The 72089-nt window shown below is 31.5% G+C and overlaps 4 protein-coding genes across 8 annotated transcripts in view; all 4 read right to left on the bottom strand.

The window, feature by feature from the left end:
• Positions 1–13682: 13682 nt before the first annotated feature.
• Positions 13683–21395, bottom strand: LOC148232961 (solute carrier family 12 member 9). Its single transcript, XM_088190194.1, has 18 exons — positions 21304–21395; positions 20678–20854; positions 20452–20574; positions 20258–20392; positions 20049–20183; positions 18306–18511; positions 18021–18234; positions 17777–17956; positions 17620–17709; positions 16755–16941; positions 16474–16675; positions 16172–16414; positions 15957–16105; positions 15720–15890; positions 15441–15652; positions 15066–15232; positions 14903–15006; positions 13683–14831 (listed from the first exon to the last, which is right to left on the bottom strand). The coding sequence occupies exons 2-18, from the start codon at positions 20817–20819 to the stop codon at positions 14555–14557; spliced, it is 2937 nt and encodes a 978-aa protein (XP_088046320.1). The 5' UTR covers positions 20820–20854; positions 21304–21395; the 3' UTR covers positions 13683–14554.
• A 1621-nt stretch (positions 21396–23016) lies between these two features.
• Positions 23017–32573, bottom strand: daw (activin beta chain dawdle). Its single transcript, XM_088190216.1, has 7 exons — positions 32085–32573; positions 29334–29787; positions 26357–26484; positions 23911–24031; positions 23660–23832; positions 23393–23593; positions 23017–23332 (listed from the first exon to the last, which is right to left on the bottom strand). The coding sequence occupies exons 2-7, from the start codon at positions 29761–29763 to the stop codon at positions 23171–23173; spliced, it is 1215 nt and encodes a 404-aa protein (XP_088046342.1). The 5' UTR covers positions 29764–29787; positions 32085–32573; the 3' UTR covers positions 23017–23170.
• Positions 32574–41924: 9351 nt separating this feature from the next.
• Positions 41925–47944, bottom strand: LOC148232959 (uncharacterized). The gene is made up of 5 exons (XM_088189972.1): positions 47769–47944; positions 44643–44936; positions 44408–44579; positions 42727–42988; positions 41925–42268 (listed from the first exon to the last, which is right to left on the bottom strand). The coding sequence occupies exons 1-5, from the start codon at positions 47928–47930 to the stop codon at positions 42151–42153; spliced, it is 1008 nt and encodes a 335-aa protein (XP_088046098.1). The 5' UTR covers positions 47931–47944; the 3' UTR covers positions 41925–42150.
• A 7944-nt stretch (positions 47945–55888) lies between these two features.
• Positions 55889–72089, bottom strand: part of LOC148232958 (lysine-specific demethylase 5B-like) — a 19020-nt gene continuing 2819 nt past the window's right edge. The window contains exons 2-28 of one of the 5 annotated variants that reach the window (XM_088190804.1): positions 70807–70884; positions 70594–70732; positions 70369–70526; positions 70149–70292; positions 69697–69808; positions 67673–67881; positions 67422–67583; positions 66749–66865; positions 66163–66274; positions 65960–66096; positions 64495–64754; positions 64315–64426; positions 64055–64249; positions 63795–63973; positions 63550–63721; positions 63270–63471; positions 62565–62755; positions 62344–62496; positions 61654–62267; positions 61464–61582; positions 60884–61382; positions 60435–60579; positions 60158–60377; positions 59734–59861; positions 59547–59664; positions 59322–59474; positions 55889–57806 (exon numbers count right to left, since the gene is read on the bottom strand). In XM_088190804.1, coding sequence (XP_088046930.1) covers positions 57400–57806; positions 59322–59474; positions 59547–59664; positions 59734–59861; positions 60158–60377; positions 60435–60579; positions 60884–61382; positions 61464–61582; positions 61654–62267; positions 62344–62496; positions 62565–62755; positions 63270–63471; positions 63550–63721; positions 63795–63973; positions 64055–64249; positions 64315–64426; positions 64495–64754; positions 65960–66096; positions 66163–66274; positions 66749–66865; positions 67422–67583; positions 67673–67881; positions 69697–69808; positions 70149–70292; positions 70369–70526; positions 70594–70732; positions 70807–70884 — 5235 coding nt within the window. In that variant the 3' untranslated portion in view covers positions 55889–57399. The remainder of the gene's footprint in view (positions 57807–59321; positions 59475–59546; positions 59665–59733; positions 59862–60157; positions 60378–60434; positions 60580–60883; positions 61383–61463; positions 61583–61653; positions 62268–62343; positions 62497–62564; positions 62756–63269; positions 63472–63549; positions 63722–63794; positions 63974–64054; positions 64250–64314; positions 64427–64494; positions 64755–65959; positions 66097–66162; positions 66275–66748; positions 66866–67421; positions 67584–67672; positions 67882–69696; positions 69809–70148; positions 70293–70368; positions 70527–70593; positions 70733–70806; positions 70885–72089) is intronic. The other 4 variants (XM_088190807.1, XM_088190805.1, XM_088190808.1 and 1 more) reach the window with 4 other exon arrangements.

Genomic DNA, 72089 nt, shown 5'->3' with positions numbered 1-72089 from the left:
AGCGCATCGACATACATAGAACTTGCGATAGTTTAATAAGGATTATATTATATAATAATATAGCGTAAGAAAATGTACGTACTCGGATAAGATGTTGCGGGGCCGTCATTTGGTCGGTTGTTGTGGTTGTTCACTTGCTCTGGCGGCGCGCGTCAAAGTGGCGCTCGCGTCACCGTCCGCATGAATTTTTGATGCCCGGAGTCGCGGAGAGGGGCGCGGGGGCGAAGGCCGAGGGGGGCGAGGGGCGACGAATCACTGCGCATTTAGACGGGGGGGCGCACACACACATATACACCTCAACACATACAAAAGTCCTAATACCTACCCGGATACCTGGATTTCTTGAATGTGCCAAAATATGCCAGATTATTTATTGTATATATATTTTCTCGGAAAACTGGAATATATATGATAATTATCAGTAATTGGGAATTTTCCAACCTACATAATTTCCATTAAGAATTTCATCCGATAAGATTTTTACTTTTCCAGCTTACTGAATATTTTATTTTCTATAGAATTTTTTTTACTACTCACTATTTAACTTAAATGGCATATTGAAAATTTCTATCTACTGTATATTTCCCTATCAAATAGAAATTTCTCAGTTATTGGATATTTCCACTCTTCCGCTTATCAAAAAAATTTCCTTTCTAGTTTATATGATAAAGGAAAATCTCGTACATGAATTTTCCAGCTAATAAATATTTTTATTAAACTTTATTCCGTACATAAATCAGTAGACTATTACAGCATTACATCCGCTTTGATTTTATCAGCTGTCTTGAAAATGGTTGGAAAGTTTTTCTTAGTATCGTTTCCATTCAAAGAAGACAACATATGGGTTAGAACGTTAGAATCAGGCGCGTACGGTGAGATACATTTCCTTTCCCTTGCCCGCGTGCTAAGTGACGAGGGTGAGTGAGAATAAGTAGGCGTGCGGACGCATGTAACGCACGCCTTTATCTCTCACTCACTCTCGTCACTTAATACGCAAGCGAGCGAAAGAGAATGTATCTCACCGTACGCGCCTGCTTAGAATACGCATTGGGTATGATTGTATTACTTTGAAAATTTAATAATAACATCCATTTAAAACTATGAGGAAACACTTTCTAATCTGTTTTTAAACTGAAATATGTATACTAGCAAATATCGTTATACCGGCTAAACATTACCACCGCTTCTCAAAAGTGAACATAATTGAAAATTGTCAAAATATTGGCTTGCTGCCATTACGACCCTGAGACCAATATTTAATTGAAAAATATTAATGTACAAATATTTAATCAAACCCTATACTATTTTTTTATCTAAAATAAAGGTGTAAAAAAATATGTAATACAGCTTTTTATACTAATCATTAAAAATCATAAAAGCCTACAAATACCAAAAATAAAAGAGCACTGTCATTTTTATAAATAAAAATATTATCGCGTCACTACAATAACCCATTAATCTTATTTATTTAAGACTACGATAGAAGTTTTTTTTTAATTCCAAATTTATTAAGATTCATAGTATTTAATTAAATGACAAATGCTCCCACCTGACCCCGTCCCCTACTGACGTCTCTGTGCTGGATATCAAGCCTAATGGTAGAAGATCAGCCGACAGAGCAAAGCTTCAGCTGTTGGACGATGTAACAACTAGAAGAACCTGACGTAGGATCGGTGGCAGTGGCGTAGCTATGTGAGGGGGGGGGGCCGCCCCAGGCGGCACATGCTTGGGGGCGGCATATTCGCGATGGAATCGTCTAGTGTGGTTCTTAACCTTGAATAAACTAAAATTTATGTAAATCTACGAATACCAAGAGCTTAACAATAATCAATTTATTATTTTAAGAAATGCTAATTTTATGACCCTGCAAAAAAATGTATGGGGGGGGGGTGGCAATTTTAATGATTGTCCTGGGCGGCACATACTCTAGCTACGCTACTGATCAGAGGAGATAAAAAACATTATTGGAGGAGACGAAGGCCCATATTGTGATGTCAGGCAAATAATGATGATGATGATGATAAAATCATAAATAAAATATAAAAGTGTTATATGAAAGCTTATTTTAACAGTGTGCTCTCCATTATCCGGGAAAGTGATATGACACAGATAATCCAAACTATTTTCTGAGATTTGAGATGTGCGGACTGATTATTTAAACACGGTATGAATCCAAGCGAGGCCGACTCAGAGGTCCCACGTGTACGACAGTTTCGTCGCCTTTTTGTCTTGTAACAACACGCACGCAAGCGAATCTAGTGTCAACACAATTATTTTTTCCTGTATTTGTTTGTGTGAAATTTAACAGGGAATTATTTTAAGAAATATGTGCATTTAAATAAATACTTCGTTCTATAAAACGAACTGTTTATGCATTTATGCAAAGTGAATCTTTAAATTTTTTTCTTCGGAAAAAGATTCGTTGCAGATAGTTATTCATGGGATGTTTACTGTTCTGACCAATACACGCTCACTAACAGTAATTTACAAAATAAAACATTTTATACAACAATTTTTTTATATATTGCTCATTTAAACTGTCTTCTATTTGTTTGTTTTTTTTCCAACTTTTCACTACCTTCAGTATCATTTCTTCTACATCTCCTGACTAAGGTTGTCTAGATTTATTTTAAATTACCTACAAACTTTCTCACTAATCAAGAGAATAATATCAGCTAGTTTTCGGTCAGGGTGTAGTCCTCGTCAGGTGGCGTGGCTCGTGTTTGCCGCGGTATTGTTGCGCGCGCCGCGGGGGCCATTTTGTTTCGCGGAGGGCGAACGGTCGACGCCAAACAGTTCGGCTTTTCGACGCCGATTGCACTTTGCAGACGAACCCGACGGCCATCTTTACAACATTATACACACACCCATACCCGCCTATTGCTCTTCTCATTCCCACAGACTTTGGTTTAATTTTTAACGAGCGACAAAGGTCAGCAACCGAGACGAGGTCCATTATATTCGCCGGTGTCGAATATAAGTTCGCAAATACATTTACCCCATTATTCCACTACATTTTTGATTGATGTTGAATTGTTTTATAACTTAACATCTTTAAAATAGCATTAAATTATGATAACACTTACACAGACTTACAAGAGCTTAATCTTTCATTACTCGAAAATTAAACTTACAATATAATCGAGGGGTCGGAAAACCAGAGTAAATTACCCTCAAATGAAAGCTTAAATAACAATTGTTTTTATTTACGAAAATGAAGCACGCGTTAAATTTTAGAAGGCAGTAGGTATGCTGAGTATAATGGATGAAATAATGTTTATAGCCGATTTCATTAAACTTTTAGAGGATCAATCGTGCAATTTTGAAGAAGTCCGCAACAGATCGAATGCAATTATACAACTTTAAATCATCTGCATACAGAAGAAAACTACTACAGATTTTTTAACTGCCATATTTATGTCATTAATAAATAACATGAACAGCAGAGGACCCAGGCCGGACCCTTTAAGAACCCTGAAGGGGTTAAAAACTTTTTCAACAATCGGCCGCCATAGGTTACAAACTGTCTACGATCGTTCAAATAACTCGAAAATAGATGAGTTAAATCATCCGAGCAACCAAGGTCCAATAATTTTTTTAATAATAACCCATGACAAACCTTGTCAAAAGCATTCTCAAAATCTGTATACTAGACGTCTGCTTAAATTTCAGCATCGAGAGATTTTGTCATTGTTTTGGTGAAAAACAAAAGGATAGTAACAATGGAGCTGACAACACTGCGACTGGTCTATAGTTATTTATGCACAATTTTCTACCATTTTTATGAATAGGGGTGACTTTTGTACATTTCCAAATATCAGAATTAGATAAAAATATGTTTTAGAGGAGCAGCAAGACTTATTTCGCAACCCTTCAAAATTAAATCGGGAACCAAATCAGGCCCAGAAGATTTGAGCGTTTAGTTTTCTTGATGGTCAGTAGTATATTGAGGAAGAAAGAACAGAACGAAAATACTGCGCAAAATTATTGGTAATATTTTGTGAACCATGCAATGTTTTATCGTCGAAGTTCCTCACTTTTAATATATATTAATATAGACTTTTTATATTAGCGTTAAAATATTATTTAAATGTTTCTTAAGCGACAGTTTGCGATCACTGGCGAAAATCGCAGATTCGTAGTATGAGAAAGCAGAATCAGAAAGGCGGAGCCACTTGTGGCTGCCACGGCAATCAATATTCCATTTGCTTCTGCCAACGCTCAAACATCCATAACAACATCCCAGCCGACTTTCGAGAAAACCGTCGTTCTTTTCCCTTTATTATTATTATTACCGTGTCAATATTGGAATTATGTCGTGGGCAAAGGGTACGAGGCGCATGTGTTGCCAATCAGGGCCCCGATTTGGCCAGAGGGCAGCAGGGGCCTTCAACCGTCATTAAACGCTTCCTTTCACCACCGCACTACCACCCCCTAAATGGGGCGAACCCTGCTGTGCAACACACAAGATGTACAATATGCTGCAACACCTCGTTTTAAAGCGACAGTATATGTGCTAATTTGACAAGTGGGTGATAATGACACCCAGATTATAAATTTGCATGTAGAGTAGCCAAAATATTATAAAATAAAAACAAATGTGTTGCTTATTTTAGTGTAAAACATGAGAGATACAAATATAGCAATGACCCAATAATAGCAGCATATAAGTAATTTGATCAATACTTTATTTTTTTATAGAAACGTTTATTAATAGATTAAGATACAAAAAAATACATATATTAAATTAAGTTGGTGATTAATAACCATTTTGTAATTTATAAGAGGAAATTAAAAATTTACTACTAATAAAAACATTCTCGGGTATCCCTCAAAGAAAAGCTTAAAAATCAGTCTTGAATATATGCGAAAAATACTTTTTTATTTTAGATTAACTTTTAAATGGATAATTTAACTCAAGTTTATTGACAGATTATTAGCTATTGTGAGTTGTATTTTTTGCTAACTTCACGTTAGAAAAAGAACCACTATATTTTATACATTATAAAAAATATAAAAGTATGATTTTACATTGATCAGCTTGAAAATAATAATTTTAATTTTTTTACAATCATCATGAGAAAATAAATTACGAGCTTTAAATAGTGTTACTCAAACTTTTGACTCTTTTTATAAAAACCATTTTTAATTTATTTTTATTTATGAGGTATATCTAAATGTTTCTTGAAAAAGAAGAGCTTCCTAGTTTATTTAATTTTACGACTATATTGAAAAAAATTGAGGTTCAGAATATTATTTGAAGATATGGAAAAATCTTTTAAAAAATATTTTTTTATAAATAATAAAAAACTTTGCTTAAGACTCAAACAGATCAATTATAATTTTGCATCTTATAAATTATATTTATAATGTAATAATTTGTAATTAAAAAATATTTTTTTTACATCATATCATAATTTTTATGTGAAAACATATGTTTAAAATATAATAAAAATAAATATATATATACAGAAGCATGTAAATCTCAAATCATAAGAATCTAAGATATAATAGTAATATTATATTGGATTCTTTGGAATTTTCTTATCACTCATTTAGGTATATGTCTATATTGTTTTTGTATGGTTTCCTAGGCTTTTGTGGTGAAAATATTTATACAAAGTGTAATGCCAAATTGTTCACAATTTAGTGTGAGTAAATAATATGATATTATTATGTATTCATCAATTAGGTTATCGACATAATTAATTTTACAGTCTGTCAGTAATAAGCAATTATCATAAGTCGAAATGGGAGCAATGAATCAGGCTATGGGGAAAAATAACTACCGAATGATACTATAATATTGTGATAGATAATACCAGTTAGTATTTGCGAAAAATTTAATATAAAAAAAATTGAATTGCGAAAGAATAGCTCTCTAATGACAGTAAAATAAATTTATACATGGTGCACTATGTTTTTCGTCAAAGTGTCGAAACATACAGTAAGCAATGTCTCTAAGCAACCAGACAGAACTAAATGATCTGGAGTGCTTATAATATTCTGGAATAGAACGTATCCACTTAATCAACAAATTATAAAATTTACCTGGATTTATTTTCATGAAAGTGCATGAAAAAATTTTCAAGCGAATTTGGACTGCGACTTCGTGGATTATTCTGCACTCTGCCGTCAAACAAAAATCGTGAGTATTGTGTTTTTTTTTTATTTTGTTTTATTAAAACAAAATATATTTTATTAAAATATTTCATAATATATATATAATAAATATAGAGGAAAATACGGGACTGTCCCTAAAGTAGTCATTAATTAAGCCGATAAAATATTTTTGGCCATAATTCAGATGAAAATCGCTTGCACAACTCAACGAGTCAACAATAACTTATAAAAGTGATCGAAGAAGTATGTCACGTTTAAATAGACCAGAAACTAGTGGAATCGCTGATTAATTCCATGCTTTTCTGTTATTTAGCAGAATAAGAATGCAACAATATAATAATATTTTACGTAACTATTTTATAATATTTTTTAGAATTATTTAATGAACTTCAAAGTTTTTACTGTTTTGTCATTTATTTTAAATTCTTTGTTTATAATAGGTTTTTATTTGATAGGCTTCAATAAATGTTAAAATTTTCTTAATTATAAATGACAATGAACAGTATTCTTATAAAAAAATTTTAAGTATTTTTATATTATCGATATATTTTTAAATACATATTTTCTGTGTTATAAGTATATAGAGGTATTTTTCGCATCATTCCTTCGCTCTGCCGAACTAAAAGCGAGAGCAGGTGTGTTTGACGGCTACAAACGCCAGAACCCAATTAGGCCTCGACTGACACCTTTCTTTTGCTCGTCTCCAGAAGAGTCAGAAACACCCGCAATTTTCTGCTGGGGCTAAAACTTTTCTCTTCAACGACCCTCAAATAGTCATTCTTTCGCAGACGTTTTCAAGGGTCTGTTTTAAATTTGCAAAACGCTAACGAGATAAAGAAGCGAACCGCTGCCAGGAATAATTAACATCAAAAATAATTAATAAATTATCATTAATACGACAGTATGCAATATGAGAAATTAATGTTATATTTTATTTTATTTTAGGATCAGCTCTCATCGCAAACGACGAGACCAGTCGTCTGTCCAATTTCCCTTTCATGCTCTTTTCCCCATGTCTATTCAAAGTCCCGCCCCGTTTTTCTTCAACCAATGGTTGAATAAGAGGGTGTGGTATGATACAAATAGTGGGGATTGTGCGTGTGCATGTATTTGATATTCGCAACGAAAAGTTCGATAAATACCATTTCAATATATACATGATCAAAAATATTACATTATTAAATATTCTCTAAAATATCTAAATCTAAATTGATTATCTTTGTAAGATAAAAATATAATTTATACATGGCAATCGTAAAAAAAATCGTTTCATACAAAACCATTTATTTTCATTATTAGGAAAATTATAACAATAACGTAATAAGTATTTTACATTTAACCAGGACGTCATTTGGAGAAAGATAGCTGTAAGCATGTGGCCCCTCCTTGATTTTGGTTAAAAAAATGCATTTCATTTAATAAAATCGAATCTTAATAAAATAAAAACTGACTGGCAAACATTTGCCCTCACCCTAAAAAAATCTCGGGTTATCCTTCAAAGAAAATATAAATAAAACCGTCTCGAATCTATCCCGATAACAATTTTTAAAATATGTAATTTCAGTAAAATCACCGGTAGATATATATTTTTACCAGTGTAAATATAATTTATTTGGCAGATGCTAGTAAAATTATATAATTTCAATTTTTCTGTATGTAGTATATACATTTATATACTTATAATTATTTATATACAATCTTACAGTGAATGTGTATTTTTCTGTGAAGTTATAGTCAAGTCCAAAATATTTCTCCTGGGAGAAAATAAGCGAAAGAAGAAGTATCTCGCATATTACTCGATGGTTTGTCTGCACTTTGATGGTACACTATGTTTTAAAAATATAATAGCTATCATTACATTTATTACCACGGACTTCTGATATAAGAGTGCTGGTCAAAGTATATTCAAACCTAACTTTGATTAATAGGAGTGTGCAAAAACAATTATCACTTCTCAGAAGTCAAAAATTCACGTCAAAAGCAATAAAATCGTGTCGGCGCCGTCGCAGTGGGAACGCTCGGTAACGAGCGTTCCCACTGCGACGGTGACGGCACGATTTTATTGCTTTTGACGTGAATTTTTGACTTCTGAGAAGTGATAATTGTTTTTAGTGCTCTTCTATTGTTCAAAATTTGGTTTAGTGATTTGATTCTCGCTTATTGCAACAAGTAATATTGTTATAAAAAGTTTTAATATGAACGCTACGTAACTGACTATTTCTAAATTTTATATATTAACTATTTTGTAATTTGAACTTAAAAATTAACTCATTGAAAAGCATTTTTTTCACAGTAGCATTATTGTATCTAGGCACTTTTTTATGTTTGCTTTTTTCCCGATTTGTCATTTTTCTTGTTAAAATATATGGCTTTTTATCTTTTTTAGTAATATAACTAAAGAATGCGCTATTTTTCTCTACTAAAAAATATACGTATATTCTAAAATATGGATCATAAAAAAATTGATGGCATAATTTTTGACACATTGATTGACACTTAAAAAGGTTTTTTTTATCAAAGGTAAAGTTTAATTGAATACGAATTTTAACAGTTCACTTTTATATTAAATTTTCTTTCTGTTTTCTCATATTTACCTTTCTACTACATATAATAAATTAAGCTAAGCATACGAGGTGTTTATTTATTTTTCATTATTATTATTGTCCCCTACAAAATAGTTCCTATCAAATATTATATAATACACTTATGTCAGCATTTTATCCAATTCGCAAAACATGTGGAGTTCACTATTTTGTATTCTTACTTCGACTTCTTCTAGCAGTTTGTGTCAGGGGTGTTTATTTTGATTTAAGGCAAATATTTGGTACTTATTAATTATTATTGTGCAAAAATTTATAATAGGTACATTCAATTACAGTTCGTATATTTTAGTTATTGTATATGTAAAGTCTTCTTTCCGTGTCTGCGTCCAAAGCGAATTGAACTAGATCGGAGTTTGATGTGAAGAGAGAAGTGGTTGCTTCTTCAATCTTTGATGGTCTGAAGTTGGTCTGTCTCCTCTTGAACAATTCAGCGAGTAAAAAAATCAGGTTTCTGGGCCCTGTGTTTGGTCCATCGCATGCCCCATCCTGAGGGAGATTTAGGGCTCGCCCACTTTTGCTGCCATGAGCAACTGGTCAACGTAGTTTTTAAACCGCCATTGAAATTGAATAACTGCGATACAAATTATCTTGCGATTCTGAATCCAAATTATCTTATCTTGTTGACGTGTTGTTTTTCAAATAGTTGCCTATTGTTATGTGCGTTAAACCTTTATTTTATGGCAGATAATCTAAGCTCTATCGGCCGGTATGACAAAAGAGACAACTGTCCTGCCGATATTTATGCCGTAATAACGTAATATTTAGCTTTGGTGCTAAAAGCTGTAGGTACTGTAAATTTAATCATTCCATAGATTCACACTCAAAAATTAAATTCTTTTAGACCTGTTAAGTGTACACCGATGGATTACAGGATGGTCCAATTAATGAATTAATGAAATTCTCTACCATTAACAATTATAGTTGAGTGAGTACAAAAATGTGATTTTTGTACTCACTTTACGATATGATACTTTAATATTTAACAACAGTCCTCACACGAATGTGCTGAAAATGGATATCGAATCATAAAATAGACGACGATGAACCAAAGATCGCGTCTAAGTGCATTTATATAAAACGAACGCGCTTTGATCTGCCCCAGAGAAATAATTTGGGCCGGCACAGGATGGCACAAAGCAAAGGACCCATCAAAACGTCAAAGCGAGTGGCCCTTGACTCACGACACTCGTTTGCATCGACTTAATCCTGTTTCGGATGTGACCATTCTTACCACCGCACATAAATAGGAACGATGTATTAAAAATAAAAATCTGGAAATAAATATATATGTATATACTATGTATGCGTGTATTGTGGAAAGCGACGTGGGGCTTTCTTCATTTATAGACATCAAACAGCGTCGAGAGATTTTCCAAAGATAATGACCCTTTGGGATGTATCGCAAATACATGACCGACATACACATTTAATATTGTCATCTTAAAGGTCTTTTTATACAGGATACATCTGAAATGATTATATATTTAACAAAATAAACAATAATATAAAATAATGCGTATTTCGAATAAATATAATAAGTATAAATGTTTTAAAAGGTCTGAATGTTTAAATGATAATCTGTAAAGTAAAGGTCAGGGGTATATGAAAGATAAGAGAAAATTTTTATTCCTAATTCGTTTAATTAATTATGAGTTCATGCATTATTAACGGATGTTTTATGGTTATTTTTTTATGCATGATTTTAATTCTATAGTCTCGCCTGGTTGAAAAAACTCAGCTTTCGCCAGAGCTAGATATAGTTTGGTTCTGGTCTAAGAATATATATTATATAGTGTTTCACGAATGTTGATTAAATCGGTAGTATTAGAATGTATAATAATATATTTAGCTACCGAATGATACATTCTTAGATTAATCAGAATACGAACGAGCGGATTTTAAACTAACGTACAAAACTATATTAAGCTATTGCTTTTTTAAAACATATTTTTAACATAAATCAAATACACACTCGCGTGCAAAACGTATATGGCTCGCATAAGCAGGGGGGTTGTGAGTGCAGACAATTATTTTAGTGAGTGCAAAAAAAGCGCGGTCGTTGAGTTTTCCTTTGATACCGGCTTTGATTTGAATAAACTGACGATCCACAGCATCACTTCGCGCACGACAAACGCCCTCCTGCTTTTCAAATATCTATAAAAACAAACATTTTAGCACAAAACAAATTTCAAATACGTCTATTTATATTTTTATAGTAAAAAATAAAAGGGGTGGGCGAACGATTTTTATTTGTTATACTTGGTTGATTGTTCTTGTGTTTTGGCCAAAACAAAAGTGCGTCGAATACGAGCGTTGAGTGTGTTGAAATTATTAACAATATTGTGAGCATATGCTATTAGTGAGCTTTCATGCACCCGAGGGCACTTGTACACATCGAAGAATAGGGGTGTATTTTATAATAAAAATGTTTATATACAACGAGAGGTGAAGTCAGCTAGCCCACATTAAAGATTTATCACTACAATGCACTAATAAAAACAATATATTTCAAGTAGTTATTTTGAGTTTGATTGAAGTGAAGTAGTTTTTTTTTTGCCCTCAAATTTTTCAATAGCTTGTGAGTGGATGGGAAATATTTTAAGATATGATAATTTTAATCTATTAGATTTTCAAATTTATTATGCTGTCTCATGCCTTCCAAGGCTTCTAAAAATCGCGAAAATTATACCCTCAAGAGAGCTTTGAATACTTACATTATTGTATCTATTTGTAAATTTCTTTGTATAAATTACCACGAATAGTTTAAATACTTGATGAAGATAAAATTGCATATACCGGATAAGTAAATAAACGACGCGTAAAAATAAAGCTATGTATAAAAAATGTATATTAGGAAAATTAATATGAACATATAAAATTATATTCATTTTGCTGGTATTAAAATAAAATGCCGGCTTAATAAAATTTAATTTTTTTGTGTAAAACAAAATAATGTCATTTTTTTGTTTTATGTTTCATATGTAGTAAATAGTGTATATTGTAGTATTCTTGTCAAAATGTATGTATATTGTCACCTGAAATGCTTTTATGTATATACATTCATATATTCCAATAAGGGAGATCTATATTTGCAATTTCGTAATTGTTAATCATACAAAAAGTAAACAGCTGCGCGAACCCTTTTTAAGATTAGGATTTTACTGCACCATAATAAGATATAAACAGTAGGAGGTTTCGATTAATTTAATGAATACCAAGGAATTAACCCACTCTGGTACGTACAAATAAACATCTGGAATACCATTGTATGTATTTTGATTTTTATGACTGTACTTGATAGAAGTTTTAAGTTCTGTATAATATCTGTAATGAAGGTCTAATCATGCATAAGTTTCTGTATTTAAGTTGTTTTACTGATTCTCCTTCCATTTCTAAATACATTTTAATTTCAATGTGAAACTACTAAAATCGTATTAAAATTTTATGTCAGTAGAACCAATATACTTCTAAACTCTCGTGTCCACTTTCAGTTTCTAAGAGTAATGAAGAAATCATCCTTAAGAATGTAAAAATGTATCATTTTTATAATAAAATTTAGCACATATTTCATTTTTATGACATTAAAACAAGCACTTTATGGTGTATGATGTTAAGTACACTGAATAGGGTAAACTTTGCTTTTGGAAAAAAATATTTTGCTTAGCTAATAATCTAGCTACACCCATTTCTATTTCATGTCATTGATTTTGCTCAGTATACTACACGAATTAGTTATGGTAAAAAATATTGTATTTTACTGAAAGCTCGTAGACATTCTTAAACATATCTTCGGCTGTGGTAAAATCATTAAGAGAGACAATATCAAGCAGTTTTTTAGTCACAGTTAGATGTTTATCGCAAACAAGAATAAATTTCGCTAGTTCAGTAATATCTGTAGTTACATCAACTGCAATTGAAAAAGTCAGATCGTTTTGAAGTTTGAATTCAAGATTTTCGCTTAGTTTATCTGTAATTTAATTGATTCTTACTAAAGTTCAATTTATTGACAGTGAGATATTTTAAATTGTATTACCTTTTTTCCGAAAAAAGTATATCTATAGTTTATAGCATGCATTAAGTTTGGCTATATGTTCCAACATAACAAAACTAGCTTTTTTTCAAATGCGTTACTGAAGTAAAGATATCAAATATAACAATTTGTTTTCTCTTAGTTTACTTGTGTGTTTTTAATATTAGTATCAATATATTTAATAATTACATTTTAAAGTACATATGTTTCTTAATGATACTGAGAGTATGTTATTTATTATTATTTTTATTTATTTTAATACATATAAGATATTCTCTAAGAGTTGAATTTTCAATACATCATATGTGCGATCTAACTCCATCTTAATTAATTTTATATTCATCTGTGAGATCAGAAAAATCTTGGAAAACATAATCTATGACGATCGATCGGAATTATAACTATATAATAATCATTAATTCCGATTTCCCAGACACGATAGTAATTGAAAAACACCAAAGTCCATATGGGACTCAAACCCAGATCAATAATATGAAACTTGTACCACTCATATATCGTACTGGTTATTAAACAAAAAAACTTAATCTTTCACTTATATAGAAGTAAAAGATTAAGTTTTTTAAAAAATAAATCCAATTCTCATATTGGCTAAAAATTTGTATTTTTTTATTATTATTATTAAGATTCTCCATATTAACTATTTTCATGAGTGGAACAATAATAATATTTTTTTATTTACCTGTATATACAAGTAATGTTAGCTTTTTATATATACTATTAATTATATTATGCAATTTTGTAAGATATTTTATATTAGAGTCATCTAGTGTGATTCGATGAAAATTATATATTAACGCCTATAAGTTATGTGGAGATTTGCAAATTAATACATATTTTCTGTAGTCACTAAATCTTTAATAACATTAGTACTAAATTTATAATATAAATAGTAAAATAAAAAGCGATTTATTTATAAATTAAATGTTTATTATACAATAAATTTATACAAAAATAGTGATTATATAAAATATGCACGATAAAATTATCAATAATTACATGTAGATTATAAATGATATACATAAAATATGAAAAATAAAACAATGATAAATTCATATATCTGATCATATAAACTATAGGATAATTATAATTTTTCTATAATGTATGAAATAAATTGTCATTAATATTGTAGTTACTACTGAAATAAAATCATAAAATAAAAAATTGATAGTATGACACAAAAATGAGTAAACATAAATAATATTCATAGAAAAAAATCTTGCACTTGTACAACAGTTGAGAACGTACGGACCAATTATTTCCTAAATTGTTATCACAGACGCAATACGCTAAGATAAATAGTTAAAATTTAACCGACAGTCATGATTCGTGAAAATTTTAATCACAACGGTTAATACTCAATGTAAATTTGTACATTCGTTTATAATGGACGTTATTCTGGTTGTTAAAAAACAATACATGAATAATACTATAATTTCGAAATACACATGCTCATCTTTGAATTTTTAATTCACAAAAAAATTGTCTAGAAAGTATAGAATAAAACTTAATCTATAATATAAAAAATATTGCTTATTTCTAACGATAATGTCTTTATAAGATAGTGGAATATGTAATGAAAGAAAACGTTTTAGCAACATCAAAAAGTGAGGTAGAAGTGTATCCAAATTAATCCTTGATTCTATTGAAAGTATATTGGAGTGCATCATCAGCAGAAAGATTTAATCTAATAAGCTCCTTCACTGCATCGTTTGATACGGTTAACCCTGATCTATGTATTTTTGACCAACAAATACCATCTAAATATGTTTAGTTACATTTACAATAAAGTCGAAGTGACTGCTTTCAATCCGTGAACTAATACAGTAGGAGGCAACTCTTCAGTCAGACCTTTCAACAACGACATATACTTCAATCTATCCGGACACTCAGTTTGAAGAGCGTTCTCATACTCTTGCATGTTATGTAGACTATTCGGACTATCGAATGGAGATATATCATCTTTTGATTCGTTCACAGGCTCCGGTGGAGGCGGTAAATACATGAATATGACACCAGTACTTTCTGATGAATAATTTCTGATCATATGATTCACACTAAAAAATATATAAATATTATTGATGTGATCTTTAAAATACATTTGTACGCATATAGTTTTTAGACTAACGTTTTTAGATAATCATCAGGCAAATCATAGCGACGTTGAGCCAGTGGAGAATCTTGCTGTTGATTGGCCCATCTCAGCGGCTCAATGTTTTCCCATTCGTTAACCTAAATAATGGAATGTAATTTATAGAACAGGTCTAAATAAATTGATTTATAAATTATACCTTTATGATAGATGCTTGTATTCTTAACAACTTGAGTAGTTCGGCTAGTCTTATTTGAGTCGGTTTAGGACTGGCAGCTAAACGCGCTACTGCCGCTTCTGTTTCCATATCGCTCGGACTGCTACTACCTGCTTCTATTCCTGATGTACCGACACTGGTAGATGTACCTATTTGAATTTATATATGTTTATTATAGGATTATATTATGATCATGAATAAGACGTGTAATCGCACTTGAAGCGAAGACAATTTAATATTTTATGCAAAGAGATTGCAATGAATTCTAAACTACAATGCGCGTTCTGTAGATGAAAATAATTTAGCAAAATAAATTGTCAATGATTAAGGGTTGAAAAAATAGTCAGGCATGAATACCTTGATTGAGTCTAAAACTCGATGATCGTTGAGAAGGTTCGGCGTCATTGTCAGTTAACATGATCCTCAACTTCAACTTTTTCCAGCAAGATTGAGTGTTTAAAATGCAAGCCAATTGTAGAGTGAACAATGCCGCTACCGAGAATAGATCGCCACTCGACGGACACATCAGATCCGACAGCCAAACGTCGATAAACTTGATGTTACGATTGCTGTTATAAATAATATTAAACATTAAAAAAAATACCCTCTTATAATATATAAATTTCATACACTTACGATCCGATTTGTATCAAATCTAAATTATGGAAGTGTCTACATAGACACACACTTTTCTCCATAGCCAAAAAATCAGAAAGCATTGCTACATATTCACACGGTCCTGATATGGATTTATTCTTAACGGGGAACGCCTCGTCTAGATTTTTGCTAAAATAAGGCGAATCTAACCTGTGACGATCAAAACATTAAATCAAAATCAATTTTGAATATAAATAAAACAATTTAAATCAGTACATTGTAAAGAAATTCTGTTGAGGAATATCATCGTAAAATCCTAGCATTACAGTGTTAGGCTTCATCGCTCCCAAGCCGCTCAAATGCGCAAGATGACAAGCTCCTTCTCGGACGTTAGAAGACACGCAAAGCTCTACGAAAGCTTTGATCTAAAAATATATACAATATTTAGTCAAATATTTAGGTAATACTAAGATTTATATGTTATTACTTACTTTAAGATGATCGATGAGTAACAACCATGGAGCATTTGCGTCCACCAGTGGATCAGTGCTCGAAGGTAATCGACGCGTCCTTTTCACATGCCCCAAAACCAACAGACCGCCTTTCTTCAAATGATTTGCGAAACAAGCCAAAGGTGGTACGCTACACGCTTCATTCACTAGAAGTAGCATTTGGGGACGCCAATATTTGACGTGATCTTTGCGCGAGTCCAGCAGTAATAAATATTTTCTGACCTAGCATTAAAATGAATTAGTAGTAAATAATAATGATCATGTTAAATAATTTTATTTACTTGATGAAAGATCAAAGCTTGCGAAATTGATCCCCAAGGTTGTGCCGCTGCCGCTGGAGACGCGAGATGTAAGGCGATCACTAGACAAAGGCATAATATTAAAGATAGTCCAGCTAATGCTGATGCAGCGATGAACATCATGGCTAGAGCTCCCAATAGTCCACATAACGCTGAATGCCATGAGAAAGCTTTGAACGATGGCCTAAAATAGATATGGGTAATAAAAAACTTTTATATACACTGCATTGATTTTTAATCAAATATATTTGTATTATATTTACCTGAAGTTTGGAGCACCAGCCAATTCTAGAGCGAGACATGCCAAATTCACGGCCAAATAGCTCAGTAAAAACAAGGCGCAATTTGCCCTTGCAATGGCCGTTAGAGATCCCGCTAATAATGCAATTTGTGCTACGGCCCAAGCTATAACTACACACGTACTCGTACCGCACCAATGCAACCATGACCCTGATTGACAATAAAATAATTATTTATAATACAATACCAAGTTAATAAACGTAATTGGATTGAAGCTATCAGGTAAAATTTTAAATTAGAAATAATATTTTCCTAGTCTATTTTAAACGCTTTAAATTAATATAACTTTAAGAAAATAAACATTGTGTGAAATAGAGCTGTACAGATTATGTGATTAATCGTATTTATTGATAATGTGATTTCATTTCACATTTGGAGTGAGAATTTCGGTTCATATTATTTTTTATCAATGGCAAGTTTGTGTTATTTAATTAAACTCAGGAAGACATTAATTTTTAATCGTCTTGTTCTCGTTGAACTTCTACTGTATTTTAAGATTATCACTTATATGTCAATTGTTGGTCTTTAAGTACTCCCTCCCTAGCAATTTAAAATGGCGAAATTAAACTAGATAGAAATGATTGCAAAATTTGCAGATTTCTTCATAGTTTAATTTTAGGATCGTTTAAATCACTTTTGGATCACCAATGTATGGATTATATTACTAATTCAAGTATTTAAGATTATAACCAACAGAAAATACGCATTAATTAAAATTATATAAAAACATACCAGTATTGGAAATACATTGATGTCACTCAAATTTTAATATTTTTAGTAGAATTAAAAATATCCTCTAAACGCAAATATCACAATAGTAATACTCACCAAATAGATTATCTTTCACAAGAGCGTTCAAGACTCTGGAAGCACCGATCATGTTTGACATACCGGCAGAGAAAGTAGCCAGCAAAACACCTTAAAAATAATACATTAAATTATATCAACACAAGTAAAATAAATATTCGAATAATCTAAAACATACCAATTGTTACTAAAAATGGCACTATATTTATTGGAAGCATGTAGATGTAGTTATTTTGTAGCAAAAAGCGACTGCAAGTGGCAGCTGTTAATAGAGTCAGTGTGATATATGTCAATCCAGTGAATACTATAGCGGCTAAAGTGCCTCTTGGAATACTACGACTTGGATTACGAAGTTCACCTGTAAAACACATAATAATTAGGAATTTTACATATATTTCTATATATATAAATCTAATAATCACCGCTCATATTAGCACCGGCCATCACTCCAGTGACGCCAGAAAACAAAATACCAAAAACGGTCGGAAAATCGACCAGAGATCCTTCGTTACTGTAATCTTTGCCATAATTGGGCCATAAATTTTCAACAAACGTTTTCGCTGAAAGACCGGTGTAGTTTGCCAAGACCGGTCCTAAAGTCGTGTTAACTAATGTGTTGGACGTTGGTATTTGTACCTAAACATACAAACAATTCATGAAATAGTTATTATCTAGATATCCATCTCTTGTGAACATAAATATTATACCTGTCTTTCGCCGATGATGAAGAAACTTAATATGACTGAGGCGAGAACAATTGTTACTGTGCTCCAAATAGCCAAGCTGGTTCTTGCAAAATATTTCGCTCCGGCTAAACTGATGCTGAGAGCCGTGGCTGCCAATATCGAGCCATATAATGTACGCCACCAACGGCCGCTCGGTAATGTCCAAGCGCCTTCTTTTATTAGATATCCTAAATAATTAATAAAATACTTTTATCTGTAACTGATAAAATCTATATATGAGGGAAGGTAAAGAAAATGACAAGCACAAATATTAGGTAAAGCGAAAAGAAATGTCGTTTTTAAACCATCAAGGAATTATCAGAATAGATTGGATGTCCTTGGTTAATGGTAAAAGATCATTTAAAAAAACTTAACAAAAACATAGGCAAGGAATTTGGGTTTCGCACAGTCTATCACATTCGGCTTTGTATCAACGTGTGACAATTTGTTCTTCGCTGCTAAGCAGTTATGAAACCGATCCACTTCTAAGACAATTTATTACTGGAGACGAAAAACAGATCCTTTATAGAAATCAACATAAAAAAACAATGGCTTTCTTCAGGCCAAACGCCAGTGTTATTCATTATGAATTAGTATAACCTGATCAGTCGAACTTTATTGTACTCAATTAAAAAGATTGAAGGCGGAATTATTAAAAAAAAAAACGATCAGTCGTAGTTAATAATCAATGGCGCATCTTAGAACACAAAAATGCGAGATCGCATGTAGCCAAAATTACACAGGACAAAATAAAGAAACTGGATCTAGAACTTTTAACACGTCCGCCTCATTCTCATGACAGCACCATAGGATTATCATTTATTCCGGTCTATGGAACATTCGCTTCGAAAAGAAAATTTAAATTCAAAAGATGACGTCCGAAAACATCTAGATTCCTTTTTTTATATCAAAACTATAAGAATTTTACAAAAGAGGCGTCGAAAATTATCCAAATTGCTCCACAATATCATAAATAACAAAGTAAATTATCGTTCAGAATAAATATTGTATATTTTTTCTCACAAAAGAGATTTTTTTCGCCTTACCTAATATTTCTCAAATACACCAATTATAGAAACAGTTAACAATTATTCACTTGTGAACAAAGATTCCTAATTATTTAACAGGTTGAAAAAAGTTCAGAGTTTTAAATAAGTTTTTTTATTGTTATGCAAATTTTAAATTTTGTGTTGACTCTTTTTCCAAGCTGTTACTTATTTTTTTGAGAATCTATTAAGCTCGAGTAATATGTAAATGTTTTGTTTCTTGCTGTAAGGTTAACCAATTTTCTTGGAATTATCATATTTGTTTTGTATCAGCGCATACAGCAAAGGGAAAAATATTTACATACCTATATTTATCATTTAATTCTAGGAAGTATTCAATATAAATTATATACTACGACATATACACATCATTTTTTGTAATCATAAGAATTTAAGATATACCCTGCCCTGCAAAAGTTCACACCGGTCGTGATTTTAGGTAATTATTGTTTATTAGTGGTAATATATGATTTTAAAATTATTTTTTCGCTACTTGTTCTAGAATTTAAAGCTTTTTTCATTATTGACCAAATTTTACTATTTTTTTTTTTTTATTGGTTATAGGTTTTTAATTTATTTTTTATGTGTACTTCAATAAACATATAAAGAATTTGAAAAAAAATAATATATATGAAATATGATCTCGGAAGATGATGCGTTATTTTATAAAATATTATACCTGATTCGCCAAAGTTGTCTACCAGTCCTTCAGTGCAAGCAGAAAAGCAGAGAGCACTCGACACAACGTTAGCGAAGAAAAACAGCGTCCCAATCGCTCCGCCGAATTCTGGGCCTAAGGATCTACTTATCATAACTGTTATATTAAAATCAAGGATAAATATAAACAAACAGGATCTACTCATGATTGTAATAATATTAAAAGGATACAATAAACTCCGCCTCCTTCAACAGCTCCGTTTGTGGATATAGCACAAACGGAACACACAGTAAATATTAATATCACATAAGCTATTCCAAACTGCAATAAAGTCATCAGTAGTCCAGAATTTCCGATAATAAAACCTAAAAAATATATTGATTCAATACATATAAATATGAATTTAATATTAAAAATTACATACCCATTCTAATAAATACTAAGGCACTGAACATTGAGAGCACAACGGGACAGAACACTCCCGAGAATGTTCCGACCTTGTGCCGAGATTCGTCTTCAATCTGTCCATCTTCAAACTCTACGTAACCTGTTAATAATACGATACATACATTAAAATATTTTTCTTATCAATTTTTACAAAACCACAAATTTAAGCGACAACCGCAAGCGGTAGATAATAAACGAATTACCTCCGTCGGGAGTTCGGCGCAACGTCGGTTGTCTCCAGCAACATTTCAAGTTTGAATAAAGCTTTCTGATTCTACTCGGCTCTTGGACAAATTCAGCATCGTTAATGCTGGGACTTGTTAGAGGGTCTAATCCGGATGACATGGTTATGCGGTCGTAATCAACATTTAAATCGTAAACTGTAAGCAAAAATATATGACTGATAAATGTTGACAAAAATATATGTGTATGTATTTTATGACCCAGATGTTAATGTTATCACAATTGTACTCATTTCATGTGAGCCATATTGAATTTATGATAGCTTTATTTTAAATTCTAAGCAAGTCATTCACATGTAAGCGAGTAAATAATTCAATTCAATGTTGATTTATATAAGATATAGCATAAATCTCATAAACAAAGATGTGTTTAATCACTAACACACAATATTCAAGAAATACGTTAACGTTTTAAAACTTCGTGAACCATGATTGATTATTCATTAAAATAATTGATTTTTTTTAATATGACTCATACTATTGAATGTGTTATATTGACTTTGGAATAGAATTTATAATTGGATAAAATCATAAAGCTAATATTTATTCTATTGTATTCGAATTTAAATTGCAAATCAATAACAAACCTCAATATTCAGTAGTAGACGACGAACAATTACGTACTACGGAAACAATGACAGTTACCAGTTTTAGTTTTAAAATTTATGCCAAACCATAAGGCGCTGTTTGTTGTCCAAATAATGATTACAATAATTGTATTATTTATTTCTTAATTAAAAATAAAACATTAACAAACAATGATTATTTGATAAAAAAATATTTACTATAAAATAATAATAATAAATACCATTATTAGATATAAACAATATTTAATTAAATAAGAGCAAAATTAGATAAACTACAATGCTTGCAGTATTACAATTTTATATGCGTAATACATAAAATATTAGCTTATAAATATAATTAATAAAATGAGCAATTTAAAATCAATGGCAAATCTCTTAAAACCCTCTGTATGAAATATAAGATATCTATCTCTCTATATACTTAATTTAGTAACCAAACTGCTTTCATTTGAGGGAAATTTTACGGCATGATTGCTTTTGCAAAATTGGATCAAAATAATATGCAAGATGGCAACGCAAGAGCGTGTTCTGGGCAATATTGAACATCAATGCGCGAGTTAATGAAATTTTATGTCTGAGATGACCTTTTTTGCCCAAAATCTTTAAACTCAAATCACTCATTCGGCTTTGAATAACATTATTTGATAACTTCACTAATTTTGACTTGTTTTAGCCTTTTCCCCCAAAACAATTGTTATTATTTCTAATGCACAATTCTAATGTTCTCGAGAGTCAAATCGGACTCTTTGCTTTCAATGATTCAACATTATGGCTTGCAAAATCTGTTTAGATTTGCGTTTGAAAAGATAGTGCAACATCTAATCATGGCACATCTGTTATAGACGCATGCGAAGGAAATCTGTTCTACACACGCACCAATATCATGCGTGTAATTTTTAAACAATTATTTTAAACAAAAAAATTATATATTTTCTCGCACCCCTTAAAATGTTACCTCTCACCCTCAAGGGGTGCGAGCACCCCTAGTTGGGAATAGGTGAACTTTTTTTAGTGTTCTCTTTTGATATTTTTTTTATCTTACTAAATATGCAAAAAAATTCAGATGCTTATTTTTTTAAAACCCAGGGCGCTGAATATTCTTGGGTAGGCCTTATACCCAAGAATATTCAGCGCCCCGGACCTTTTAAAGATCATTTAGAAAATATTTGTTCGAAGAGTACAAATTTCCGAGAAAATAGTCGAAGTAATTTGCTTCCTGGAAGACCGCCCGTACAGCCCGCCCCTCTAGCGGCTCTGGAGTACTTCTTAGAAATATTTTTAATTACATTAACATTTCTACGGAAACCATGTGAGTTCTGAGATAAATTTGTTTGGTTATTATTCATATTGGTTTTAGCTAGTAATATTTCCTTGTACTAAAATTTATAAACACTACTTGATACATGTGTATTTTTTATATATGTACATATTATAAAAATATTGATTACGCTAGAATTAAAATTCAAGGTATCAAGAAATAAAATGCCAAGTTTGTTGCTGTATTATTTTTTTGAGAATAATTGTAGGATCATCTCACAGAAATTAAATTTATTAATACTACACTATGTAAACCTCACTCAAACACGCAATGGAAACCTCAAGCTCTTTAATTTATAGGAATAGCATAGAACTTATTCCAGCATCTCGGATACTTTATGTAATGAAACTTCTTCAACATGAAAGGTACAAATATATAATTTAGAAATTCTAAAATGATTTTGGCAAAATATTTTATTTACTTATTAATTTTATTTTTTAAATCATAATACTTTTACATTTACAATTACAATTGTATAATGACTGATTTCGCATTAAGTTATTACATGTGCAAAGTAACACTCAGGGCCGCAACTACCGAACAAATGAATCACATGCATCCGCAAGATTCCACTATCATGTTTGGCAACGTCTTTTGGGTCACCGTGTTGTTCGAGTCCATATATAGTATTTGGAGAGGTGAGAAAGTCGTGGGCGTGCAGCAAGGTCTCAGCTCTAATCTTCTGGGATTGTTGGCACTGTGAAAAAGTTTCTGAAAGAAAACATAAATAAATAGAAGACTTACTTGTAAATGTATATCTCAATAACATACCTTTATAACTGAAGAGTGATAAGATCCACTTATTGTAACAGCTGCTATGGAACTGCAAGAACCTTTACAAAAGTTCGCGTCATAGCCAAGAGGCTGAATGATCCAATCGTTCCAACCCAATTCTTCAAAGGAAATGTAGAGACGTTCTCTGCAACACTCTGATATACCTGACGAGCATTCCATGTGACGTACTCTCCTTTTCTATAAATATTAAAGCACAGCTTTAGTGAAAGCTTTGTCGAAAATAAAGTGTTTTGATTCTATTACCTTAGTATTGTGCTTGGTGTTATATACCAAGAACGGTCGATGGTTTAACAATAGGCTAATTGGAGATTTGTGTGGAGGACCTCCACAAGAAGGACAGCTGATCTCCAAATGTACTTTTCCGACTTCCAGCCAATTTGCTGCAGCCCAACCAACATTGTGTTTAATCCAACCTTCTAAAATATAAATAAGACAAAAATTATTCTTCGAGTTTAGTTCAATTTTCTTAGATAATTTAGGAGAATAATTCTAACCATGCAAATTTGTCGAATGTATGGCTATTGGTTTTAATTTTGGAAATTGTCTGTTGTGGTCCCAATGGGTCGATTCAGAAACTAGCAGCGTTTGATTGTAGATATCTTGTGAATCAGATTCCTGAAAAATAAATTTATTAAGAAACTTTTCATCGCAAACATTTCTATATCGATAAATTTTTAAGCCATGTATATACAATGTTGCTTCATACATATATGATTAATAAATCCTTTCTAGTTTATGTATCGGTTCAATCCAAGACTTTTTATATATTTTTTTTAGGCGAATGTTTTAGCACGAGATACAATGTATATATTTCAAAAACGCGGGTGACCGCAAATAGCTTCGCGGTCGACTGGTCGATCGCGATTGAACAGAAATAATGATAATAATATACCGTCTTTTTCCGAAAATAAGACACTGTCTTACTTTCTTTTTTGGTCCAAAATACGCGCTAGGGCTTATTTTCGGGGGAGGGCAAAAATAAAAGTATATTTATATATTTTTATTTAATATTTATTTATTTTACACAGAATACAGAAATTTAAATTTATTCAATTACAGTCATGTCATCTTCTTCTGGAACATCGTCATAAATGATCAAATTCTGAAGTCTGTTCTGATTTTCTTCCAAATTCATTTCCTGTTGAATCATTGGTCCGAATCTCTCATGTCTTGCAATATAGCTATCGTTAAATGAATACTTCTTGTCTAAGTAGCCTGTTCGTAGTGCATTGGAAACACAAACAATTTTGTCCCATGAATTTTTTACCCAATTCACAACTTCTTGTAAGCCTGGTTTTACAAAATTACCTCGATGATTTCTCACCATTCTGTTTTCAATATATTCATTGATTTCCATCCGCAAATGATCCTTGAATGGCTTGTTTATTGCAATGTCAAGTGTCTGGAGGTAAGCAGTCATTCCTGCCGGAATCATTATTTGATCGATCTTCCTCTCAGCAAGAAAGTTTTTCATGTCTTTAGCGCGGTGTGTACTGGCTGAATCCCAAACTAGTAAACCTCTATTTTGACCCCTCAACAGTGGTGGCAGCATAAAATCAACCCACTTTCTTATAACTGCTTGGGTGCACCAGGCTTTTTCACTTTCAATGACATAAATTCCTGAAATGCGTTTAATCTGGTCTTTTTTACCTTTAGTGATTAAAAATGGCGATACTTTCTTGCCATCTAGACGAATCGCCAAAATACAGGTAACACGTGCACTATCGTAACCGGTAGAAGGAACGTAAATTGACGAGGAAGCCTTGTGGTGAACCGTCGTTTGAACTCCTTGGCCTAGGAATACCGCGGTCTCATCCATAGCAAGCATGTTGGAGAGTTGGTATTTCGAAAAATCGATGCCATCAACAAAAAGCTTAAACGCAAGTGCACGTTTAACAACTTCATTGTCTTCCAGCTTAAACATTGTTGTTGATCTCCTTAGAGACAGTTCATGTCGTTGAAGGAAGTTGTCCATCCAGTGTGACGATGCTTTAAATTCTTCTGTGGATATATCAAATTCAATTGCTGTTTCAAGAGCAAACTTTTGAATATCAGCCCTGCGCACAACCAAAGCCATTGCTCTCCTGTCGGCAATCCATTCCCAGATGCATTCTTCCAACTCAGAAAATAACGGCTGCCGACCTGATCCAACTCTGCGTTTTTTCTCATTTCCTTGGCCCACCAGTTGACACAGGTTATCGTAGTCTGCACGCCATTTGCGAACCATACGGAGATCCAGCATCTTCTCTTTACAGAAGGTTACAAGATTTACACCCCTGGAGTCTTCCACGATTCCCTTTTTGTACTCGACGGAATAGCTCTTTCGTTTTGTACTCATTTTAACTGAGGATAAAAATTATTCACTTTATAAAAAATAAAATTACGTATGAGGAAATAATCAGACTTACAAGACTGAAATGAACAAGTGTTATACCTGCACTGTCGCACAATGCATACTGCTGCCTTAGTTGTATTTTTAAGATAAATTCATAGAATTAATTTTGACACGGGCTGGTGCATTGCTTGAAATGAACTGTAGAGGTAAACAATTAATTTCTCGGAATATTTTGTTTCAAACATTTCTCTGAAATACGAGTAGGTATTAGGGCAGCTAAACATACTTAATAAATCAACAGCATTTTTTAACGAATTTTTTTTTTCACATTATTTTAACTAGGGCTTATTTTCGGGGGAGGGCTTATATTCCAAAAACTCCTGAAAATCACGCTAGGGCTTATTTTCGGAGGATGTCTTATTTTCGGAAAAAGACGGTATTAAATGCATTAGATTGTGCAATAAGTACAGGCTATACATATATTCACCAGTCGCCACTGTATATATTCTATTAAATAAGAGTGTTTTTCTTTAAAATCAGTGTTGAAAAGATAAAAAATAATATCGGTATAGCTTAAATGAACATAATATAATAATTGACAATACCTTATATACCCAAAGTTCTGTTGAATCTACATCTTGAGGCTGCAAATCTCCCGGTATAATAAAAGAGAAACAAGCTGCAGGATGTCTTCTACCGAATCCTTCACATTTTCCCAATTCGTCTTGTGAAACTAAAAATTAAATTAAAATAAATAAATAGGTTTAATGAAAAATCTTTGTTTGTACCTAAAAAAATATTTTATAAATTTGTTTTTGCTACTTCACGATTGTTTTATTTAGTTCAAAGTCATTAAATATATTATTTTATTAATATTTTTGATTGACTGGCGTCACTTTTCATCTATGCTTATAAAAAAAGTATAAATTTGTAAACTTAATTTTTAATGATATATTATTACAATCATATGTATGTTTGGGGTCAGTGACAACATTACCAGTCCATCTTTGAGAATATCCGTGTTAGAGGTTATCGAGTATTAAAATGAAAGTGAATTATAATTAAAAATAAAAAAATAGTAAAATATGTGTTATATCAATTAGAAAAATATTATAAATTTTAAAGTATAGTTTCAATATTAAATAGCATAAAATGATTGCATATAGTTTTTTTTTTGTTTATATATTTTTTATAAATAGCTCGAATTTAATAAACAATTTCTTTTGGACCGGATACATAAGATAGGTGTTAAAAATATTTGTACTAAATTTTATCAAATCAGTATGATAACTAATTCCGGTTTTTGTAAAAGTGTTTTCTTAAATAAAAATAACATAATACGAATTTCGTCACTCGTATATCGTAACTACGCTTTTCTCAAAATAATACTCTTTAAATAAACAAGGATATAATTGCGTCATTCTAAGAAAACACTATCATTTTAATTAATATTTGCTATTAACAATTATATAATATAATAAATTATTTTTTATTAAATCATTAAAGTAATGACCTATTAAAAGTTACCTAATTATATTATCATCTGATAAAATTTAAATTACTGAAATATTCTAAGTAATTTCATAGTATTATTAAATCGTGTGTTATATTTTAAATTGTTATATAATTAAAAACATTTACAAGGATATAAATTTAAAACTAAGAATTGGGCTGTATAAGTTTTGAAAATTATTTAAATTTTTTGAATAATAATAATTACGTATTACTTATATTTAAAAATCAAGGTATGTTTGAGAAAAGTATATGTACATTTTATCATAAACTAAGGCTTGTTATTGGTATATGAAATTGCTGCATTGACCGTATAGAAAGAACTCGGCGCATAAACGCGGTAAAAGCGCAATAAACAAAAATAGACGTCAGAGGATCCGACTATGGTTTTCAATTATTCGTAGTTTTTAACTATTCAAATATTGAATAAAAAATGGATGAAGATTTTCGGTTTTTATCGATATTAATTTAGTTAACCAATTAGTGCAAAAATTCAATTAACTGTAAAATATGTAAAATATTTTTTAATTAAAAAATAATCATTGAGTAATAATAATTATTTTAATTATTCATTAATTTCTTTCACAATCGTTGAACATTTTGAATTTGATAAAATATGCAAAACACAATGCTGTGCGAATTACTGTAAGGGTATCATACTTTTTGATTCGGAACGTCATTTTGGCTATTTTAAATCAGCGGAATTAAACTCAACTGCGTTTAAATTAATTCAGCAAAATTGATGGAACATTTTAAATACATTAAATAATTACAATAGCTGATAATGTTTGAAACGCATCTGATATACATAAAGATCGTATCCGTATCGGCGTTTATTTTATGCAGATTTTCATATAAATTAAATAACTAAAAATAAATTAACCGCGATCGAATACAAATACAAAAACATATCACCAACTTCCAAAAAATTACGACGCATACCTGTTTTTAAGATAAGCATTAAATGATAATAAAGGGCCTTTCCAACATTTTATTTCGTTCAATGAACGAATTCTGCAAATTCCGGTCATAGTAGTGACCGCTGATAAACATTATATTCACAAATGTGTTTCAAATACGTAAAAGTACTTGTTTGATGAGAAGAAGCGCCTCATTTCTTGCATTTTGAAACAAAATTAAGACGCATAAAGGGCCATGTATTTTAAGGGTTCATTCTAATATTTTTACAATGTATATAATTCTTTCTAGTTCGTTAAAAATATTATTAATAAAAAGCATGCATAAAATATATGTTAAGCTAGTTATAATTATATTTACTGGCGTAAATTATAAATAAGATATGGCTGTCAATTTATAAAATGATTCTAATTCCACATTTCTACACACAGGAAACGGGACAGAAATCTATTCTTGCGGCTTTTAATTAAATTAAATAAATTGTAAAGTTGCTCTTCTTTTTCGAACTGTTTTGTCTATGTGGATTTTTAAAGTCAGTTTTAAATATAAGGTAGGGTTTAATTTTGCCAACAAAGGTTACAATCATAAATTTTAAATGTGTGTGTGTAAACATTACTTAAATACTTTGTTAAATTACTTTTGAATGAAAGATAGATTTATTTTGAAAAAGTTTTTCAGTTTGATGAGGATCTTTGTATGAACATAATAAATAAAATATAAAAAAATATAAAAAATAAAATATCATATATAAATAGTGCTACAATAAAAATATGTCATGGTCTGGAATGAAAATTGCTGGTAATTAATGTAAATATTAAAGGTTTTAGAATCGATCCCTGTAGTTCACTAGTTTGAATATAACTTGTATGTTTGTGTATCTTATATAATTCTACTATTATATATATTATTTTTATTTTATATATACACCTAACAAAGCTATCAATTCCTATCATATAAAAAAAATTAAGTTGATTATTAAAAATAAATTGTATGGTCTAAAATGTATAAATAAGTATCAATTACGTGTGAGCATTATCAATTCTAAGAAATTGTGTTGTTTAGCAAAATTTTCATTAGACTGTTTATTTTCTAAGAACTCTTAATAAATCATGTAATATGCACATATTACTATAGTGAAAAACAAACACTCACCATCGTCTGGAAAAATTACTTTCTGATCCGTCTTTCCGTAGAAATCATCCAAATGAGGGTCATGGTCGTAATTGTGTGGCTTCTGAAGGTTCAACATAGTATCTCCATTTTTCACTGGCCAAGGTAGTGAAATCCTAGCTGAGGTGGCAGGCCTCGGTCTTTCAGTCAGCCTAAGCTTCTGCAGAATCTGGTTCTTAACAGAATCTATTCTCAAAGCTCTCGACTGTGAGCTTTTTTCATCGTTGTATCCTCCCATATCGGAAGATCCGTATATTTTCCTATCGTACGCGTCGTTCTCCTTCAGCAGGTACTTGTCTGAATTCTTGAAAAAGGCGTTGAGTAAGCTCTCGCCGCTGGTGCCCCAGCCCGCTCCACCGTGCAAAGCGCTAACTGCAGCAAACCACAACAACATCTTGGAAGCTGGGCCCATTATCTTGTAGTTACAGTAGAAAGTCTGCGGATAGTAAACAGAGCTTATCTTAATTATAGTGATTGAGGTCAAGTTCAGCTTGGAAATTGATTTTGACACGAGCGAAAACGTGGTTGTCTAGTTTTTTTTATAAAATAGCTCTTATCAATGACCATTGGTCTTGAGCGTATAGCTAAAAGTTTATATTATATTTTGAAACTGTGCTACCAGATTTTATTTAATATTGTATAATCATAGTAGTTTGATAAACATTTTTTAAAGGGTGTGTCAGTAATGTTTTTAATAAGTGGATTTCGATAGAAACACTACCTAATATAAAAGATCTCAAGTAGAACTTCCAGAAAATTCCAATGAAATTTGTTCAACTATCATCAAGAGTTGATCCTGATACTATTGCGATAGCTATCTCTACAATAAAGTATATTTAAATAATCAAAATCGGACCAATCCTGGATGATAAGGAAGAACTACGCTTATTTAACTCAGTACCTGAAGATGTCAGTAACATCAGATGAAAGCTCAATCCAAAAAAAATATTTATACTATTGAGAAAATTTTTTAAAAACTATAGCTTCAACTTATATAAAAGATCCTGAAAAAAGTACAAATGGTTCTTTCCATCTCACAAAGTATTGTGATTCAAATGACAATAACTTTTCTGAAAAATATTTTTTTGCCTGACTTTTATTTTTTATAAACGTGTATTAAAAAAATATGAATACAGTAGAGTACATTATTTAAAAAGTACAGATTTATAACATTTTTCTGGTTTACAAGAGGAAATTAAAAAAAATATAAAATTTGAGAAATACCAAGAAAAAATATGTATAACTATTAAATTTAAAGCAAGTTATGTTCAAGCATTTTATGTTATACTTAAATATAAGTTTATTCTTGTCTTAGTCACAGATTCTTAAGATTAATGGGTTAATATGGTCTCGCGTGTAGGTTACTTATTAATCTAAGGGTCATGGGTATAATGGGATATCATTTTTAGTTAGATTTCTTAAGAAATATACCTTTTGGACTCATGAAACGATTTTAATGCAGTATCATTGACTACCACCCTTGGTGAAAATGTTTATCTATAAATCGACAAATCGATATGAAACTAGATTATAAAATAGACTCCTAAAAATCTCGGCTGAATTCGTTAGCCAGCATGATCCGCCATACTGTTTTAAAATGGCGGCTATAAAAAGTAAAAATAAAAAACTCCTTTTAAAAATATCGTAGTGAAAATTAAAAAAAAATCTAAATTAAAGCAAAATAACAATTAACAAATATGTTTTTTCTACATTTCTGCCATTTATATAAATTTTTGGGTACACGATAACTGGCATATTTTTAATTATCTCGACATGAAACATATTTTAAAAATATATCTAGAAAATATCTGTCAGCCTGGTTCGCCATCTTGTTTCAAATTCCAGCTATTATAAATATAAAAAAGTGTTGTTAAGTTAAAAATTCTAGATAAAAATTAAAAGGTCAAATTTTTTTATGAATAGAAATTAAAATAAAATGTAAATCATTTTGTAAAGCTAGACTCGAGAAATAATATAATAAGCCTTGTCAATAAATGACTAAACAATATGATAATTTATGGCCACTAAGCAAGTATGGCAGACCACCCCTAAGGATAATAATCGCTATGAGTCATATAAGTACACATATAATGAATTATTAATATTTATATTTAATATTCGTATTCATAAGAGTAGATCACTATATTAATTAATACTATTTAATTTAATCATCCATGTTTGTATCTTTTGCTACAAAATATAAATATAATGACGATACAGATACAAATTGATAAGCAGGACTTCCAAAGAACGGCATAAAAAAATAATAGACACGGTCTGCAATTTTTCACACTGATCTGACTGGACACACTGGATAAGATTGCTACGGGATTTCCCATTTTATTATTTTACCAAATACGTGCCTGTTTTATGTTTCGTAAATAAACCTAATTGTTTATTGCTTCGTAGGCGATAAGGACTAATTAAAATATTTTAAATAGCAACAATTTCACAAAATATAAACACCACAATCGCTCAAGTCCAAGGGTTCATCGTTAACAATATTTTATACCGATACAACTACACCACCGGTTCATCGGTTATTATTTTGACGGAACGATTTTTGGACCCTTCTGAGGTCACATCCGAATAAATGGACGTTAGAACATAGTATACTTTCAATTATTCATAATAACAATATGATGTATCTACTAAAGATTACAATTAATTGAAATAATAAGTTTGACCCTATTTTTCTCAAATGAATTTATTGCATAAAAAAATATAGCTCACCTTTTACTTTCAATCCTTAAATCACTGTATATTTTTAAATATATAAACGTTTTTTTACACTTTATAAATACAACTAAAAATTTACGAATACTTTTTTATATTATTATTATATAAATTAACAATTAATCATAAATTAATAAAAATAAAAACAATCAGATGGCAAAACGTAATAGCTCGACCCGCATCGTCAAATTACACTGATGTGCTTATTAAAAGTTTTCCTAGTTTTCCTTGGCGTTCCAGTTCTGACCACAAGTCCTGTCCACAAGTTTTTACTGCAAGTTCTGACCACAACTCCATGGGGGACCATTCAACAACTACCACTATGCATTACTAAACACACTGGCCGAACATTTGCTTTTTTTTCGTCGTTCACTTTATTTTATTATTTTCATTGTTTTAAACGAAATTAATATTGTTGTTATCCAGTCGAAAGTGATGGTAGAACTGGTGTCAGTCAATTCTCCGACACTTCTAACGCATGTGTGTACATATATTTATATGATAAATATTCAAAGGACCGCGTCTCAGCACTGCGCTGCGAATTACGTGTAACACCAACTGTTGATTGACGAACGAATTAAAATTGTGATTGCTTTATGCTAAATTCTCACTGAGATTTCAAATAGGTATAATTCGCACTATAATAGCTTACTTGCAAAACCCTGTTATGAAAAGTTTTGGGTTAGGTAGTATTATAAGTATTATATTAAAATGTTAAGTCAGAGTCAATTTAACTATACAAAATGTAACCATAGTTAAATTATTGTGTACTGTCAAAAAATTATTGGAACATATTTTTATGAAGAGCATCCATGACATGCATAGCAGAGAATGAGATTTTCTATGCACGTCGCCAAAGCTTGCGATAAGACGTCGACGATGCTCGGCTTCACTTTATTGGCGATTCGCCTTCTGTACGATACGCTAATTTGGACCGTCCTCGAATACAGCTCTATTTTCTGGAATTTAAGAGAAGCGAAGTATTCCTTGTTGTTAGAGAGAATTCAAAGAAAAAATCAAGATATCATAAAATATCTACAAAAGAATACGGGTTGTATTTATATTTCTATTCTATATAAAATTCATTGTATTCTTAGCGTAGCGTTTACTTAATGAAGCAATTTTTGAAATTAATAAGTTATCAATAATCCGTCAACATTCGACGACTCAGCTGCGAGCTATAGAATGCCTTAGAGTCGCGATCGCGTCCCTAATTGCACGACGCATCCAGCTCCTCAACGAGGTTTCTAAACATATAGATAGCTATGGGGAGCTGGAAAAAATGTAGGATGATGCTCATTTAGTTTGGGCACCATTGGGGTCTATAGTTTATAACTAAGTTGCTTTCTCCCCCCCCCCCCACCCATACACACACATATTATCAACACATTAAATTCAAAACACGAGCTAATATACATTTAAATATCAAGCAACAATACTCTTCAGTCTTCATTGTCAATTATCTTTCGCAAATAATTTTAAAATTTATATTAATTTAAATTAACTACAATTACTAATGAAAATAAATATACAGTAGTTGTTTATTTTATTTTAATTATTTAGTAAATTTACGCATTTAAGACCTAAAAAATAGTAGATCAACGCTGAAAAATTGAATCGAAAACAACTGTATGGTAACCACAGAACAAAGAATATCATAGTAACTAACCTAAGTGTGCAAAGACGAGCGACGATTCCCCCTATTATTATGGGAGCTAAAAAATATGTTTAACCCTTTGCTATGCTAACATACATTCATTGGAAGATGTGACCTTGTCACATCACAACTTACTCACAATCTCGACTTAGATACGCAATTTTTACGACTACGTATTTTTCTTATTCGATATTACTACATATCGGTAAATATTTCCATGCAATAAAACTGTGTTTAAAACAACTCTTCTGCTGATAAGTTACAACAATACACTACTAGCCCCAAAAATAATATACATGGCAAAAAAATAAATATTACCAATAATATTTTTTGTAACGTAATTCTAATAATAATAAAAATGGCACTTAAGTGTATTATGTTAAAGTGAATTTTGCTCTGCAACCTTTTTTCTGTCCAAAGGAATCATATATAATTAGAAATAAATCAACCGCTGACAATTATAGAACTGATTGATATAAAATCTTTGCGTCTTGAAACAACAAATACAAAAACTTAACACGAAATTTGCGACTCACAACTGTTTTTGTGATGAAACGATAATAAAGGGTGAGCCTTTTTTAACAGTTTGCTTCGTTCAACGAACGAATTCTGCGAATTTCAGTCATAGTAGATACTACGATAAACATTCTATTCACAAATGATTTTCGTTGAGAAACATCTTATTGTCTCGAATTTTGAAACAAAATAAGAGCGCATAAAGGACCGTGGATTTTGGAGCGGCATTAGTCATTCATGTATATTGAGAGAAAAGTTACTACATGTGTTGCTCAAGTATACAAATTATTTCAATCTAAGATTTTTTCAAATTTAATTCAAGATAATAAAAACAAATATTTGAATATCCATAAAGTTGAAAATCAGGAAAATAATCGAATATTCAATTATTTTTTTTTCTCGCAGGAAAATAATTAAAAGTTGCTAATCACGGAGTTAGTATATATGTGCACTCTTTGAACCACGTTTAGGACGTTTCTCTGAATATATTAAATTAAATATTAATGTCATATAAGTTCTTAAATCACTAGTAGCTCACTACTACTACATTGGAAATAAGAAAAATCATATGTTGTGAAAAAAGAAACTTATACAATTTATGTAGCATAGCGTAGAGAGACTTTATCTTTTGGACGAAGTATCAAAAAAATACTAATAAATATTTTTACAATTAGCGAAGATCTGTATTTATGAGAACCAACCATTATTTAAAGATCTTCGTATCTAGGGATGACTTTGGATTTATAATTCACAGTTTGTTATCAAATCTTAAGTAATAAAATTTTAGATTTCGTCAGCATTTTCCGACTTTCGTCGAGATGCGTCGATCGTTGGTCACTCCTGGTGCCAGAGTTGGATGGAGCACGTGGCGGCCAGGCGAATAGCGCGTGCTGTTCAAAGTCCTGATCCACAGATAGAGAGAGATAGAGAGATGGAGACCAAAGCACCGGCACGTCATCGCCCACGCTTCACCTAAATCCCATTTTCCCACAACGCTGCTTTGGCGTCACGTTGTAGTCAATTTGATCAAATTCATCGAACTACAAAAATAGCGTTAATTCCGACGACGCCAAAAGAATAAATTCGAATTCGATGGTTGAGCGCCACTGCTCTTCCAAACGACTACTACTTGCTCTCCGTTTGCCATTTCACCTATAATAATCGTTTTATCAGAGCGGGCGGCTCAAAGGTGGCCGATCTAAGTTCCTAATGTTAGTAATATTTGTTATTAAAAAAAATCGTCATGATAATAACTATTGTATGTGAAATATCTTATGGTAAAAATGCTATGTCCTAACTGGCCTTAGTAGGTGAGTAGCAGTGTAGAAAGCAACACTCTCTCTACCACTGTTGTTTGTTAAAATCATTTCGTTTTTGAAACCTATTTATCAGGGACGTCATTTAGGGGGGTATTCCCTCCCTTCCCATGAAAAATGCATTGCATTTAATTAAATACTATAAACTTTACTACAATATTAAAAAACCTGAAATGATGTCCCTGATTCTAAATATAAAAATACATTAAATAAAATATACAAAAATAGTCTCGAATCTATCCCGAAAATATTTTTTATAAAATGTCATTTCAAAGAAATCCTATTGGAATACATTTTTATCGGTAGATACATATATTTTTACCAGTGAAAATATAATTTATCTGGCAGGTGCTAGTAATATTATATGATTTCAACTATTCCATACGTAGTAATACCTATATAGGTACATTTACATACTTATCGTTATTTTTTTAACATGCGATGTATAAATGTTACAATGATCGTATATTTATATTTTCACTGGTGAAGTCCAAATAGAATTTCACTAGTAGATTCATATTTCTATTAGCGAAAATATATTGTAACTGTACTACATTAATTAAACAAACCCAGTTTGACATAGTGAAAGTTTTAAAACTAATTATAGTCCAAATACAAACTAAGCCAACTCATCTATCAGGGGAAAATAAGTGGAAGAAGAAGTACAGATTGACGCATTTTGCATATTGTTCCATAAATTGCACTTCGATATTACACTATGTTTTAAAATAGTGATAGCTACCGATATCGGTACGGACTTTTGATATGAGAGTATTAAAGAGAGAGTCAAAGTGTATTCAAATCGAATTTTGGGCAATAGGAGGGCACAAAAACAATTATCACTCTATATCAAAAATTCACGTCAAAAGCAATAAAATCGTGACCATGTTACTTAATGGATTATATATACGCAATAAATCATAAAGGAATAAAAGTATTCACATTGAGAGTAGAAAACTTATCGGCCAACAGAAATTTATGTTCATAGGAATTCGCCGTGGAGGGGCTAGGAGTATAAATACTGGGACCCTGGCACCCAGGAATTACTTCCACATGTGCACTTTCTCTTCAACACTTCGTCAGACATCCACATCGAAGTTCAAGACACCCAAACTTTAAGAGATCATCAACTTAAACCGCAACCAAGAAGAGGGCGATTCTACTTCGGACTTGCAAAAGATCCCAGAAACCACCTTTTTCTAATCAATGTCTGGAATCCAGAACGAACCACATCGGAGAAGCCTGCAATCACGGACATTCCGTTTCAAGTGTTGCGCAACAAACAATTCATATTTGTCTTTACGAAATAAACAGCATCTAACTCCATAAACCAAGACAATAAGATAATAAAGGGTCGATTTAATATCATGAATGTCTTCTTTCTAAGTTTTTAGTTTATAATTTTATGATATTTGACAATAAAAGTGATCGTGTTAATTGTTTGTCCCCTCAATGATTTGTCAGCTAAAATAAATGCTTCGAGAATTTATCTTGAATTTTTATTTATTTTAAATATAATAACTTTAACCAAAAATCATCTCTAAGTATGAAGCGCAAAGTTCTGTGCAATTACTATCTAAAAAGACCTTTTAAATTTTGGCTTACACCAGTTACGTGCGGGTTTATTTCCATCAAATAAGTTAGATGATAAGTTAATCTCCTGTGTTACGCTACTCGAGTTTGTTGTGCAATTCCTCATATCCCTTTGTGGATAGTCGTTATAAATATATATATATATATATATATATATATATATATATATATATATATATATATATATATATATATATATATATATATATATATATATATATATATATATATATATATATATATATATATATATATATATATATATATATAAACTTAATAGTTTAAAATACATATGAAAAATAGTTTGATAATTGTCTAAAATAAGGAAAGCAAAAATTAAAATAAATTATGGTTATTCAAAAGAGAAAATAATATATCACGGTGTACCACAGGGGTCAAGTCACGGTGTACCACAGGGGTCAGTTAGTTGAACAATTCATTACACATATCTCGCCAAGTGATTGACGATGTGATCAAATGTCACATCATTGATACTGGTCCTTCGAAGAATTTTGGACGATTCCGCTTCCAAAACATCCGTAACATCCAAGGCGGCTATTTATGAATGACCGTTCGAAAATTACAAAAGATACGTTAAACAATATTATTTTTATGCGTGAATATTTGTTTATGTGCCTAGAAGCTTTAAAGAGTTTTTAATATATGTTGTGGTAATTGATGGCTTACAATATACGTGTATATTGTGCGAAATTATTAGGTTCCGAAATGTTGATTGCACTAATGTTTTGTTTAGCAAACTGTTTTTTTTTTATATTTTTAGAAGGCCATTATTTGACCTCTTACAAACTGTTTTTTATTTTTACATATATCTAAACAAAAACACAAACATAATTATTAATAATACATTCACTCAATTATAAAATCATTGATAAAATACGTATTAATGTGTTTCTTAAACGCTACAGAGCAGAATGTTACTAATTCTTCTCTGTAGTGCATTTTTCTTAAAAGGACATTTTTCAATATTTTTTTTAAGTTTTTCCCATAGTGAGGCTGTGTAGCAATAAACATTTAGCAGAATATGTTTCTGTCAATGACTGTTAATAACATTATTATATAATAAATTTTACCACTCAAAAAGAAAATTCCGGACGCCTGTCAACTAACTTAAAGTCCACTTTTTATGTACATAGATAGATTTACAATATTATTTTCCACGAAAAATAAGCAATGTGTCTATGTACACAGATCATAGTGTATGTTTGTCTAAATCTGACTAAAATATAATCCAAAATAAATAAATACTATATATTTTCAATATGAACAATTATCTTATACTTCGTATAAAATAAGTTATGTATTCCAAATCAATTGACAGTTCTATAAAGACAACAATAACTTGATATTGCTAGATAATTTTAAGAAAGTATTTAATATAATGTATAGTGAGAGTATTTTAGATAATAATAAGAAACCTACACTAATAAAGGCAAGCAGAAAATATTAAACTCTCCTTTGAAATTAAAAATATTTAGAAAATGTCTTACTCAATTTTCTTTGAATACGACACATATAATTATATTGTTTACACAAAAAAATCAATATCCTTTGTGTGTTATCACTATTTAATTATAAACTTTCGCTAGTAATAATGAACGCAATACAATCGCGTTAAATTAATGAGGTTCTGTGACTTTGAACTATATGCAGATATGTCTTATTAAAAATGTAGTAGTGAAGCAGCAATCACACACGTTTTTACTACAGTAACTAAAAAAACTAGGATCTTTCATAAGAGTCAGTTTCATTCAATCAGCAAATGCGCGTTTGTTTTAATCACAATCGTAATGATTTAATTTTAGTCACAAACCGGTGAAAACTGACCCGTCGGCCCACATCGAAACTGATAAGGGAAACAGGGTCAAAATCGTCGCTCGTCTCGCCGTCGGTCTAGGGTCCTCGGACACAGAAGAAAATCCAATTTTTTTTTCTCTTTATGTCACTGACCCGGTGATGTCATAAAAGTGACGCATTCTCATTTTTCACCGTCATCTGGTGGAACATTCACTTGGTTCGTGATAGTAGATACATAGATCGTGGATACGAGGAAGATGGGTAAATTGTGTGGTACCAAGGTTATATAATACAATCAACAACGTGTCATCTGATTGTGCGTGGATGCTAAATTACATCATTGTTGTGATGGAGATGTTCGTAAAGTTATGTAACAGTATGAGTTTTCAGAATTTCATAAATGCACGTGATCGTGTGAATTGAATTACATCCTTGTTCTATTTATCTATGAAGTGATTCAAATACAAAGTTCATTTAATCGAGGTGACCGAGAGAGAACATATTTTTTTGATACTAACTAGCTTTCGTACCAGACTTTGGCGTTTTGTCATAACGTATAACCATAGACCAGGGGTTTTTAAGCTGTCTTTATCTATACAGGTATAGGCATATTTTTATGTAAGTGTCAGTTTTTCTAAGCTAGAAGTTATCACATCCGTGTTTATAAAACACAATAAAATGTCAATAAAAAGAAAGTACAGTGAGAATTACTTGAAATTCTAGTCTAGATAATTCTGCTTCTATTGTAGCAACATAAAAACCATAAATCTCAGTGACTCTTATTGACTTACATTAAATTTGCTCTAGATCAAATTTTACATTTTTACATAAAATATTAATCACAGAAAAAATATATGTAATTTAAAAAAATCGAATAAATACACAAAACAAACAAAAAATAAAAAGTAGATGAGGACATAATTTTACCAGTGAACGGACTATTGCTCATATAGCAGCTGGTCACAGGAAGAAGCTCTGATTGACTATTGCTCACACGAACATTGGTCACAAATCGATCGCTCAAAGGCGATGGCTCGTTGCTCACACTGAACATCACACACCCGGTTTAAGAAAGGTAAGTTTTTTAAGAAAAGTTATTTAATTTCAATATTAACAAGACAAGTGAAAAAAACAATTGAAATAAGATATTAATAAATATTCATATATTATTTATTAAAAGCAAAATCTCCAGGTTAAATAATAATGTGTCAATTAGGTATTTTTGATTTAAAAATCGAAAGCATATGGATAATTTTAATTATGAAAACGTTATGAAAGCTGCTTATTTATCTCACCGTTACCGTTACCGTTGAAAATGTATTTTTGCCATTTTTTTATCAAAGACAGTGAGACATCATGTATTGTAAACTAAATTCGTGTGTTAAAAATATTTGTAAACCGTGTAATTGATTATTGTTTTGACGCCAATAGCCATTAGTTATTCTTCTAGTACTATAGGTTTAGTTGAAATGCAAAATCACCTAAAAACTCGGAAATCTGGTGCTCGATAAAAATTTGTCCGAGCTCGTACATTTTGCGTCTGTGGCCAAGCCCGGACAAATCCGTCAGATGTCCGACGGGCAGATCCGTACGTGTGTGCTTGGCTTTGGGTTTTGTTTTTATTACTCTGGACTTAAATCACCTGTTAAATCCGCATATACTGCGATGACTTTTACTTAAAGATTTTCGCAGCCTCGAGAAACGAGGAATTCAATTGATACCACATCGGTGCTCTAGTGTAATTAATTTTTCTTAGTATGTGATTATTAAACAAATGGGCTCAAATTTGTGTGAACTTTGATGCAATTGATTCCACTGTTATATGTATGAGTAAATATTTTTCAAATTATGTCGGGTAGCTATTACGACCTACATTCACGTGCAACGCCATTTGTCTCGCGCTACACGGCCCTAACACCCTAGTTTGTAACCATATCCACCTTATAATTATAAACATTAATTACAAATAGGACAACATAATTTCTTGGAAGTAATTTATAGTGAAGATTACTTCAAATTCAGGTTCACGTGTCTAACCTATAATAATTCATAATCACCAAAATATATTTGCGTATAGACTTAGTCGCTCTTCAAATTCTTGGGTGTTCCAAAATAACGATTTCCTCGTGTTTTGTTTGGCAATGCACATTTGTTATATTGTAATTTTTTACTGGTAAATAATGTATGAACGCCTTCAATAGTATAGTATGCTATGAAAATCTCACTTTTTTAAAGTAGCAAGTATCAGCCAATCTAGTAGATCTTACTATTATTAATTTTAAATATATGTTCACAGTTCTTTGTCCTTCTGTAAATAGAGAAATTATTTTGTCAATTGCGGTAGCTTAGAACGTTCTGAATTTTTTAAAGTAAAAATAACATTATTGTATTTTTAACAGAAAGTACAAACTAGTATTTTTATATTTTATCTTTCACGTCAATATCAAATAGAATAATGTGATTTAGATTAAAGCGGAAGTGTAATAATATATAACATACAAAGAAATATAATTAAGTATAAAATAATATCATACACATAATAAGTACTAGAAAATAATAACCAGCTAGTAAATAAATTTATTGTAAAAAAGAACATTAAATTAAGACAATCATAATTACATAATATTTTTAACCCAAAACTTAATTATTTAACTGATGTAGTTGCGTGTGTAAAATAGTAATAATAAAAACAATAATAAAGAGAGATTTATATATAAATATATATATGTATCTTAGAGATAATTTTACTTATCTGAAAAATAAATCATTAAATTGAACAGAATTGCAAGATCTTCTCAGACTAAAGTTTCTTATTTTATTATTTTTTATTTAAAATATTGAATTACATAATATTAGTAATAAGCAAAAATAATATATATATTTAGATATATATTATATAATAAATATATAAAATATAAACGTAACAAAATAATTCAAATTAGGTATAATTAAACGAACTATAATTATCACAATACACTATATTTATTTAGCTTAATATGGCATACAAAATGAAGTATATTGAATGTATATAAATATATAATAAAATATATTAAATTTGTTAAAAAAATAATATGAAATAAAAAATTGCCCTTCTTTTTGATTCGTCATGCATTGTTAAACTATATTGACGTATATTGTATAATATAAAAATGTCGTTTTTTCGGTACTATTTCCCTTTCGGTTTGATCATTTTCATTGTCGGTGGCGGAAGTTTAACGAAGCCTGCATTGTCGAAGACAGGAAGTAATTCGCGAACTCTGGCTGAAATGGACCCGCCGGTAACCCTGAAATTGTTATCAGAAAAGGTCAATGGAGAGATTGAATACAAAGATAATTATAATACAGAAATATGTTAGATATGGATAAGGACTTTGCTACATAAACTTTTATTAAACAAAACCTATTAATAATTATTTAACGCCCCTGACTGACCTCGCTATAGTTCCGCTGCGTGGACAACATGACTGATATGATATAATAAATAGCACTGTGTTAGTTGCAAATTTATATATTTAACTTTTGCGATTCAACATTAAAAATGCTATTAAATTATTTTGTTTGTTTTTTATAGCCAGTGCATTTTAACAGATTATATTTGTTTATTGATATAACCCGATTTTTTAAAATAAATAAATACTGATGGCTTAGTGTTTTTAAAGTGGCGCGATGAAGTCACTCTTAACACAGCTGTTAGATGTATTTATAAAGAGATTATAAATAAATATAAGGGAAAAATCGTTACTTGTTGGCGCGAGCAAGTCTCGCCCCTTGCTGTGGCATGGCAAGTTCTGTCGGGAAGTAAGTCGCTCCATAGAAGTCCAGGCCATTCTGCAGGAGGATGTTGCACTCTTCGATGGAAGCTAACGTGATTCTGACCACAAGGGTTTGTGTTGTGGTGTTTACGCCACTTTCTCCGTCATTCATCGGTAGACTAGTGCGTCTTTGGGGTTTGTCAGTGGCTACAATGACAGCCTTGACAACGGCTGCTGGAGTCGCAGAAGAATCTGTATCGAAAAATAATTATAACCCTTGAATGAACAGCACTTTTAACAACAAACAGTAATGCCAGTCAGAACTGAATTCGACGACTAACACCTGATAAGCCTGGGTTCAAATCTTAAATGTATTCTAGTGTTTTTCAATTTATGTCGTGTCTGGGAAATCATAAATAAATATATCATATATAGGTATATATTATGTCTGATTGGCTTAACCAGTTTATACAGTTTTATCCCACTGTAACGCATTGGGCATACGCCTGTCGTGGTATAACAAAAGTTAGATTTTCTTAGTAATTATTTTCCTAATCTTACAGATGAATATCGAAACGTGTCTAGGTCTATAAAAATATCTAATATAATAAATATAACTAAATTTAGCTCGCGCATGTACACAAATAATAATGATAAAATAAATAATTTATAAAACGAGACATTCAATTTCTCAGTCAAGCTTACAAGAAAAAAATATGTTTTCGGCGATAACTACTAAGAGGAATAGTGTATGTTTTAGATTAGATTATATTTATAAATATATATTACTTGTACCATTTATTTCAGAATTGGTAATAATAGGACTTTTTATACTTAATAAGCTGTACAAATTTAAAGATACCAGACTTCACTGTACGAGAGATTTTGCTACTTCATAATTAAAATATATGTATATAACAGATTTCTAATAAATATTATATAGATTTAATAAATTATTAGTCTATTTTAAGCATGTGATAAATAAATTATTAATTAATTCCATAGTAACAACCATATTGATTATTTATACTAATTTAAATTACAGTATATTTTGAATACTTAAATGTCATTATTACACAATAATAATTATAATTATATTTTAATAATTTAAGATTGTGGAATGCCATATATTTTAAACGAAATAATTTAAGTGTTACGTTTGTAATTATAAAGCAATTAGCATTTGGACCTAGAAGTCAAGATCAAACATAAATATTTGTTATGGTTTTTATACTTTAAACATATATCCATAAGACTAGTATTTTTTATCAAATTTAATATTTTTTTTATAAAAATTCGTTATAAAACCTTGCTTTAAAAATATATGCGTTCCAAGAAAAATACAGTATATTAGGACCAAGTGATTGATCACGTGCTTTGACAATATATTATGGAGTAATGACGCCTCTGGTTGCTATCTATATTGATTTTTTTTAATTTGATTTTGACCAACACGGTCAACAATATTCAAGGACTATTAATATTTGATTTTTCTTTCATTTTTAATACATATTTTGTAAAACTTGTCGACTACAATATATCTTCTATAAAAACGCGATAAAATATCTATGTAGAATTTTATTAATATTTTATTATATATTTCTTGAACTTTGCTTTTGTCACATAAACCTTGAATATACATATTTATTAAAATAAATATAATAGACTAACTTGCACCAGATTCGCGGTTTGGAGCGTTCGTGGTAGTCAAATGCATACGAACGACTTCAACGATGGAAGTAAACTTGTACAGAGAGTGGCGTATGTCTTCTTCTGGAAGATCTTCGGGAATGTCAAATACATAAACGGTGAAGGTCTTCTGAGGTCTACACGGTATGATTACCTGAAGGAAAATTGTTAAAAATCACAAATCGATCATTAGTATCAATATTTGGAGGTGGCTTACCTTTCTGTAAAATCTAGAATTGGTCACTTTATGGAAGCCCTTCTTGTAGACGCACTGGTAGTCGTCGAAGTCGGAGAACTTGAAAAGAATGCCCGTGGCAGTCTTGGTCAGAGAGAAGCATCCCTTAAAGTTCATCTTTTCGCAGATAGTCGAAGCTTTCTCGATCGAAAGGTCGTGCGAGGGCGTCAAGAGAAAAGCTCCCTTGGTCAGAAAGTGTTCGGAATCTGATAGCTCAGATTCGGAGTCACTTTTGACAAGGGTGTGGACCTGTTCCTTCCAGTTGTACGCATCGTTCTAAAATATGAGATAAAAAAGGATAGAAGTAGAGTGACTGGATGGCATAGTAAACGTGTTCGTTGTTCAATGATTTTTAAGCTTTTACTATATTATTTATTTTAAATAATAGTTAATTAATACAAATAAAATTACTGTCTCATTAAAAAAAGAGCAATACAAATCGATATATATATAAAATAAATGGGCAACAGTGTAAACAATACTAATTTTTCTGAAATAAACACAGAATAGTTTATATTCCCTTTTTCATAAAAGCCAAATATATCATTCACATATTTAACATAAATGTGCATTGTTAATATAAATACAACAGAAATAAAAACTGCTGTTAGGCTTCATGAATATATGGAAAAATTAGGTTAGGTTACTGGTAATATACGATAAGAATATTTAAGATTATGTTATGTATACTCTTCTTAAAAATTACGTTAGCTATCTTAAATTAAATACCTTTTCAATTTAAAAAAAAGTATTTAATGCCTTTACCAATCATTTACAGACATTACATAATAATTCAGATTATTTTTTTGTAGATTTCATGGCAAAAATTGTAAAAATTGTATAGTGAAGATAAAAATTCGTAAAATAAAATATGACATACTGTTCTATTGACATTTCATCGTCATTTTTTGTTATAAATTATTTAATTAAAATTCTTGCAAATGTCTTAATAATATTTTACCCAAAATGTTATAAATGGAATAAATTGTATAAATAGAACAAATGGAAGAAATGTTAAAAATACTACAAATGTTATAAATGGAATAAATCGTATAAATGGTATAAATGCTATAAATAGTATAAATAATATAAAGCAAAATGTGTTACAACTGGGTAAATACAACAACTACTAAATAAGTTGTGACACCATACTGAAATCAGTCTGTAAGTCAGTGACATCTATTTTAAAAATAATAAACTATTATTTCAGCTCTACTTTAATTTAATTATTCATCTGTGAGATTACGTAAATCTAGGAAACTCTAATTTGTGATTATCGATTAAAATTATAACTGTAGTATATTAATCACTAATCTTCCAGATACGATATAAATTTAAAAAAAAACACTAGGATTAATATGGAATTCGAACCCATGTCTTTCGGGTATTAGTCACCGACTTAGACCACTGCTAATAAAATATATAAATGGCACGTGAATATCAGCAGTATGAACGTATTAAAAATATTATACCAATTAAATATATGTATACACATATAATTAAATGTCTGGTTTTATTATTATTTATAAAATAGATATTTCTAATAGTTTCTTAGTACACTGATGATATCATTATTATTAATAAACATTAAACTCAATGATGTAATTAAATAAAAGCAGCACCACTTGTTGCATGATTTAAAAAATAAATAAATAGGATATCAAAAAAAATCTTATTATTGTTAGAACTATTTTGAAGTGAATAATATATTGATCGTAGCAGTAAATAATCTTATTTTAATAATGAATGTGTATCTAAAATATCTCAAAATGAAAAATCTACTAATAATTAAGCATACTAGGGTAATTTGTATTTTACGTCAATTAAATAGCGATGAACACTTTTAAAGTGCGCCCTTCAAACAAATAGAGCATAACATAAACAGAAATTTAATTAAGTGTTTAGTCTAGCTATATTTATATAACGTTTTTTAATTAGCGGCTGTGTTACGTTTTAATTATAGACACACATTCAACATTTGATTGTTTAATTTAACATTCACGTGCTGATCACGTTTATATCAAAAGTGCACGTATAAAACTCCCAGCGGCATTGAAATCGAATACGTTTATTTACGTATTATCACTCTTGTATGTTATAGACTTTGAAGCCATTCGCTTTTAATTGTTAGTGTGTATTTTTCTCGTTAAGTTATCAACGATGATGTCAAAAAAAATCTATGACCAGAGTACGCACAAATAATTGATATTAATTGTTATTTTTTTCTAGATTCAATATGATGATTTTTTTCTTTATATTTTTTCATAATGTTTCACTAGTCATGATCGCATCAAGATTTTTGCGACTCGGTAATGGTTTGTTATTAAGTATAAAAGACGTCTAGAACAATTAGAGCCTATCCTTGAGCAGCACGCCCATAGTCCATTGTTCTTGTCCAAAATCAAATTGACTCACCACACCTAGATTATCAACCCGCAATTACATTGTTAACCTCTTTAACTTTTACGTACCACACACGTAATAATTTGCTATTGATGTATTCGATCGCCTGTTTGTATTTCATCATTTTTTTTGCATACAATAATCATAAATAAATACTTTACAATCACAAGTATTGTATCATAATAAGTACATATTCTTATTATAAACATTAGCTAATTTTGAATTTTCGCGCGCGATGCGTATCTGTCATTACGGCTAGTAATGTGACACAATTATCGCACGAAATAGTGATGTTCCATTATTGTCGCTTATCTCGCAAAATTATACGCACCTCCCCTTTTAAATTAATTTGCTTTAAAATAAATCTTCAATTGTTATAAATATATTATTTTAAAGTATAACACTATTTTAAATAAAAAAATATAAGACGCCAAAAAAAATTGTATATGAAGAATTAATGGCATAAATTTTTTTTAAATTATATACGTAAAGTTATTCTCGCAAACACATCCAAATAAAAAATAATAATTTATGAGGTAAATAATAAATAAGTTAAATATACGTAAAGATCATAAAAAAATATTGATATTTTGAATCAAATAAATAGTAAAATTGCTAATTGTATATTTTATTTTAAGCATTTGATACTTAATTGAAAAGGAAGAATTATTTAAATGAATTAAAGAAAGTTTTTCACTCTCCTACCTGATGCTTCGCGTTGTCTATTTGCGTTCTGGCGGCACTGCCAGTTCTCCCCCTTGCACTTCCGGTGTTTTCGTCGCCCCTGATCGACATCCCTCCGACACCCTTCAAAGGCACTGTGAGATCAACTTCAGCGTCGGAGCCGGCGGCCTCGGCGTATGACATCCTCTGCCACCGGCGAGGTGAGGACGAATGGAAAGAATTCCACAGCCACTGAACAATTTATACCTGGCTACTCGTCTGGACCTGATTGGTTAAAAATCTTTATAGCTCACCGCTGATTCGTCGATTGCTGAGATCTAGGAACAATTAAGAAAAATATAGCATTGCTAACCGTATATAAGATCGACCAAGAATTGCGACGTCGTGAAAATACAGTCAATGAACTAATACCCAGCTTGTGAATATTTTATTTAAAAATGATTATATTAAATGGAAATTAAAAAAATATTTAGGAATTTTCCTAAATATTTTTTTTATTGTATTTACAAAATGATCAAAAACACGTTATCACAATAAACACCGGAAGATATTTTAACTCTAATAGCCAGTTAGAACACAAAAAAGATCAATCATCAAGCAAGTGATCTTTGTCGCGTTGTACGCGCTTTTAATTCTAATTATAGTAATTAATTAAATAATGGACCCATTCTTCTGCAGTTGAATCACATATTAGTTTTTTATAGCACTATGAAAATAAATTTATTGAATAGCTATATGTAATTACTGTATATGGCAATTCAATACATAAGTGAGTAGAAGACAGGCACCGATTTGACAAGTATTGTATGGTATGGCAATATTTTAAATATATGATAGTAGATAAATTGCCTCTTTTACGTTATCCATTTAAGTTTGCAAACCTCTTACAAAATAAATTACTTTTTAATATCCTGAAAAGCATAACTTAAATGTCGATGAAGAAATTCTCTTAAGATTTTTAGTTAAAAAGTATTTTTAGATTAACGTAAATTATTCTTATTACTATAAATAAAAATCAGATTGTAAGGTCAATGATCTAATTTTGATCATTAAAACAAGATTCTTATTCGAATAAAACTAAATGAGAAGGGTTACATTTTTATTTGCTAGGAAATGATTATATATATTATATATAAAATACTTCTTTGCACGTAGAAAGAAATTTGATATTTGTATAATTTATGACACGAAAGTTTAGTAATGTTTTAATACTCGGACATATATATTATACATATTTTGTTAAAAATATTTATTATGTTTAGAGTGATGAATATTGTTTTAAGAGGACTTTGACCCAAAGAATTTTAATTTAAATAAATAATAGCATCTAAGTGTTATATAGACATTAAATCCCCACAACTTTTTTTAAATTTTACATTAAAAAAACACATTTTCTTATTCCGTAACTTGAATAAAATGCATTAACTACACATAGATCAGACCTCTAAATTTGATCGCATAACGAACAACATCGAGTGCACTAGAACAGTATTATAATTAGTTTTTCTTGTGTTACGTGCAAAGTTTTATTTTTTGGCCCCTTAATTTTTTAAATGATAATAAAGAGTATAAGAAAACAAATAATATTCTTAGCATAAGTAATATAAGCGATTATTATAATGAATAAAAATACAATTATATTAATTTAATCGGTATTGGCTGTTTCTCTCGGTAATACCGGTATTGAAAATTACGATATTATTACAATCCCTAAGAAGTATGGGAAATTATTCCTTACTCTCCTCTATATTCCTCCGACATTTCTTCAATCAACTATCATTTTTTTGGTGCTAGATAATCATATAAGAAATAAACAATTTTAAAATAAAAAGGAGCAGTTTTTTCCCTTTAATGATACTTTTTATTTAACGGCATTAATAAACTTGTTGGAAAAGAGGCATAGTTATACTAGAAACACTATCTGGTTATAAAATGCAGTTTACAAAAAGCCAAAATATACAGAATGCAACTACATCTGACAGCACTTCGTTACAAAACCTTGCAGACAGACGCAGTGTTGCTAACCTATCACTCATGAATACATAATATTTTTACTGCGTAATTTTATTTCATTTTACAATGTATGTTGTAAATAGTAGTTTTTTTATAATTAATAAAATAATCTTATTATGTCAAACTTCGAATTATTATTCAACATTTTTTTTTATTATGACATACTTCAGATTTCATTATAGTAATCATAAATAATGACTCATTTAAACATAAAGTTACCAAATTTAACCATGCAATTTAATTTTAAACTACAGAAAAAAACGAGTAGGCTTAAACGGTGGGTGTTTTAATAGCGCGATCGTTATTTCCAGTCATTACTTCCTCTCGTTGCAAATTTTCCGGCCCAAACGCCAACCGATCTCGGCCATAATCGCTTATCTTTTGTTCTCTTCTACCATTTTATAATGCTATCAAACGTACCTACATAAATATATACTGTGCAATTTTTAAACTAGCATCTGTATATGGGAGTATAATTATCGTATCGATGACCGAATTGCTGCGATGCGTTCCCACGCTCTTGGCAGACAAATCAATAAGCAAGATCCACCATTAAGTGATACTTAAGGATGTGGATAAGGGCAACTACCGTGACCTGGCCAATGGAGTATGAACATGTCGACCGGAAGCGTTGTCGCGAATTCGAGATCGTCTTTTGATTTGTGGCGGCCATTGTGGAATAAAAATTGCAGATTGCCACGAGCTGGATTAGTCAAGATATGCTGTAAGACACGCGACATACGACAGGGCCCTCCCATGGCGGGATTTGTGAAGACGGTCAGTGATGCGACAAGAAATATGCATAAATTTGTCAGGGTGTCTCATAAATACATCCATGCAGAAACAATAATAGCGTCACTATTTTAAATGGTTTAGGAATAGAAGCCTAGTTATTGCACTAAAACCCGAATGTCACACTTCACCTAGGCCAGAAAGCATGAGAAGAAAGGTTAATTTTCACATCAAATCAAGCAGCGCACATTGATTCTTATCTCTAGGGAATGAGAGATGTAACAAGTAATCTGACTAATCACATATCTTACGAATCCGGTCAAAGTGAATTTCTAGCTCTATGGTGTAAAAATGTATCTTTGATGAAATGAGCGCAATTGAGGTAAAAAATACTATTTGTAGTTATTAGCTATATATATAAAATCACTTTAATTGTATGGATGTTGCAGATTACGGTTAATTATTAAACAATATAATAATTTATTATATCTAACTAGTGATTTACCTTTTTTTCTCGGGAAATCCCAGAAAATTTTCTAATTTTTTTTAATCCCGATTTCCGGGTTTCACGTTTCAAAAACCGGAACGAAAAAATATCAGTGGTGTTCTAGCATCAATAGTGAATCTATAATACATAATAACTACTTTTTGAAAATCGTTTTAGTTTTGTTAACTGATTTTTATGCAATTTTTAGTGCTGATTCTAAAAATGATATCCATTTTTTTCACGTAGGGTTACTTCACAAAAAGGTAATAAAATACTTAAAAAATGACTTGTGGTTAACACTTAATATACATATACCAGAATATCAGAAATACACAAACATAAAAACTAAAATCATTAAGAAAGTTTCCAATAGATACAAAAAATGACAAGTCCTAATATTATAGTAGCGTTTTCTTTATCCCTCAAAACTTCCTTTTCCGCTTTTCCTTTTGTAAACTAGCTGAGGATCATTTCTTTCCAACATCCAGCAATAGTCCATCCAGCGCGATCATGTTCACATTCCATCTTCCTAGATATCGTATTACCACTAACTTTATCTCCTGGGGAAATCTTTCACCTTGCTTCTTGCTTACTGTGCCCAAATGTTCAGGAAAGTAGTACAGATGCGAATGTAGAAAACGTACTTTTAAACTTATGTTACAGCCAGGCGCGTTCGGTGAGAAACATTCCCCTTCGCTCGCTCGCGCGTTAAGTTACGAGAGTAAGTGAGAGATAAGTGGGTGCGTTACATGCGTTCTACACGCCCGTGTATCTCACCGTACACGCCTGGTTACAGTCCAAGATTTTGAATTTTTTCAACATATCTTCAACAATATATTTGTAGTTTGACTCTTTTTTATTTCCAAGAAAGCTGGTTACAACAAGTTTAATGTCTTTCCACGCCTCCTTCTCACTTGTTTCATTTTTGCTTCGAAATTTTCATCTTTCATAAATTTTCTGATATCGGGTCCAACAAAAATGTCTTCCTCTAACAATCTAGGGAATTGGTTACAGAGATACTTGCCAAAGCTTTGACAAATTGTTTCATCAGGCCCAGCTTATTGTGAGATTTTGGAAGTAGAACTTTTTTCGGATTAATAAACCCTAAATGTTTTTAATTCCAGGCTATAATGTATTTCTGATTGCCCATTTTCCTTGATATAATGCTGTTCTATTCACACAGAAAACATGGGAATTTGACATAACCACTCTGCTGACCAAGTATCATCGATATTACTTTTAAGTCGCCACAAATTGTCCAGTTATGATCTGTATTTGAAAGTTTGTTAAAAATCAACTAAAGATTATCGTAGCAATATTTCAAATGAACGAATGTCCCACAGGCAAAGATGCAGATGTTCTTCAGATTAAAACCTTGCACATTGCTAGAGCAAAAGTATTAGTCATTACTATGATATTTGGCTCCCTCCAAACCATTGGATACCAAAGCGGGAAGATTGCTTTTTACCATGAAACCACTGCCTCAGTTTTTCCACGCAAATCGAACAAACGATATGGAGGGCCGAATACTTGTCCTGATCCCCCAACTTTATGCCAAAATAAGCAAAGTACACTTTTTCCACAATATCTGAAATGTTTCTTTGTCAAATGGTCATTCCTTTATTATCTATCACTAATCTTTTCATAGTAACAATACTTTCTTCGTTGACTAGAGTGCTTGGTCAAGCGCTGTCCTTATCTCATAATATTTAAGACTTGTTCCACAATTTTTACTTCGGTCTATGAATTTTTGATTCAGCAGACCCACCAAAAACAGCCGACAAACTCTTAATAATTTATGATCTTTTGATTCCGACAAAATTTCTAAAACTTTTTAACATCTACGTAGTATATGAACTTACACAACCATTAGTATTTATTTATATATATAAACATATATTATGTAGAAGCTTTTTAAGAAGCCTACATTTTTTTCACGATTCTAACCTTGCCTTTGTCCTTCCCCAACGACCTTCTATCATACATTTCATTGTCTTTTTTTTAACATGATCGAAGTTTTATTACATGATTGTATAATACATACATAACTTCACGCCAGGTTTGAGAGCTCCCTAAACTCGGGGCCCCAAAACACGCAAACCAATAAAATTAAACCGCAGATTTTTAGGCGATCTCATAAATGAGTCAAAGCTACCACCATAGTACGTTTTCCACATTCCCCCGCAATTTTCAAGGCCATATCGATTTCCTAGATTGCACAACTAACCAAGAGATCAATTACGAGCCCACACGACCAAATTCGCAATTAGGCTCTCGATTAATGGATAGGACTATTACCCAATGATCATAATTCACTCAAGTAAACTTGACACGATAATTACCCGCCATATAAGTATGGATTTAATTTTAATCATTGACCACACAAGATGATAGCAAATATATGTATGTATATGATATTTTGAAATATCACAGGATTCATTTGGTAATCTCAGAAATGAGATTCCCAGGATATTGAGACTTGTACAATACATATCATTTGCAGAATCGAAGCAAACATCGGGCAGGAAACTGTCATACAGCAAGGTTAATGTCTTCCAAGCAATAATGTCCACCAATGCGTAAAATTGTCTTCCGCCCGATTCAGGCATTCATGTCCCACTGCTCTAAATATTAGGTATCGATCTCAAACCTAGATAATATATACTATAATGCTCATTCTTCATGTGACTGTCTCTATGCTGATATTGTATTGAGTAGAGTAATCTATTAGTTTACCTCTAGAATAATAACAATAATGAGTTTTATTTACGCATTTCCAAAACTTGAGTGTTAACAGAAGCAGATGAAACGAATCGTTTAAAACGCTTCGACATATTTTGTAAGCAAACAGAGCTAGCCTTACTGTTAATCGTTAACATCTTATTTATACATATTATACTATAATTATCAAAGATTGTCTATTTTTTCAGGGGGAGGGGCAAAAGTTCGCCAGCCAGTGGTCGTTTTTTTCATATTTCCATTTCATTAAGATTCATAGTATATCATAATTCATAGTATAAATAATGACATGCAATTTTCTGGCCAACTTCAATGAGTCCCCCGTTTAGAATCCACGTCAAAAGCAATAAAATCGTGCCAACACACTCGCAGTGGAAACGCTCGGTTATCGAGCGTTCATATTAGGACGTTATACAACAATATTACGAATAATAAGTGAGATATTACGAATAATAAGTGTATATATATTTATTTTTTTTGCTAATAAATATGCTATAAAACATTTTTAACCTTTACTTTTTTATCTAAGATTTTTTCTAACGAAATTATGTTATTTATTTTACTACAATAACCGAAATTTTGAAACAAAACGGTGAATCAAGCTGGCTAACGAACTTAGCGGAGATATTCACAAGGTTTAAATATTTAAAAAAAAAAATTATGACGATATGATTAAAACTACGGCACTTACCATGTCCTTAGAAACCGTTATATTCCATTATTAATAAAACAAAAAATATTGAAAAATATTTTTTTTTTGAATTTCTATTATAGAACATTTTTGATCTTTTAACTTTTTCCTCTAAGATTTTTTTATAGTTACAATTTTCAAACAAAATGGCGGATTAGAAAGGCTAACGAACATATCCGAGATATTTTACTTCTAAATTAAAAAATAAAATAGTGTCTCATTACAAATTTAAATATTTCAAATTCTACAAACTCATAAAATTTACGTTCGCTCGACTTCAAATGTTGGTCTGATGTTTTACTTTTAATAAAACATATATATTTTAAAATAATTTCTGGCTATTTTTAAAGACATATAATTTATTAAAGATGTATATATAAATAACTATTGGCAATGTCTTCGCAGTACTGGCTAACCAGTATAGAATCTATACTGGGTAGCCAGTAACGGAACATATACTATAGATTCAATTACTGGCTACCCAAACTCATATAATATTTATTCTTGTTTTTGATAATGAAAACCTACAATGAAAGATATTAAAAAACAAGCAATACTTACGAGTCGATGAAATAAATTTATTTATTCAAGAAACGATGCCAGTTGGAACATGTTCATTTTACTCAGACGAAGAAAAATCTAACCTTCAATGAATTCAAGTGGATTATTACAGCACAAACTAACGCTCAAAGTTGATAGCCTTGTTATGCTGATAAGAAATTTAAATTCACATAAACTGTATACATAAATGTGGTTGATGGTGATGGTGGTGGAGACAGCAATCTTAACTGACGCTTTACATGGCGAGATATTTATTTAAAGAATTTCATTCATTAAATTTCAAATTAATCTAGGTTTTGCCACGACAATAAATAAGTCAAATAAATTGTCTTGGAAGATGAATGTATCTAACAAAAAAAGATCAACAGTCTAATGATGAAGTATATGATATAATATATGCAGTACACAGAACTTTCCCACATTATTAATGTTAAGATGAAATTAGTCATCTTTTGATCGAATTATTGGAAATAAAAATCATTCAATAATTATTATTTTATATTTAAAACAATATTTATATTTTACATACACATTTATTACTAACACAAAAGTGCTACAATTGCGATTTGTTTATCATACTCTCAACTTCACTAATTACCCTGAAAATGCAATTACAAAAATATCAAATAGCTACCGAATAGTGCATATTATCAATCTCCACGACAATTAAGTTACAAAAAAATACGATACAATAAAGAAATCTAAATCTTATAAAACACTACCGAATCTTAGATATTTATAGACTGAGTGATAATGTCCAACTTTTAAGGAGTATCAATTTGAAACTGACGCTTAAACTAATCTCACACTTATTTGTTGTCAAGATTTTATTAGTAATAATTAAATTTTACACAAAAACGCTATAATAAATTTATATTTTAAAAAGGCAGGTAATTGAGATTTGTATTAAAAAATCAATTTTGTAGTTCACAACGTATTTTATTCATTTTAAAATAAATCACATAGTTCACTCAAGTATATGAATTAAAGTATGCGAATTCAGTCAAACAATCAACTAAAAACTTTTAAAAAGACATACAAGAATAAAGATAATTATATTTAAATATTTATATAAAGTTAAACGCTGGTACTCTTCCGTTTAGGTGCATTAACATTAAAAATAGTCTCAAAGCTAAATTAAGAAGCCCATGATCTAAAAACCTAAAATGAAAAAATAAATCACATTTGATAGATACCAGTTTTGAATATGTAAAGTAGATGGTTTAAAAATCGATATATGCATATAAATATACATAAACATATATATATATTTATTAAAACCGGGATCTACCAGACACAAAAAATTGTAGAAAATACTTCCATTACAACTTGTATGATGTGCATAACGCATGTTTGTCTATTTTATTTTGCTGAATTTCAAAGCTTGATGCACAAATACAAAATCAGCACAATGCTAAATATGAGGATGATGATGATGAATGAATCAGTCAAAATTAATGTGTTATCTCATAATCTTCACATCTCTTATTAACATTACATAAGTATCTCTATGTATAAGGAACGCATCAAAAGCATACATTTTCAAGTTATTGTCAAATTTTGTATTGTTTAATAAATTTAAGCTCTAAGCACTCTAACGAAAACTGTATTATTTTTATTTGTTCCTTTCTTTGAACTTGTGGTGATTTTAGAATCAAAAGTGCAAAGATCGTCGAGATAAGCACAATAAAATGAAAGAGTGATTTTGACAATTGTTTATGAACAGCAATGTAAATGTAGAAATGCATAAATTAACATACTTGAAAAGAAAAATCATCATCACTCTATATTACACATTAGTTTATAACATAATAATACTTAAATCTGATATAATATAAAAATAGCACTGTACCTAGTAATGTATCTTCAATATATACAAACATACACGCATGCATCTTTCGCACACACATATATACATTAATATATATGAATGTGTATATACACATCAATAGCCAATTGACTTACGACTAATCAATTAACGATATTTTTGACTTATAATGATTCAACACATGAGACGTAGGTATATTTTATCCTAATATATTTTCATCTAGAATATACATCTAATAGAAATCCCGTCAAGTTATTTTCATTAAAAGCGCTATGATACAAGTAGAGATTTGGATCAATGAGAAGAGCAAAATATATTTCATATATTCTTATATCTAGAACTAAACCCACATAGCTCTCAATTAACACATTAATTTAACTAATGTATACATATTTATATAATATATATTTATAATTATTTAATTCGAATCATACATAAAAAAAATTGAGAAAAATTATGATATCTATACATATATAAAGATAATTACACAAATCGACTCTGTAACAACTTGTTACTGTCAATTAGTGAAAGATGTTAATTCAATCTAAATTTTACAACATTTTAAAGCTTACAAATGAAACAATTTATGGTACACTCTGATTCACTTTTCGTCTTTCAAATCGTCAATCTGAGACGACAAATCGTGCAGTTTGCTGTCGGTCATGTCCATGTCGTCGTTCCTTATCGACATAGCTTTCTCTGACAGCAAACTGGCCTGAGACGAGTCATCTTCGACGCCGTTTGAAAACTTGCCTGAGTCCGATTTGATATTGGAGAGTGGCTCATCGTCTTCCTTGTTGTCCTTGATTGAATCCTTGTTCTGGTCTTCCGCCAAACTTAGATGCGAATATTCGCGAGATCGTTTCGAGCGAGGTTCCGAGGGACTAGTGCAAGCCACGCAATAGTAATCTTCGTCTGCTTTGATGGATAATTTGGAAAGCCCGACGCAATGAAGATGGAACCATTTTTCGCATTTACCATCGCACTGCACCCAATCGACTTCTTTGCCTATAAAAATACATTAAAATAAAATTTATTTACTCAACAAAAAACGGCAAGATCGAAATATAAATAAAAAAATAAAAAAAATAGTTTTAATTTTTTTTTAAATGCAAATTAAGCTTCTGAACACTTTTTGCATACGACATTTTTCAGTAGGATTTCATTTTGCAAAGTTATGACACTTTTAATTTTTACATTGGCCGCTATTTTGTAAAAAAAAATTATATTTTTTTTTCATACAGAACGTACAGGAGGTGCTCGGTAGTTTTATACGTACTAAAAATTTAATTTTTAATCTTTAAAACTAAGCAGTTAAGAGCGTTAACTCTTCTGAAAGTCTGAAATGGCTCGTATGGAGATCCGATCGAACTGATAGATCGCTTGTTTTGAAGCAAAAAACTATTTTTTTATATTTTATTTAGAAGAAGTTTAGGCTTTTAAACGTTTCATATATAGCGATCTTTTCGTTAAAATTTAAACCTACTGAGTTACGAGTGTTTAAGTTTTTATACTTGTCGCCATTTTGCAAAAAATTGACACATTGGATTTTGCTAGTGAACATATACAGGATGCTTAAGAATTCTATACTGTCCCCAAAATGTAACTTTAAATATGTATAAACAACCTTAACTATATTGCAAGTCTTATAAGCGTATGTATGGTGGGTCTATCGACGGGTTTTGGAAAAAAAAAACTTTTTTTTATTTTTTTAAACGGTATCATAAGTATATTCGAAAGCTCTATTTTGTATCAAAAATTCAAGTTTATATCTTTAAAAGGAACTAAATACTAGCGTTAAATATATGCCAAGTTGCATAAAAGCTCATACGGGTGCCCAGTCAAATTACCATAAGACTCGTTTTTTAAAATAAAAAAAAATAAAATATTTTTTTTAAATGCAAATTAAGCTTCTGAACACTTTTTGCATTCGACATTTTTCAGTAAGACTTCATTTTGCAAAGTTATGACACTTTTAATTTTTACATTGGCCGCCATTTTGTAAAAAAAAAATTTCAACATTTTTCCGGCCCGCGAGATTCATCACACTTTTACAAAATATATTTATTTTATAATAGCTAAAGTAGTGAAAACCAATGTATTATTTGTGCATCCATATATTCTAAACTTAACTGTCGATATTATGAGAAAAAATTAACTTTGATTTTAAAATAATATTCTTGCGAATATATGACGGCGAATATATATTATCTATGTTTACATGTAAGAATAATAGTAAACACAATAATAATAACTCATGTTTCAATTTTTCACTCCAAAAAAATGTCTATAGTGTATCTAAATATAATATGGGGATATATAATTTTATATGTGGCCCGTGGAGTTACGATGCATTTCCAAAGCAAGATCATTTGGGTTGGCCACCGCTGATCTAGATGATGCGCAGTGGTAATGGCACTATATAATTAAATACAACTCAATTATTTTATAATTTTTTTTATCTCAGTTACAAGCATATTATACAAATTGGGATCATACTCTCTGATAATATAGAATACACACCTATTGGACGTAAGCATGTATGAGCGGCGCAATCTTCATCGTCATCATTTGAACTTTGATTTCCAGAGCTTGTATCATCTGTAGTTGACGTATGACGACCAGCAGCTTTCTCGTCGTCTCCTTCGTTATTATCTTTGCGAGATTTATGAAAGCCTGAAAATATAAACCTCTCAATAACTGCGATCCATTTATAATATATAAAACATTACTTAAAGATATACATACCGCGACGACCTCTTCCTGCTGGTTTTTCCGGAGCTTTTCCTGCTAGAGTGCGTCTTCGACGCTCCTGTTTAGCTAGATAATGCTTCTTCATCATCAATCCACTTCCACTAGATATATTCTGAAATGGATTAGTATTAATAAAATATTGAACACATAAATAGGTTCATTATACGTTTTATATATACACCTGTAAATTTTGTTTGCGATTCAAATAATTGGTACCCGATGGAGTAACATTCGAACCACCCCTTCGAGCAACTCCGCCAGCTGTCGGCGTCGGTGATTTTCTCGCTTTCTTGATAGGCACAGCTTTACCTGAATTATATAATATATATAAAACATACATCAACACATTACGCATTCGTATATAAGCGGAAATTCTCGGTCTGTTAAAAATAATATAACTTAAACTTATAAAATTTCATGCAAACGCAATCAAGATTTAAACTTTTATCAAGAGATGGTAATATATTAATTTATTATTGTTTTAATAACGTGAAAAAATTTCACTTTTTGTCAAAATATAAAAATATATAAGTACACTTAAATTATGCGAAAATAGCAGACCGTAATGTGTTAATATGAATACATCGTAAGCACAGGCTATTTACCGTCTTTTGTTCGTCGAGGTCGTTTCAGGTGATTTCGTCTATGTAGAGTTGTAACCGAAGAAGTACTCCTCTTCATTGAAATAGGCACCGAAGTTGCACAGTAGCTTGTGCCAGTCACGGGCACTCTGCCCCTTCGTTCGTTCCAAACACCAAACAATTCGCGATTGTCTCGAGTGGCTTTAATAACGTTCCATATTTTGGGGATTTCATCGACTGTTATCTAATTTAAAGAAAGAATGTTAGAGAGAATCTCATTTAAAAATCCAAAAAACTATACCTCTAGTAAATCGCCTTCTATCATTAAATCGGTGAATCTGTTCAATATGTTCTGCGGTAATTTTACTCGGTTTGCAATAGGAGATGCGTTCCTCGGTTGCGTTTGGGGTGATGCTGAATAAGCATGCTCAGATGCCGAACTGTTTCTAATACACACCAAATAAGGTTAAAATTAATTTCATAATATTGAAATGCACAAATTGAAATGTAAGACGAGGATGTATGTTTTCACCGATGCTATCAAATACACTGCAGAAAATGCTAGTCTCTGAACTACAAAGATAAATAAACCATATGATGCACTGTTAAATATGGTTGGTATTGATCTACGGATGAGAAATTTATAAATGACTACTTTGGCAAGCATGCGTAACATCGTTGCCTTTGAATGTGGTGTTGAATATGGATGTTGAGGATTTGGTGATTTATGATAATCAGTTAGGAATATACCTATTCGGAGGTTGATCAGTCGATGGGGTGGTTCCTTCTCCGCTCGAGTTAAGCAGCGAATTTTTAGAGCCCTTCTTTGATTCGGGTGTTTTCTCTGGCTTCTCCTTGATATTTATTTGTGTCTCGACGTTTTCAGTAGTAGGAGCCGAATTAACAGTGGCATAAGCTCGAGCCGCTTCTTTATTCAGCATCAATACTCTCGCTTTATCTTGCCATGCCATGGCACGTTCGGTAAGGCACTGCAGCGCCTCTCCTTCGCAAAGGCGTACCGGCAATTTCTGCAGAGACATCAACACTCCGAGTATATTGTTTAGCTTGGGCCGTTTTGTGCGCAAGCAGTTGTGGCAAATATATCTGCTTGAGCCCGGATTCTGGTTCTCAGACAAATCGACGGTGCCTGGTTCAAACACAAATTTGTCCTTCGGTTCTAGGAACGGTGGCAATGGAGGTGGTGACGTTGGCGGAATGATAAGCGAGTTTTTGTTCTGGATACAAATGGCTGAAAATAATAATAAGTACAATTAGTTACAAATGTATATTTGTAAAATACATAGAGAGCATAATCTATTGTAATTCTCACCGTGGAACCAGTCTTTGCATAATTGGCATTGAGTCATTAGACCATACTGCCGCTTTTGACAGTAACAATAAGTGACGCCTGGTTGTTGTACTCGTACGTCTTTACGAAGATTTCGTGCTCTGTATAATTACAAAAGGATTAACGAGACTGCTTTATATAGCTATTTAATAGCTAATCCTTAAAAACTTACCTTAACTCTCTCATATTGGAGAGCTCTGTTTCTTCGGCTGCTTTGATAGCTGCCACTATCAGAGTGGGGCACCGATCTTCGGAGAATATTTTCATAAAATTATCCATCTCGGCGCTCGGATTGCCATGGATGAAGTTCGCCATCGGTGTATTTATCACGGAATACATATAACCGGTGCTATGTCTTCCTTGCGCGTTGCTAGCGTTTTTCCGCGTTCCCGTCAGTATGTCGGTGCGGGGGCTGAGCGCCTCTAAGAGACCCAACATCCAATTACTGTTCAAGAACATCTTTGCTGTCACATCTTTCCACTCCATAGCTTTGTTCAAGTCTTTCGACAGCGCCTCTTTCTCGATCAAATTGATGGGTATGGTGGAGCCCTTTTTGATTAGTGCGTCCAACGTGTGATAGTATGGATACGATTCGTTCCTACGCATCTCTTCCACCTTATCGAGCCAATCTTTACCTTGATTTATGGCATTGATCAACTGCTGCTTACTGGGTAAGTAAGCTTCGATACTCTCGCCTTCTTCTAACAGAGCCTCGGTTTCCTCGAGAGACTGATGCTCGGCATTCGGAGAAAGAATATTTTTGGTTTTTTCCTCCCATTTTTCAACCTATTAATAATAAATTTCATCAGTTTATATATTTACACATATGCACTAAAATAATAAAATAATTAAAAAAACTTACTTCAGTTTTTAGAGTATTGAGATAAGCAAGTTGAATTTCAACTCGATAGGACGGTTGTATTTTCATACCGTTTTCGAGCAACTTAGTGATTTTTTCCAAACTCAACGAATCATAATCTTCACGGTGTAACTTGACTTCTTCCAAAAATTTTTCCTACATAAGTAACGATAATGAATGCTATGCAAAAATGTGTATATTAAAATCAAAAGAAACAATCAAACCTGCTGTAATCTATTTATTATGTTCGGCAAACAAGGAAGCTGGATACAAAGTGCTGATCCTTTATCAGCGCAAGCTTCCAGTTCTTTGATTCTTAGTTGTGATCCTGTAGAACCTGGTTCCGTAGCCAATAACTTTTCGGCACTCTTCTCCAAATCAATAGTCTGACGTAAGATTTCTTTTACAGCAGAACCTAAAAATGAATCAATTCCATTAATTACTGTTATTATTGTCCATTCATTAAATAACCAGTAAAAACCAAGATTCTTCGCAATCATTCTCAAGCCCTTCTTTTCTTAACACATTAGGTGCATCGAACACGGCTCCCGTGTCCATACATATATTATAGCCACGCGTTAAAACACGGGAGACATGTTCAGTTCGATTTTATTTTTAGATTACTTTGTGAAGACTTTTATGACAAGAAAATATTTTTTTTAAACTAAAATTCCTTGAGAAACGTTCGGACTAAATCAAAAATATCAGATAAATCGGAAAGATTTAAATATCTGCCACCTTGAGAAGAGATAACCCACGAATTTGAGTTTATCCTCAAAACGGCTGTTTCTAATCTGCCTTAGCGGCCAACGGCAATTCTTTATAATTTTTGTAGCTTTTTTATGTATTTCAAATTTGCAAAATTCGTCAGCCCTTCATGAATCACCAAATAATTTGTTCACAATGAACATGTTAACCAATAATAATACCTTCGGGTAACACACAAGCAAGTCCGTCGATCTCCTCACAAAACAGAGTCAGCTCCTCGATGGTGAGGCGATATTTCAAATCGGCGCTGTGACGAGTCCTCGTTCTCATTTTGTTCAAATCCAACTGGTGAATGACAGACGCGCACTTTTCTGCGTCTTCGATGGCGATTTCAAGGGCACGCATTAAATCTGACTTTTGCATCTAAAACGTGTACCATTTACTTGAGAAAATTGATCATGATTATTATAATCAGATTAAGGACGGTGGGTTGATCGCTACCTTTAACTCTTGTGCCCGTTTCAGGTGTGCTCGCAGACCTTCGAGGTCGCAACTCTTGGGCGTTTCCGGATCAAGTGCTTTCGAAACAGCGTCGGCCCATTCTCGAAACGTTTCCGATCGGCGTTTTAATTTTTCGAGCATCATCGGCAGCTCATCCAAGGTGTAACGATACCTAAAAATAAATATAAAAGATACATTCGCATATATGAAAATTTACATACAATAGAGTGGCGACAAAGGCAAACCTTAGTTTGTGTTTTGCAGGGGGACATTCACACAACGATGCGTAATGTCTTAGGCAGACGATGTTCGACGAGCACGAACAAGCTACGGCTGATAAGAAACAAGTCGTTTTGCAGAATGAGCATTGTCTTTCGTCGTCAATGAGCAACTCAAAAGCGTCACGCTCTGCCTTTGTCACGCCCTATAGATATTGAAATTGCAATGTTAAAATATCAATAAGTTCGTTTGTGATTTTTTTAACATATTAATATATTATACAGACCCATTCGAGTAGACTTTTTCTAAGTTTACGCTCGTCATTTAGCATGTTACGCATATCTTGATACGTCGCTAACGCGACTGAGGCTTCTAGCGACTCTGCTTCCAGTGCCATTTTGCACACCAGTTCGTCATGAGAGAATACGCAGAAACGACGCAAGTTGGAATAATGAGTGATGCACTCTCTACCGATTTTAAGCTAAATAAAAATAAAGCAATTAGTACACAGTCAAAAATATATTCCTTTAATACTCAAATATTTACCCAATCGGCAGGTGTAAAGTTGACAGCTTCAGCAAAATTATAACCTTGATTGAATCCAGCGTGATATGCTCGCGGAAAAGTTATTACAAATTCACCGGCGTTTTGATCAGTTCTAAAATTAAATCAAAATTGTTATCAACTGTAACTATGCGTATTAAAAACATACAAAAATTTAAGCACCTGTAAACTGGCACACCAGCTTGCATCAATATGTTAGGATTCATGATAGTCACAAGCTGATGGAGGAGATCTGGTTGCCATTGAAACAGTTCCGGAGCCGCTGAACGCATTGTCGTTTCAAAGAGTTCGGCTTTCGATCCGGGTACACCGTACCATGTTTTCGGTTCACCCCAATGCATGTAATTAATAGAGTAGCTCCAATGGTCTTCGTTATGCCAGCAGAATGTCGCGAAGCACATTCCAACGTACATCCAAGGCACCTAAAACAATTTATCAATAAATATTTTATATATTAGATTATTCTGAAATTAATATCGTTTTGAAAATGAAGCAATAAAATACTTTCTTTTTATTATTCTTGATAAATTATTCCAAAAAATAATTGCCCTCGTTAGATAAAACTTTAAGCCACCTCTCTTTCAACTTTTTTTTAACTTTTTGGTACCTTCACTTACATTATTATTTTTTTCATTCAATGTTGCATAGACAGGAAAAGATGATAATCGGAAGGAGCAATACCAGGAGAGTATGAGATATAAGGTATTACTTTCCAACCTAAGTCCTTATCCATCGTCACTTGAGTTCTATTGATAATTGATGGCCTTTTTCATATTAATTAGATATTTCGATAGTCTAACTGCTCACAATACATCATTCCTGTAATCGTATGACCGGGTCGAAAAATTTCATAGTGTATGATTCCTACACTATCCCACCAAATACACAAAAATATTTTTTTGGAGCAAGTCTGGGCTTCACCGTTGGTATTGCTACCTGCTTCTTTGATAACCATTGTTTTTTACGTCTATGATCGTCACATAGCATCCATTTTCGTATCTGGTCACCAGATGATATACAAATGGTGTTTTTTCTTCAAGATCTAGGAATTCTCGCCAAGCGCACACACATGATGCTTTGTTCTCGTCCATCCATACGCCTTGCCTCCAATTCTTCCCGATTTTTTCATATGATCATGAATGGTGGATTCGGAGAATCCGAGCTTCTCTGCCAGCTGATGAATAGTTTGGAGTCGGATTGTTTTCAATTTCTGTAGTCAATACGTCTTTATCCAATTTTGCAGGTCTTCCATGTCCAGGACTGTTTTTAATATCGAAATCTCTGGCACTTGTGAAGATCTAATACATCCCCCAATACATCACAAATATTTTTTATTGCAGAAGTGACAGATATTTTTTTTAAAACTCAAATAGCATGCAATTTTGGAAAAAAATTTCAGTCAGTATAAATTTTGCCATCACGTATGGGTGATTTTATTTTTATTTTTTTAGTTAAAATGGATGCCCCGAATGTTGATAAACGGAAAAATAACAAGACATGTGTTGACACAACGATGGGCAGAGCGCGACTAATAATCCAAACAGACCGATTAAAAAAAAACGACATTTCCGAATAACTTAATATATTATAATATTAGTATAATAAGATAATAGGATAATCTACATACCTTCATGCCGGAAATATCAGCATTGATATGACCAAGCACACTTCCTTCCAATATAGGAAGGTTATTTAAATTCCAGCTTGAATCGGCATATTCTTGGTCGCCAGGATACAAATGAAGGCTGGACTTGGTCGGAAAACCTGACGTTTAAAGAACAATTAAAAAAAGTACTGTTTTATTATATCAAAAAATGGTATAAAATGGACCTGATCCGTGATCCATCGAATGGAGATCGGCGCCATATTCGACTGTTACGTCCTCGTCAATGGAAGAAACAATTCTCCAGAACTCCTTTTCGACTGTTTGAGTTGGAACCATCTAATTGCGAATTGAAATCAAAAGGTGCAAAAATCAATTGATGAACAGTTAAAAATAAATCATTAATGCTATAAATACAGTAAAAATAATGACAAACTACACTTAACTACAATAAGAAGCATCTAGCTAGTATAATCATTCATATAATTTAAAAACCAATTCTCTCCTTTTCTTAAAAAAATGTTATTTAAAATATTTATTTAATTATAAAACATTCCAACAGAAGTAATCAATTAGTTCCACTATTTTGAAAAATCATCGGAGAGTATATTAGAGAAATATAGATTAACAGAAAGTTTTCTATAAATAAATTGTCTCTTTTATTATAATCATAATAATAAGTAATAAGTAAACTCACCTGACGAATTTAATCGTTTTTCTTTCTTTCTTATTAATATAATAATTTCAAATTATTTCAATATATTTCCAGACATGCACACTGCAAAATAATCAATAATAAAAATCCAAACTTACGTGTACCGGCATATTGAAGTATTCGGACTTGAACTGATCGGCCATCTCTCCAAACTGTTGCAAGGTGTACTCCCGTTGCGCCTGCTCAAATCCGAAAGCTTCGGTCGGCTTCGACACCTACAAAAACGTTAATATTTTCATTCAAACGTCGCAACAGTCTGACATATCTACACTTCTACTCATGCGGGTTAAAAAAAAGCATCATTTTGGCACAGGTCTCGTTAATATTTACACACTACTCATGCCAAATATTTAGAAAGAAAAATCGCCACCATCACCAGCAGTATGTATATCAATCTCTTCTCTCTTTGATAAAGATATTCGATATGACCTTGGAGGCACAATTGTTTTATGATACTGATTCATTCCGTTCACATGTCCGAAACCATCCTAACACTATTTTGCTTTTATTGACAATCGCGCTTCATCTTCTCACTTGAAAAGTATAAAGCAAAAACGCTATATCTTTAGCTTTCATTATAACTATCCATACAAATAGATAATAGAATGATGAGCAGTGATATTCTCGCAATTCTTGCTTTTAAGTAACTTCAAAAAGTTATTCAAGCAAAACGCCCGCAGTCGACGATGCTTCTATAATTTTCATTAGGCGTTTTTGCTTTAAAACCCCACACATCCTCTCATTATTTCATTCAGCGAAAAAGTATGTTACCTCTTGAGCTATACAACGAGGGCATCTCCAATCGCCTTTGGGGATGTTGTCGAGGGGTGGCATTAAGCAAAACGTGTGATAGGAGTCGTCGCATCCGTCACACAGTAACATTTGCTCTTCTACATCGCCTCGGCCGCAATTGTGACAGATGTATTTGGCAAGCTGGATACAATGTCGAATTAACATTGCATAAGTATGTTTGTTTGTCTCTTATAGATCATGTTGATTCGGACCGAGATCGGTGCACTTACCGGATCCACTATGCTTTTTTCGGTGTCCGGAGCAGCCGGTACGACGTTCACGGTCATGCTGACTTGACGCTTTGCTTGCAGCGAGGCCGTGCGCTGCGATTTAGTACGAATAGGACGCATGCTCGCCATTCCGGGACAAGTGGCGATCCTCGGTGCGTTAGCTGCCAGAGTAGCGGCACGACGCTTGCTCGGAGAGTCACGAAGAACGGCTACAAATAAAGAATAGCAATACTCGACATTGAAATCACTAATAATATTTGATACACAGGTTAAAACTGAAACCGATTAACCAGTTTTTCGTTCATTTAAAAAAAAACGAATACCGGCTTTTATGACTCGGCTCACTGGTTTTTTAATATTTTTTTTCAAAATATATAAATAACGCACAAAATCGATGAATAAATTCATAAACGAAGCGACAGCGATAAGACTGCCGTTTCTCAGAAAACCCATTCCAAAAAGTGTTTTCTCATTTTTTTGTGATAGGCTCGGCCAATACCTGATAAGAAATCAGCTGGTTGAGGTCAATATTAAAATAACCAATATTCTATGGTCGTCAAGTACCCTTTCAATTATGTTGGAGATTAGAAATACTGAATAATAAATGATTAAAAATACATTCATACAATGTTACCTCATCTTTTTCTCAAAATGTAGTTTAAAGTTAAAAAATCGGACACAAATTTCATTCGGTGTTTGGAAGATGTGTTATCATTATGTGTAAAACATATTCAATATTTTTAATATATTTCCTTCAAATTTTGGCTATGTATAAATATATAAAAATATAATTCAGTTGTATTTTTGTTGTCAATAAATTAGTTTTAATAAATTATAATGTATTTTATTTCAAATTTTTAACAATTTATAATTTATTATGTACATCTACTATGCAAAAAAAAAAATTAATGTATGTAAATTTTCAAATACAAAACATACTTTTTTCTTGCATTTCATTATCTATTTCTGGATATTTTACTATAAATACTATATTTCTAAGCAATGAAATTAGAATTTTTTAATATGACCAAAAAACCGTCCTAGACATCAGTATACTTGCAGAAAACGCCAGACTTTTAATCTTTATAAAATATTTTAATGGACAGTATTATAGAAATATACTGAAGGCGCTAACAAAGAAAAGTCTGGTCTTAGGGGATGAGTCTTTTTAGATGATAAAATATAGAGGATTAGGAATGTCTGAGAGCATTAATTAAAATGAAAAATATTCCATGTTGTGGGGCATTTCTCACTATCGTTTTGATTTTGCATAGTTTCGTACAGTTGGTATTACTATATACATTTACAGTAGACCCCCCTAATAACACGGTAAATTGGGGATGTGCTATTTGGATGCCATTTACTTATGTGTGAGCTAGCGAACCAAAGGGAGGATATCTCGCCACACATGCCTGATTCGTACATACGTATTGCAAAAAATTGTATGAGTATTTTCTAGTCCCCTAACTACACGCACCCAAATAGCACGACCCTAATTTACCGTGTTGTTTGGGGGGGATATACTGTATACGATAATATTAATCGTAGCAAACTTCTGCTTCGTGGACTTCTTAAATCAAAAATGTAAAAAATAATAGTACTTCAGTGCCCCCCCGCCTCCATAATGGATAGTGATGCAGGAGACCATCAGTAGCTAATGCAAAGGTTAACCCGACCGCAGTCGTCACTCGGACGATCAAGGAAGGACGCCTAGCCTAACGCCTGTCCGTGCAGCGTACAGGCGCGAAAGCTAGACTGGGTAATATCCGGTCCATGGGCCGATGGGCCGAAACTCCCGAGCCTAATGCGACCGTGGGAGGAGCCCATTTAAAAAAAAGTACTTCAGTGTATCAAAATATGCCTCTGCGTCTTTGTTCAAAATAATTACTAATGGGAGGAAAAATAAACAGTAAATACTGAATCAGAATGAAATTCTGCCCTGGTACATTCAGCAATTTCCAAGATGAAGGGCAGAAAAAATCATTAAAAGAACAATGCACCTAAAAAGTAATAGAAAAACTTACATTTCTTATCTTCGATTTCTGACAAGTTTTTAACGACCGATTGCCTCTTCTTCTTTTCGTTTCCATCAGAATTTTCATTCTGTATATTTTCAGCTTCCAAATCCTGATCACTCTGTAATATATAAATAACAATACATTTTAAAATACATAAATATATTAAGTTGAATGATAAAAAATTAAAAAATTATCAGTTTAACTTTAGAAACCTGAGTAAAATACAGTCATCCCTTCCCCTCCCCAACAAACGACAAATTTCGTTGAACTATTTTTTTTTAAAAGTTCAATTTCAAAAAATTAATTGTTTTGATATTAAGTAGTTATATTTATTTACTCTACAAATCTATGTGTAAATATAACGAGAACGGCTCTCTCAAATCTTAATGCCGGGCAAAGTCGAATATAGATATACATATATATATATATGTATCAACTAGAAAAATTGAACAACGTACATTGTGCTTTTTCCATCTCCTCGTTGTCGGTTTGTTTTCATTGTGAACTGGCGATTGGGGCACGTTCTTTTTTTCAGAACCGCGTCCTTTACATCCCGCACTATTGGACTTCTCAGGAGTGGCGTCTAACTTACTTTCAGGTTTCTAAGCAAAAAATATACATACACATACATATTAAACTATAAAAGACGCAACATATAAGAAAATAAATTATGTTTACAATATCGCCACTATCCCCTCTCTTGAACAAATCGAATGGATATAAGATCCTCTCATAATGACCCTTGAGGATTGAGCCGATTCCTTTCCCTTGAGGGTGTCCCATACGAACGGCGATCTTCGACCATTTTCTCTCCGCCGAGCATATTTCGAATCCGCCTTAAAAATATAATTCATATTACACCATACATTAACAAATTATATGCAAAGATTTCTTAATATATACCTGCTTCTTTGACGATCTTATGCAACGAAAAGAGATCGAGGGGCTTCCGTTCGACAGTCGGAATCTTCACATGCTGTCCTTGCAACTCCCAAAACTTGGCTATCTGATCCAAGAAATTCAACTTGACGCGAGTGATGGCCTGATCGAGTCATTATAAGCAAATTAATTAATATGAATAATTAAATAATACATAATTTATAGAGAAATTACAACCTCAAGCTCATTCAAGCGCTGAATTCTCGGTGTAAACCTCAACTTGTCTACGTCGACTGCGAAAGGCGGTTGCCACTCCTGAAACCGATTAATTAAATGTATATTATATTTTCTATAAAATGTTATTAAGCAAAGATGAACTTTAAATATGAATTAATCAATTACTTCATATTTGACAACAAAATAGTGTATTCATTTTTATCATGCCATTTTACACTTAAAGCTATCGATATTATAAGACAAGACGTTCACCACAAACTGGTTTCATTTAATAATTTGCACATATGTGTGAAAGCAATTAGTAAAATGCAACTAAACGTACAGTGAAGGGAGCTCAGCGCAAAACATAATTGTTTCATGCTATTAAAATAAATAACTCTAATTAGGATATGCAGTTGGAGGCATTCATAATGATTATATTCAGACATTTATGTAAATCGATACGTGAATATTATAATGCAGTAACGTTACGTGCAGGCATAGAGCAAGTTTAACACATACACAGTCGACGCAATACAACATCTATCTCTGCTAAGATTTAAATTTTCAATCAAAATATTCATTAAAATGTTTTGTCATAGGAAATATAATGACCTTGAAAATTAATTGATAATTTTAAAGGAAAATCTTACACATATTAGCTGTGTAAATTTTTTCTAAGAGCAAAATTGTGACAATATTAAGACAAACACTAAATGAATCGATACAATAATAATAAATAAACAAAGCTTTTCACGTAATACAAAAAGTAACAATACAAAACAAAGTTTATCAGTACACAGAGCTATTGATTAATTGTATCACAAAGACTTTAAATTTACTAATATCACAGTCGTTACTAATGTTTACTTATATGTAAAAACATTAAAATTTTCATTGTTTAATACATCTCAAATTAAATATTAACAAAAATCAGAGTTATGTAATGAAATGAAGTAAATTATTCATGAATATAATGTTCCTTTTGGACAGAAAAGAGCAAGAAAAAAGCAATATGAGAATGATTAGATAGAGCTTATCGTTCAATTCAAAATCAGGGTGAAAATTTTAATCGATTGTATATCTCAGAAATACTTTATCTGTAAATAATACAATAAAAATAATCAGTCATAAAATTAAGTGAAATAACTAATGGACTATTAAATACTTTTTAAGGATAAAACACTAGACTAAAAAAAGCTCATATTTAAACATTTATATATTTCTGTCTTATTGATATATATCCTCAAGTTATTGATCATATCGTATCACGCATGTTCAAAGTGTCAAATGTTAGTTTGCAA

The sequence above is a fragment of the Plectrocnemia conspersa genome, unplaced genomic scaffold (genome assembly GCF_051122295.1).
Source record: "Plectrocnemia conspersa isolate PC_06_02 unplaced genomic scaffold, ASM5112229v1 ptg000008l, whole genome shotgun sequence".
NCBI lineage: Eukaryota > Metazoa > Arthropoda > Insecta > Trichoptera > Polycentropodidae > Plectrocnemia > Plectrocnemia conspersa.
Note: the sequence above shows the minus strand (reverse complement) of the source record. Positions and strands in the feature narration are given on the sequence as shown.

Coding starts and splice junctions, on each gene's coding strand:
- LOC148232959 (XM_088189972.1), bottom strand. CDS start 47,930: ATGTCATACGCCGAGGCCGCCGGCTCCGACGCTGAAGTTGATCTCACA. Junction 44,937..47,768: donor TAGACAACGCGAAGCATCAG/GTAGGAGAGTGA, acceptor CTCATATTTTAG/AACGATGCGTACAACTGGAA. Junction 44,580..44,642: donor ATTCTAGATTTTACAGAAAG/GTAAGCCACCTC, acceptor ATTTTCCTTCAG/GTAATCATACCGTGTAGACC.
- LOC148232961 (XM_088190194.1), bottom strand. CDS start 20,819: ATGTCATCCGGATTAGACCCTCTAACAAGTCCCAGCATTAACGATGCT. Junction 18,512..20,048: donor AGACAACTTTGGCGAATCAG/GTATAATATTTT, acceptor TTAATTATTTAG/GATATCTAATAAAAGAAGGC. Junction 17,710..17,776: donor GCCATTTTTAGTAACAATTG/GTATGTTTTAGA, acceptor ATTATTTTTAAG/GTGTTTTGCTGGCTACTTTC.
- daw (XM_088190216.1), bottom strand. CDS start 29,763: ATGGGCCCAGCTTCCAAGATGTTGTTGTGGTTTGCTGCAGTTAGCGCT. Junction 24,032..26,356: donor CAGAACTTTGGGTATATAAG/GTATTGTCAATT, acceptor TTTATTTTTCAG/GAATCTGATTCACAAGATAT. Junction 23,833..23,910: donor ACATTCGACAAATTTGCATG/GTTAGAATTATT, acceptor TTTATATTTTAG/AAGGTTGGATTAAACACAAT.